The following is a 60,000-nucleotide window of genomic DNA, read 5'->3' as shown; positions in this document are numbered from 1 at the left end:
CCGGTTGAGCAGCCACACCTGACCTGGATCTAGATGATTGGGTCAGAGTGGCTGCATACCTGTTGCTCGTTGGTTGGTCCAATGAGCAGCATGTAAAACTGCCATCCCCTCACTCACTCAGGATAGGAGCCCTGTCATGTCAAGTTCTATTTGCTCCTGGCTTGTTCCACCTAGCCCGCTCTCTACAATAAACTGATGTTTACAACGCATCGTCTTCTGTGTCTCTGTGTCGAGGGCCCTGGAACCGTCACTTGGGTGGCGTGTGGCAGGTGGAACTGCCACAGATGCGTTTGCAATAGGAAGAGTCCCAATTCACAGCAGAAAATAAAGACGTACTGATTTGGTGGTTTCACGGCAGATCCAGGATCAGCCACCTTGCTGCGTTGTAACCAATCACAAACAAGGTTTCATTGTGGGTTCATTGAAACGGCAAAATGATCGTACATTTGGGCCTTTTTGGAGCTATAGATCATATATGGTACAGTGGTTAAAATGGCTGTACATCTGGCAGGATGCTCAGTCTGCCCTGAGTTCATACCACACACACACACACACACTTCCTCAAATAGAAACCTTAATATATACATCGTTATCCTGTCAAATTCACAATTACCTATTTACATTTCTTAGTTATTCCTTCATATTCATTCATATCTTCTAACTCTACAGTGAATGGTAGAGAATATTTAAAAATATTGGAGTATATTAGAACAGACTAAATCAGGCAGGAACCAGTCAGTTCAACCGTGCACGGAGGGAAGCAGCACCATTCTGATTTACGCATCCAGCGCTTCATTAAGCCGAGGAGCAGGGTACGGCAACAGGAAGAGGAGCTAATATGCAAACTTGCATTCAGCTGCAGGCGACACACACACACACACACACACACACACACACAAAAGCCTAAAACCATCTCTTAATGCTGTGCAAGTTAATTTCAATAGATTTGACTTTTAACAGCTTTGCATACTATTATACACATCACAATCCCACCCAACCTGTTATTTCTCATGGTTGTGAAGTGCAACGTTGCCATGGACAGAGATGTCGCTTTAAATATGAACCAAGCTCCTCAATCGTATAATATTTTCGAAAATTTTTATCCACAATGACTCTTTGAATACAGAGTGAGTGATATCCAAATCACACGTGCCACCGTATACAATTCATATTTAGAAGCATAGAATAAATGTGTACAGCTTATGAAGGTACAGTTTATTTATAAAGACCAATGCTCCTGCACATGCACCATCCAGTGCTCTGCGGAAAGGGCAGTACTGTGACCACGAAAGTGTGAACGTCATATATATTTAATCACATGAACTTAACATGTGGTTAAGTTCATGTGACCACATTTCGTCAGCACCACCACCGGTAACATGCGTTACCAGTGGTGATGCTGACGAAATGTCAGCTGACACTCCCTGATCCATAGTCAAGAAAACATGGAGGATCGATAGAGCTATTGAAGTCCAGGATCAATGAGAGGGATTCACAATGCAGGATCTGACCCTGCTCCGGCTGTGTGTGTGTGTGTGTGTGTGTGTGTGTGTGTGTGTGTGTGTGTGTGTGTGTGTGCGCGTGTGTGTGTGTGTGTGTGTCAACGTCACGTTAATATTTTACCGTCCTCAATGTGCTTAGACAGGCTTCCTTCTCCCGCCGCGTGGATCGATACCCACTCAGCAAATTTATCATAGGGACGCTGTGGGACATGCCGGGCTTAAGTGCTTGAGGGAGATTCACTGCTCCAGGTTCCAGGCTCCAGGCTCCAGGTCCTGTACATGGCTGGAACATGGGACAGAGGAGGAGGAGGAGGTAGATGTGGACCGCCTTCTACTTTGCAACCTTGCAAGTTTCCTGCAAAATACTGAGCAGGTTCACGCCCACACTAATAATCTGATCAATACTGTGATTATATGGACGTTCGTGTAAATAGCGCAATGTCTGTGGACCAAGCTCATGACTGTTTAATGAGAAACCTGATTCACAGCTCGAGTTCTGCCCAGCAAGGCGACTTGTCAAATGTGCACACTCTCAGGCATGGCAACTTCTGTGATACTAGAAACCTGCCACGTTCGCTCTCAAAAAGGAGAAAACATGAGCAGGAGTGAGTTTGCTGGAGTGCTGAACCGTTTCCTTAATCGCCTGGAAACGACCTGCTTTGTGTCAGTATTAGCGTGCATGCAGACGCTCAGCGTAGTTATTTGAGGTGAACGTGTCACGCGGAGCGGTGACGTTTCGGGGTGCCTCGTCACATCGGATTCATGAGTTTGGAGCCCCGAAGCGTCGGGGTCGAGTGGGGACGCGGAGAAACGCCGTGAAGCCTTTTTCATGTTGAAGCCATAATGTGTGTATTCATTCACACATCCCACCCCTGCAGACAGGAGGAGTTGTGGGTTGGATTCCGCCGCGGAGCAGATCGCGTCCCCGCCGCCTCCTCGTTGGTCGAGCCGCGCTGCTTTGAAGTTCACCGCGAGGCCTTTATCTTGTTATTTTCTGCTGTAACCCCCCGTGTGATGCCACGCAACATCCCACAGGGTGAGAACAAACATCCCGTCCCTCCCCCCGAATCCATATCACACAGCAGACAAGGGGGGACGGGGAGAAAGGCATCTGCTTTATGTTTGAACTACAACAGGACATGGGGAGGGGGGTGGGGTTGCCCGTGTACTGTAATGACGAGGAACCTAATTAATAAGATGCATAATTCATGGGGTGGAAGGGGGGGGGGGGGGCGGTAAAGAAGACTGCAGCAGTGGTGTTTTTCCTAGAGAGAAAGAAGAAGACAGAGCTTAACGTGTGTGTGTGTGTGTGTGGACGCATACTTCAACATAAATCTCATTATGACGACGGCACAGAGTTCAGCTGGTGTAAAAAGGGTCAATTAAGCACCAAATTTTTTTCTGCCACACAAGGTCAAGTGTCCCGCGTCCCGTTCAGGCTCCACCTCTGACGTCTGTGCGAGGACACTTATTCGTAGAAACCAAAGATGGCTGCTGCTGTTTAATTGGGACGCCATCTACGATTAACTCTCGACAATTCTGAGCTCTAATATGTAAATAATCAATCGGGCGTTTTTGTGGTCTGTAACCCTTTAAGGTGAAATCAATCTGTGGCCTCTGCCCCAATGAGGAGATAAATAATGAGATGATCAATCAAAATCTGCAGGAGACGTGAGGGAGTCGATAGCAATGACCCCGGAGGACAATGATATGTCATGATTGACAGGGACACAACTGGGCATCGTGGAGTCGACGTGTAATGAGGAGCCTCTGTGTCCGACTGCCCAAGATCAATGTCCAAACACAGCAGCAGCTAATGATCATGTAATGATACCGCAGGCCACTTAACCAAGGCATTATTTGGGGGGGGTTAAAGACCACCGGGTTGGACCACGGACCCAAACTAAAGTCACAAACCAGCCATCATTATTGTACCATTTGCTCCCAGCCTGTATTTACGTTTGTAGTGTGGGGATGGTTAAAACCCCCATTCCCACACACACTCAGGATAGGAGCCTGTGTCATGAAATGTTATATCCGCTCCCGGCTAATTCCAGCTAACGCACTCTCTACAATTTCAAATACAATTAACTGGTGTTGACAACCCCCCGTCGCCTGTTTCGCTGTGCCGGAGGGCCCTGAAAACGCCACTTGGGTGGCAAAACTGCCACACTGGCGCCTGGACTGGGACTCTCCGGCGAGGTGAAGGGACACAGAAGGGCCGTCTGAAGACGCCCTGGAGACACCAGCAGTTCAACGAGTGGCCCCAGCACCAACCCTTTCCTGACTGGCAGCAGTAGCACCCGGGGGTCCGGCGGAGGACCGGGGAAGAGCAGGCGCAGCAACCACCACAGGTAACCGCTGGCAGATAGCTTCTCCGCCCAGCAGGCATTGCCAGGACCACCCAGCAGCCCAGCAGCCAGGCCACCCCTCCAAGCAGCCCCGCAACAGCTCAGACCGGCCATGCCTTCACCAGCAAACACAGCAGCTCAAGGTCCCAAGCTCAAGAAGAGAGGAGGGGGGTCTGCATGGTCGCTCTGGGGGAAGGAAGCCGGTCAACCGTGGTGTTCCGGGGAACCAGGTCCTCTGGAAGGGGACCAGTTAATTTTATTTGGACGTTTATTTAAGGCATGGAAACCCTGTTTCAGAGTCCCGTGTATTAAGCATTTTAAGTATAGTAACCCAAGGTCAGAGTTGGTGTTTTAGGTATAGGAACCCTATGTCAGAGTCTATTTAAGCCTATTTGAGGCTTGTTGTTTTCTGGTCTCTGCTTAGTGGGGGGGGGGCTTCGGCCAGGTGGTCACCCTGGCCTTAGTTGGGTGTCAGGGTTATGTGGTTCGGGGATGGCGTGGTGAGCAGCCACACCTGACCTGGATCTAGATGATTGGGATCGGGGTGGCTGAATACCTTTTGCTCGTTCGTTGGTCTAATGAGCAACAGGTTAAAACCCCCATTCCCACACACACTCTTGTGTGTAGGAGCCTGTGTCATGACATGTTCTATCTGCTCCTGGGCTATTTTCAGCTTGCCAACTCTCTACAATAAACTGATGTAGACAACTCCCTGTCTTCAGTGTCTCTGCGGGAAGGCCCTGAAAACGCCACTTGGGTGGCATGTGGTGGCAAAACTGCCACAAGGTTAAAGGATGAGTTTGCCATTTTTCAGAGCTACAGGTACAGAACTCTATCCTCTGGGAGAAGGTACAGACCTCTATCCTCCAGGAAAGGGTACAAAACTCTATCCTCCAGGAGAAGGTACAGAACTCTATCCTCAGGGAGAAGGTACAGAACCCCATCCTCCAGGAGAAGGAATAGAGCTCTATCCTCCAGTAGAAGGTACAGAACTCTATGCTGTAGGAGAAGGGTTAGAACTCTATTTGATATTGTCTGAATTCAAAGGGTGTATGTCAATGCTAGTCAGTTTTGCACAATACACCTTCATGCTCTACATATAAAGTAATCATTTTTAAACCGCGCATAAAAATAAATGGTGGGGTTCTTGTTTTTCAGTATAGAACCGTTCAGATATTTGGTTCTTTGTTGTTCTCCCCACAGGTTGTGTGGTGCTGCTCTGCTGGCTGGAGCTGTGCTCACGTTCAGTAAGGTCAGTTTGAGGCATCGCTTTGGAGACAGCCTTGCACTGGGGCTGGGGTTTGGAGTCTTGAGTCCATAATTCAACACATAAAGGATGAATTTAGCATTTTTCAACCCAGGCTGGTTTGCAAAAAAGTTATATCTTACATCTTTTCTACACGTTATGCTGAGAAAACAATGGTGGCAAAATGTACATTTTATAAATTTTTGTGGATTTATTGACTCCTTTGCACTCCTACAAAGCAGCTCTCTAGACCATGGAGCCAAATGTACGTCACAAACCAGCCATCATTATTGTGCCATTTGCTCCCAGCCAGTGTTTAGGTTAAAGGATGGGTTTGTCTTTTTTTCAGAGCTAAGGATACATAACTCTATCCTCTGGGAGAAGGTACAGAACTCTATACTGGGGCAGAAAGATACAGAGCTCTTTCCCTGGGAAAAGTAAAGAACTCTATCCTCCAGAAGAAGTAAAGAGCTCTATCCTATGGGAGAAGGTACAGAACTCTATCCTCAGGGAGAAGGTACAGAACTCTATGCTCTTGGAGAAGGTACAGGACTCTAACCTCCGGGAGAAGTGTTAGAACTCTATCCTCTGGGAGAAGGTACAGAACTCTATCCTCAGGGGGAAGGTACAGAACTCTATCCTCAGAGAGAAGGCACAGAACTCTATTCTCCAGGAGAAGGCACAGAACTCTATTCTCCAGGAGAAGGCACAGAACTCTATTCTCCAGGAGAAGGCACAGAACTCTATTCTCCAGGAGAAGGTACAGAACTCTATTCTCCAGGAGAAGGCACAGAACTCTATTCTCCAGGAGAAGGCACAGAACTCTATTCTCCAGGAGAAGGTACAGAACTCTATCCTCCAGGAGAAGGCACAGAACTCTATTCTCCAGGAGAAGGCACAGAACTCTATCCTCCGGGAAAAGGTACAGAACTCGATGCTGTAGGAGAAGGATGAGAACTCCATTTGATACAGAGTGAATTTGAAGGCTGTATTTCAATGCTAGTCAGTTTTGCACAATACACCTTCATGTTCTACATATAAACAAAACACTTTTCAACAGTGCACGGGAATAAATGGAGTTCTTGTTTAGAACCTTTGAGAAATTTGGTTCTTTGTTGTTCTCCCCACAGGTTGGGTGGTGCTGTTCTGCTGGAAGGAGCTGTGATCATGTTCAGTGAGGTCAGTTTGAGGCGTCGCTATGGAGACAGCCTTGCATGGGGGGCGGGGTTTGGAGTCTTGTGTTGGTATTTTTGGGAGTCCATAATTCTACAGATGAATTAGACATTTTTCAACCCAGGCTGGTTTTTAAAAAAAAGTTTCAATCTCACATCTTTTCTCCATGTTATGCTGAGAAACCAGTGGTGGCAAAATGTACATTTCATACGTCTTTTCGGGATTTTATTTGGGTTTCTCTTTTGCATTCCGGCAAAGCAGCTCTCTCACGCTAACATGGGGCTAGAAACAGGAAGTATGTTTTTTAGTAGTCTACTTTTCACAATAGTAAATAATAGTAAAAATAAATCAGTACTATTGTTACTGTACTCACCTAAGGTACAAAAGGAAGTGGTATTTGTACTTGAGTGAAAATTAAAAACACTTTCCAACTTTTTCAGCCATTTTTGTTTGTATCGAACCTTTGTTCAATGTAATGACTTTGTTGGCTCGCCACCGGAAAAAAAGTCAATATCATCTCATTAAAATCAATTTAAATGATTCCATGCGGCGTCGTCTCTCCCCTGTTTTGCGAATGTTTCATCTCTCCTTGGCTTTCCATTATGTAACCCAAATACAGTGGAATGGAGAAGCTACGAAGACATTATCCCTTCATCTTTGTCGCCCTCCCTCCGTCGGCATCCTTCCATTCTGCTCTCCAAGCAGAAAATGCTCAAAATCCCCCGGCAGCAAAATCTCATTCCCTCCTTTTCTGGCTGCAAATACTTGTGCATATTTTTCTATTTTATTTGGTCCTCCTGTTGTTTCTCCCGCGTCTCTGTGTTCCGTGCTCCGATGCCCAGAACCAGAGCTTTGATGCAGCGGAGGAAGGATTGATAATGGTCCCTGGCTGGAACCCGGGTCCTGGCTCCTGGTGGAGCGTCCAGAGCCAGGACTGCAAGCACAGCAGATAAAACAGGACGCCGGTGAAGAGAAGAGAGAGGGAACGAGCCAGGCCCTTACTCCAAAACAGCACGGAGCCTGGTTCCTGTAGTTGAAACCATCTGCTGAGAGAGAGAAATGTGCAGCACACAGACCCACAATCAAACAGAAAAAAAATCAACTGCCGCGGAGTTGCATCACACCCTCTTACCGTGGAGCATCACCAGGGGCGTCTTATTCGACTCCGCCCTGCCCCGCCCCATTACACCTAAAAATAATAATAAATAAATAAATCACCCTCCTCCATCACTCATAGTAGTTATTTCCCCAGAAACCACCCAACCAAGACAGTGTTCAGCACCAAACAGCCAGACATTGAAAGACCACCAACCAAGAGAATCAAACTGGAGAAACAGAACGTTCACTCAGTAGAACCTCGTCTAATGGGAGAACCCACGCCGGCGAGGAACCAGATCTCCATTTGGGAGAACTCCCGTACAGTCGGAGATAAAGCGGATGGAGACACCTCAAATCCCTGGAACTCTAAGATCACAAGCGTTTGGCGCGCCCCGGGTGGCGGAGGGCCTGTATACCTGGCGGCCTGCCGACTTTACCAGACGGGGGGGGGGAGGGGGGGGGCATGTATGTGTATGGGCATTTGGCACTCGTGCTGGGCGGAGTGTCTGGTCGGCTGCGGTGGGGCGGGCCTCCCCCTTGTGCGGGGCGTGGGTGGGCATGGGGGTCCTGCCGGCTCGCCCGTGGGGCGGGCAGCTCGGGCGGGGTGTCGGTCTGTCGCCGTAGGGCCGGGATCCGGGCCCGCGATCCGTGCCTTGCACTCGTGGGCCGGCTTCTGTGCCGGCGGCTGCGTCTTGTGCCGGGGTTGGTTGTATGTGTGCGCCCCTGGGGTGCGGGGTCTCCTCGTGCTCCCTGGGACTGAATCATGCTCCTCGGCGCTGGGCGTGGGGGTAAAATGGAGAGAAATGTTGGATAAACTATTCACATGCATCTGATATTATGAATTAACCCAGAGAGCCACAATGCAAACCATGGTATATGAACTACAACCGCCTTATTAATCTACTTATTGGGTGGAACCATATCATTTGACAAGCTTAACAAATGAGTGAATGTCAGTCGTCATGGCAGGCCCTGGTGGCCAGGGGCCTCAGTGTAGCCACCACCCGTCCATATGAGGAGCATAACTCTCCCCTGATGGACTGTCAAGCGGCTCCGCCTCTCCACCCGCCACTAACTACGACCAGCTCTGGCCTAGTGAAGCCAATCCGTCAGACGCCTGAGCCAACTGCACTTAGCGGCCATATTGGGGGCACCAAGCCATGTGTGAGAAACCGCCGCAGAGGTTTATTAGTTTGAACTTTAAAGGAGATAACATTTAACACGAGTTCAGATTCCTCTTGTCGATTTGTGTTTCAGCAGTAAAGAATTATTTTTGTTAAAGTGAAACACAAACAAAACGGAGGCGACTGTTTCAACGTTTTTGCTGCTTCTGATCCGTTGATTTGTGTTATTTTCACTTGAGGTGGTGGATATTTAGTTCTTTTTATGAATGTTCACGCACATCCACTGACCTGCTCGCCAACCAGCCACGCTGCCTCGGCTAACTCACAGCAGCTGCCTTTCACTTCTTGTGCGTGTGGCGGACCCCGCCACCAACCAACGGAAACAGCGCACAGAGGAGCGACATGCAGAACGCAAATACATTGAATGACTGGGTGTTTCATTTATGTTTTTTTACAAAATAATCGTAAGGATTACCACTCTAACCATCTTTCCAGAGGGTTCCAATCCAGAGATGATTGTTGCACGTTCATTCCCCGCGACGATCGCAGTCACCTGTGGGCAAGTCACACAAATTGGAATAAACGCAGTAGATATAGAAAAGGCCTTCGGGTGAAACGCAGAACAGTGCCTGACAGGCAACATACGCTCTGTCTGTCTGTCTGTGTGTGTGTGTGTGTTCCAGTGGTTAGACAGCACTGTGACGGCGGTGTGGTGCTGATGAATGGCTTTCTCCAACTGCATAATCTGGGAGCCACGTTCCCTCTCGACCTTCGCTGGGAGACCTGTGTGTGTGTGTGTGTGTGTGTGTGTGTGTGTGTGTGTGTGTGTATATATATATATGTATGTGTGTGTGTGTGTGTGTGGTGGGGGGACAGGGAGGACCATTTATCTCCATTATCCTCTAAAACCCGGACCGGCTCTATCTGTTTTTCTGCTCCATCACTTTCTCTCATTCACTCCGTCCTTTCACCCTTTTCCAGAACCGCTCTGTCTGCTTTCGTTTTGCTCTCCGCCCCCCCCCCCTCCCACCCCACCGCTCTCTCGCTCGCTCTCTGGGGAAATATTGTTTGGGCATGTTGTGTGCAACGCTGTCTGGTGCACAGGCGCTTGGGGAGTAAGAAATAAACAAAATAAAAATGGCTTCCAGGCGGAGGCCGCTGGAGCATCCACCGCTCCAACCTGGCGTCCAGCCACTCAGCTCCTGGGTTGAGAGGTGGAGAAGCCGGGTCCACCAAGTCAAACTCCACTCCGGGATTGAGAGACAAACGTGAGGATGGGCTCATTCGCGTCGACCCCGCGGCCCGGATAGTGCGGTGGCTCTCAGTGTGGGATTCGGGGGCTCCCCGGGGGGGGGGCCCTACCAGAGGATCCTCGTCAAAATTACATTTACATTTTTACATTTACATTTTAGTCATTTATCAGACGCTTTTATCCAAAGCGACTTACAATTGTTCAAACACCGACGGACGCAGCCATCAGGAGCAATTAGGGGTTAAGTGTCTTGCTCAAGGACACTACAGCATGCTAGCAGGAGGAGCCTGGGATCCAACCAGCAACCTTTAGATGACTAGAACACCAGCTCTACCTCCTGAGCTACCATCCCCGATGATAAAAATGATAAGAGAGAGAACGTGCGGTAACGACGGTTTGGATCCTGGTTTCACTGCTCTCTCGACGGCTGGAGCAGAGAAGGAACCAGATTCGAGGTCAAAGCTCCGCTGGGATCGGACCCCAGAGAAATGAAACGACCCAAACCGAGAAAAGTGGTTTGGAACCACTGACGGGATGAGCTACATCAGCCGATCAGTGCAGGGATGGAGGAGAAACACGGAAAGACTCACACTTTGAATGTTCCTCCTCCTCCGGTTCCGAAGCGTCTCACACCTCAGCGGTGAGACAGACCCACTGCACCTCACCGGGAGAACTTGGTGGAAAAATGGGCGCAGGCTGCCTCCTGCTGGTCGGGGAATGGAACCAAAAAAACAGCTTTTTGACTTGGCTCAGACGGGAGTGTCACATTGAAACTTCACGGCTGAGAACTCCAGCATCCAAATATATCTTTTTAATTTTGATGACACAGGCACCATGTTAATGCATTTTAAGATTAATCTGAGGATAAAATTCAACGAGCCAGTAATGAGCCTTTAACCCACAAACAAGTGTTAGTTCCTCCTGCTCATTTTCAGACACGCATATTTATTCATTATTTGTGAAGCACTTGTCTTATATTTTTCATTGGTATTTCCTGTGTTTATGTATTATTTATTAAAAGCCTGAATTAAAAAAAAAAATCTATCAATCACTACTAGTCTGAAAGGGCTTGATCAGGGCCTAGATAAATAACTAAATAACTACTCCTGTTCCCCAGAAAACATTACCACTGCAAAATGTCTCAACAATTCCCAAATTATTTTTACTTTAGGATGAATGTCATTTTAACCGCAAACTACCGTGTTTAATTCCTACTGACACCATCACAACACCCTGCGCCCTTCATACCAACCATACTGCCCATCCATGTTGCCAAACGGACCCCTTTCCAGGACCTGGAGCCAAACCTCCCCCTCCGACGGTCAGTGCACCGCAGATCATCCTGATTCCCTGATATTAACAGCCCACCTGCTGCTTTGCTCTATCTGGGGAAGTTTCCGCCATATTGCTACCAAAACAAGCCAACCGGGGGCAAAGTGCCAAACAGAGCTGAGGCATCACCAGAGGCGCGGTCGCAGCTGAGTTTGTCCTCCGTCTAAACAAACAATGAGGTGGGACTGTTGTGGACCTGACCGCCGGGCTCCTGAACGCCAGAGCCGGCGATGAGGAGGTTGGTTAGAAAACCCGGAACACACGGGAGCGGCGCACTGGTGTTGGCATCCTGGGAAATGGACGGCGAGGACTTTGTGATGCCCTTTGGCAAACGGTGTCTGGACTTCTCTCGACGTCGTCGAATGCTCAAGCGCTGGTGTTCCCTGCTGCACCCCCGACCTACTCCCACCACGACCTGCTGCTTTAACGCTGATTATTACACTAATCCAGAAATAAAGACGGAAATTCTGTTTCTGATTTTCTCGCGGCCGCTGGCAAGGAAAGATTGAGGGACCATCGTGAGAACTGCTCCCGGAAGAAACCCCAAAAAGTTATTCTGCAAAATATAGTGACACAGCATGACTATACGATAAGGAGCACATTCCAAAGTGCAAACTGTAACCAACATATTTTCAAGGAACCGATGGCAGATCAGTTTGTTGTGTCTTAACTGGTTATCATACACGACTATACCATAACTTTATTAACTTAATGACCTATAGTTCGCACAGAGTTAGCTTCGAGCTCAAAATGATCACACAATAATGGCTGATTTTAAGGAGTCAAAGCCTAGAATCAGACAGGCTTCTCAGATCAGTTTTTCCCCTCATATTGATGAAACATTCATTTACTCTTGTGAGTTCCCTACCATGCCTTAAAAGCTTGGCACAGGGTTAGCCTAACCCTAACTAACCCTAACCCTTGGTATTTTCCCAGAGTGAAATGATGACCTCAAACTACCCCAACATCTCATGAAATAGAGGTGGGAGGGAGCTTCCTGCTCACAATGTCTTCCCGTAACGTGCTGGGAAATCCCAGTTGGAGCAGTGACCCAGCAGGTGATAGAAAGGAACGGAGGTATTTAGGTTTGGAAACAGGCTCCACACCAGTCCTCCGGTCGTCATTTTGGGTGGGTCCTGGGGGCCGGAGCTCCGAGGAGCAAGCTCACGGCAGTGTTTGTGAAATGGTCTCGCCGTTAAGGTTGTTGTGCACTATTACAGCAATGTGGACATGACTGTTGAATTATGACAGTGTGTCATGAAATCCAGAAGATGGAGGAGTTGGTCTGTTGGTTGGAAACAGGGTCGCTACATCAACAACAAGGCAGAATACGGTTCCCCCTAAAAGAAAGAAGACGTTGGGCCTCTGCCATGGAAGGGGGCTCACGATGGCTCATTCGTGCATTTGCTGAAAACATATATACAGCAGGATACAACGGGAGTCAACGTGCAGAACGTCCGACCCCAATTCAAATCCACTGTTAATATCTGGAAACTTCATCAAACTGTAAGAGCTCATGTAAATGAGCAGCGTCGCTCCAAGATGGATCCTTCTGTCTGGAGCACTCCTTACAAAAACTTCAGTAAGCAAAACGTTAGTAGGAGTCATATGTTTTCTATTCATAACGTAAATAATTTGATATTTTCTTAACCAAATGAACACCAAGGTGACAAACAGAGATGACCTTCCTCGTCCTTCAGCGCAGCCGGACATCTCTATTTGTAACTCAGCCGTTCACAAACAGACGCACAAAAGGTTTAGTTTTAGCGTTTTTTTATTCATCAAGACAAACAGCGTTAAAATCAGAGCAAATTAAAACAAAACTTCTCAGTCCTCAAAACGCTTTGATCAAAACTTTTTTTTTTTTTTACAGTACGGGAACGAGAGCAACTGATGTGAGCTCTAAGTGGAGGAGGAACAGAAGAACATCGCACTAACATCGTACATACGGTTCAGAACAGAAAAAGGGAAAATAAAAGGAGGGCGATAAGTGGAACGTGACAAAACCAGAAATAAGCCACAAATACTGCTTAAAAAAATAATAATTTTCAATAAATGGCAAGAAACAAATCTGTGAAGACTATCAGAAAAAAGTTTGGTATTTTGGTCGATGGCTAAAAGGACTAAAGAAACACATTGTGGACAACTCAGTCGTCGTCCCCCTTTCAACCCAAAATCTACAGAAAAACCAAAACGTGGACAGAAACAGGGGAAGCCAAGGTCTGTTTCCCACCTTTTAACAAACATTTGGGTTTCTGTTGTTTTTTTTTTGTTTATGTTTTTTTTTCCCCCCTCCTCATTTTTTTGTTTTTAAATAAGCCACTACATTTGTGGTTCACCTTATTTTTAAGAAGCGAAGTATCAGGGATCTGGGTGTGGATGGGTTGCGCTCGTCCAAATCTTCCTGCTTTGTGGGCTCCCAGCTTCCCCTGTTCAATGAAAAAGATCCACAAGGCGCCATATTAGCAAAGGATTTAAACAAAACGCTGCCAAGACACATTCAAACCTACATTTTAACATAATTTAATCAGAGTGTAGAGTATGAACAGAGACACTAACAAGTCAAGATAAGTTAATGTTCTTTTTAAAAGTTGGAATATCCCTTCCCCTGCACTTCCAGTCAATGTGAAGGGACAGTCGCTCTTATTTTTGGGACAGCCCGTTAGATATCCCACCGTGCTCGTCACAGTTTCAGAGACACTGGAGCTGTTTCCACCGAGGTACAGGAGCCAAATGAGGAACCACACAGAGGCACCTTGGGGATCGGGCGGGGCACCTAGAGGGTTTGTTATCTTGGTACTTTGTCGTGGGTTCATAGGCCGCTGTGTTTCATTCTCTCCTACGTCACAAAAGCAGCGACGAGCAAGGGGACGTCAGTGCGAGAGCAGGTTATTAAACCAGCTGTTTTGACATGGCAGTTGGCGTCCTTGACAACTCTAACAGAGCTTGTGTTTGACCAATCAGCATTTAGTTCTACAAGCCACCCAAATGGTTCCTGTTCACCGAACAGCACCACCTCACTTTTTTGGGACCCGAATCTGTATAAGTGGAACCAATTTGGGAACCTAGTTCCTAGGTAGAGAGAACCAAGCGGCTCAGGTGGAAGAGGCTCTGAATTCCAAAGGTCTGGGAACCAAGAACCCCCAGCCCCAAGTTCCTCCTGTGGAAAAAGGCCAAAGTTCCTAAGAAACGGGACGAAGTCCCTGGTTCCTGAAATGGTTCCTGCGATGGAAAAGCCCTCCAAAAGTTCCCAAACCTGCAGGGGCTATTTGTCTTGCTTTCTCAACTGGTTTTGCCACTCGTGGGAAACAGTAAAAATTAAGCGGCAAGTTGAGCTGCTCGCAAGGGAATATCCAACAGGCTGACCAAGCAACTCCACATTTTCAGTTATCGTCAGTGTCTTGAAGTGGAAGTGCGCCGACCAGAAAAAGCTTTTTTAATGACTATTTCAACAATAACAATGTTGAGGAAAAAAAAAAAAGAAACAATAATACAGTCAAGCGTTCAAGTTCATGATCTGGAGAATGACTTTTTGACAGGCAACAGCATTCAGAAATGAATGTGGGTAGAGAAAGGAGTACCTGGGGTGAGTACCTGCACAGTTTGAGAGTCAGAGTATCCATGATTTTTAATTTGCCTTTTTCTCATGTGGGTCTCGCTCACAACACCAACGCTGTGTGAGGTATGGAAGTCAGCTGCAATTCATTCCATAACCCTAGCCTCCAGTTAGTTATGTTAGGACCCCCCCATCGCTACAACACCCCCCAAAAACACACACTGCATTTCATTATTAGGCACAGTGAGCTGGACAACAAATCCACGAGATGATTAAAGTAATATAATATTATTTATTTATATATATATATATATATATATATAAAGACAGCGAGTTTACCTTCAAAATATATTAAAAAATGGCTGTGTTCATAACAAGTATGGAAATTCCTTATAAACCGTATTTTAAGTAGAGCCTTGATGGGGAAACAAACTGCGTCCGCAAATGCAGCTAATTATACCTCGTCCCAAGCTATGAAAAATATTTATAAAAAATACAGGTAAACAGGCAGCAGAGAGGAGGGGAAAAAAAAAAAAAAAAAAAAAAAGACTGGATGCAGATTTGGCTTCTTTTTCTGCCACTTTGTCCACAAAGACCAAAACACAGCCGTTTGTTGGAGAAAAACTGAGACAGGACGAGGGGTACCTCAGGGTTTGTTTGCTCAGGGCTACACTGGTCTTTTCTACCTTCTTCACAACCATCAGGCCTAGTCCTTCATCATCATCATCTTCAGTGCATATTTATGATGCACTATTTCAAAAACAGGATAAAGATATATGCATACAGTATATAAAACGAAAAAAAAAAAACAAAAAAAAAACAGGCATTGAAATGAGTAGAGGTTTCATTAAATAAACAGTGGGGGAGCGGAGGGAGGGAGGGAGGGATGGTAAGATGGGGGAGGGAGGGAGGGAGGAAGGGAGGGAGGAAAGGAAGACGGGAAGAAGGAGGGGTGGGTTTGGGATTGAGAGCCAGGGGAGACAGGCAGGAGGGCGCACTTACCTGAGCCTGATCTGAGGTCCTATCAGATCAGTTTTAATTGGACTGAGTGTCACCTTCAGAATGGAGGAGCTCTTGCTGGCCGTTTAGCAGTGGGGCGGTGGGGGAGGCGGGGCCCGGGGCCTCCGTCTCCACAGGATCTGGGTCCGAGGCCTTGGCCGAGCTGCTCTCCCTGCTGTTGGAGGGCTTTTCTTTGTTAGAGGCGCCGCTGCTCCGCTTGTCCTCGCTCTCCTTACGGTCTGAGGAGCACAACACGAGTCAAAGTCTGCTCTCGAAAAGGTTCTGTGCTCTAGGATGTGTTTGTTGTTCTGTGTTCTGACACGTCAATCCTTGTCATAAAAATACGTTTCAGGTAGTTTCAAGGCCCGACAACAACGGTTGCTCTGTTTAGACTAATCACAATATTGAAATTGTGACGAGACATCGACTGGGATTTTGGTTTTCGGAATATAGTTAGATGTTTTTAAAGAGCAATAGAGCGTGGTGATAGTTTTCTGAACTTCATAGACTGTTCAAGATCTAATCAATGGCCATAATATCCACATTACTCATCATTGTTTGTTAGATTTCTTGTAGGGCCGAACGATTAATCAAATTCAAACAGACATCGTAATTTAATACGCAACGGCTGTGTATGTGGACGTATGGGCGCAACATTTTTATAAAAAAATTATAAATTTCTGCTGAAACGCTAAATATTTTTCAAATGTTAATGTCAGATTAGAACAATTAGAAGGCTTTTTCTTTATATAATTCAATAGTCAAAGATATGTTTTTCATATGAACTCATCTCAATTTAACACTTGGGCGTGGCCGACAGGAAAGAGCAGTTTATATGTTGACTGTATCCAGTTCTATGTTGGTCATACTATAGAATGATTTATTGCTCCTGTTAAGTGAACAATACAGAAGATAAGGAACTTGAACATAAATGCATACTCAATCCCAAGTATAAACAAAAAATAAAATAAAAAATTGATTAAAATCGAAATCGACTTTTTTAACCAAAGCGTAATTTGTGCGTAAATATCGTACGAAAAATATTACGACATGACAAGTGGTTGATCCAAACAGTTTGATGCCCTCGGCCTGACCTTTGTCTCTAGACGACCGCTCTCTGTCCCGTTCCCCCTCTCTGTCCCGGCTGCGGCTGCGATGGCGGTGGGATCTCCGCTCCGAGCTGCGAGATCTCCTCCTCTCCCTGCTGCGAGAGCGACGCTTCCGGTCAGAACGCTCCCGACTGCGCCTCCTCTCCTTGTCCCGGCTCCTGGAAAAACATTGACTAAAACGTTACTTTGACCTAGAGAACTTTAGCACATTTTAAATAGAGAGGTCATCATTTAGTTTAATTCAAATTGAGGGGGAATTTTTTGCCGGTGTAAGATGTATCCCAATAAATTAATTACAAATAAGTTGCGTTTACCCATTTTTATGTTGCAATGTTCAATGGCAAAGATAGCTATTCTGCACTAAAGTAGTCTTGTATTATTATTATTATTATAATTATTGTTAATAATTGTTAATTAATAATAATCTGTTAATTGCAATTATTTGTACGACAATGGCCAACTACCATGCTGTGATTGTGACAACCTGACTTTTAATGCAGTAGCCATTTGACGCTTCTACACAGGAAATCTGTGTAGAAAACAAGAAAACACCAGCTCCTCCATAATCCGGTTAAAACTAAAATGGAGGACGTTTTGGGCGGTTTTATTTTTGTTTGTTCTGAGATCAAACCCAAAGGGGGCACAACTATTTAGGTCTTCGTTTGGAGAGAAAAAATGTTCAAGTCGTGTTAACAATGACATGCGTAGCTAAGAAACACAAGTCGCTCTAGGCGCTGGTGACAACTCAAAAAGGGGATTAGAAAGGATGCCGAGTTGGCTATTCGGGGAGGGAACATTATTGAAAAGTGCTGCGTGGCTTCTTTGAAATATCCGGAACACAAGCATGAGGCAAATAGATTGAATGGATGTTTCATGTAAAGTGCCAGCGAGACCAAGTAAAAAAAAAAATGTATAAATATTTTATTTTTTAAACAATATAACATTACAGAATACCATTTTAATGTCATCCCATATGCCATACCTGCTTCTCTTGCGTTCCCGGTCTCGGCTCCGGGATCTCCGGCGCTCCCGGGACCGGCTCCTCTTCCGGTCCGAGGCTCGGCTGGAGTGGCGGCTGTGCGAGTGGCTCCTCCTGGCCCTCCGGTCGCGGTCCCTGTCACGGTCCCTGTCGCGGTCCCTGTCGCGGTCGCGGTCCCTGTCCCTGTCACGGTCGCGGTCCCTGTCGCGGTCCCTGTCGCGCTCACGCTCTCTGTCCCGGTCCCGGTCTCGCTCCCTCTCCCGGTCTCGTTCCCTCTCCTTCTCGCGCTCACGTTCCCTCTCCTTCTCACGCTCCTCCTTTTCCTTCTCCTTCTCCTCCTCCTCCTCTTTCCGCTTCTTCTCACGCTCCTCCCTCTCACGTTCTCGGTCTTCACGGTCTTTCCGGACGGCTGGGTTTTCTCCGACGGGGTCCTCCGAGCGACGGCGCAGTTTCTCCTGCGGAGGGATTGAACCAAAACCAACCTCAAAACACCAAAAAAGAAACAAAACAATGATGGCCGACTAGGGCTTTGCGATAACTAATATGGTTTAGAATCTTTTAGTGGCAATAAAACAGGATAGCCTAACAACATATTTGGGGCAGTCATGATCATTTATTTTTCATTTGTGATTAATTGCCATAAATGTTATCAACAATTTCTTTGTCTTTGTTGTCATTTTATGCCACTATCGTAAAGTTATAAGAATCTACCTTGTGAACAAAAGCCAAGCATATTGGAACATGAAACTAGAACTCAGCTGATGGAAGCATTCTATTGCGACAATTCTAACACTGGCTCAAAATTCACAAACTTTAAATGGAAACATGATTGGATTATAATGATTTGAGAATCTAATGATTTTGCTAAATAATCACGATTGGGTCAAATAATTCGGATCAGGCGCGATGCAAAAATCGAAAGATGTTATTACATAGTAATTCATTTGTACTGTATTCAAGTGACAAGAATATTTACACTTGTGCTCACAAGTTTACATACCCTGGGAGAATTTATGATTTCTTGGCCCTTCTTCAGAGAATATGAATGATAACACAAAAACCTTTCTTCCACTCATGGTAATGGTTGGCTGAAGCGATTTATTGGCAAACAACTGTGTTTACTCTTTTTAAATCAAAATGACAAAAGAAAGTACCCAAATGACCCTGATCAAAAGTTGACATACCCCAGTGACTTTGACCTGATAACATGCACAAAAGTTGACACAAACAGGTTTGAATGGCTAATCAAGGTTCCCATCCCTACCTGTGACCTGTTTGTTTGTAATTACTGTGCTTGTATAAAAGGTTAGTGAGTTTCTGGGCTTCTGACAGACCATTGCATCGTTCATCCAGTGCTGCACAGATGTTTCTGGATTCTGAGTTATGGGGAAAGCAAAAGAATTGTCAAAGGATCTGCGAGAAAAGGTAATTGAACTGCATGAAACAGGAAAGGGGTTATAAAAAGATATCCAAGGAATTGAGAATGCCAATCAGCAGTGTTCAAACGCTGATTAAGAAGTGGAAAATGAGGGATTCTGTGTTGAAACCAAACCACGGTCAGGTAGACCAGCAAAGATTTCAGCCACAACTGCCGGGAAAATTGTTCGAGATGCAAAGAAAAATCTACAAATAACTTCAGCTGAAATACAGGACTCTCTAAAAATTGAGTTTTGAATTGAGTTTCAAGATGGACAATAAGGAGGCACTTGAAGAAAAATGGGCTGCATGGTCGAGTCGCCAGAAGAAAGACATTTCTGCGCAAATGTCACAAAGTATCCCGCTTACATTAGGCCAAACAGCCTCAAGCCTCAAAACTTCTGGAACAAAGTAATTTGGAGTGATGAGACCAAAATTGAACTTTTGGCCATAACCATAAACGTTACACTTGGAGATGAGTCAACAAGGCCTATGATGAAAGGAGCACCATTCCTACTGTGAAACACGGAGGTGGATCACTGATGTTTTGGGGATGTGTGAGCTACAAAGGCACAGGAAACTTGGCCACAATTGATGGCAAGATGAATGTAGCATGTTATCAGAAAATACTGGAGGAAAATTTGCACTCATCAGCCCGGAAGCTGCACATGGGACGTTTTTGGACATTCCAACATCTCATGACAATGATCCAAAACACAAGGCCAAGTCGACCTGTCATTGGCTACAGCAGAACAAAGTGAAGGTTCTGGAGTGGCCATCTCAATCTCCTGACCTCAATATCATTGAGCCACTCTGGGGAGATCTCAAACGTGCAGTTCATGCAAGACAGCCCAAGAACTTACAGGAACTGGAGGCTTTTTGCCAAGAAGAATGGGCAGCTTTGTCATCTGAGAAAATAAAGAACCTCATCCACAACTACCACAAAAGACTTCAAGCTGTCATTGATGTTAAAGGGGGCAATACACAGTATTAACAACTGGGGTATGTCAACTTTTGATCAGGGTAATTTGGGTACTTTCTTTCGTCATTTTGATTTAAAAAGAGTAAACACAGTTGTTTGGAAATAAATTGCTTCAGCCAACCATTAACCAAGAGTGGAAGAAAGGTTTGTGTGTTATCATTCATATTCTCTGAAGAATGGCCAAGAAATCAAATTCTCCCAGGGTATGTAAACTTGTGAGCACAAGTGAATCCTGAAATTTCAAACAAATATAAAGAATTGACTGAAAAACATTTGATACACAGACATGGTGAGAGGTGGCTCAGCTGGATTCTTTACCTTCAGCTCTTCCACAGTGGATTTGATCTTGGCGTAGCCCATGTGCTGCTTGCCCATCAGGTGGTCGTCCACCCTGGACTGGGCGTCGCCCACGATGAGGAAGGCTCCGCACACCTCGCACACCTCCATCTGCTTCTCCTGAGCCGCGAAGCTCTCAATGGTCTAGAAAAAGATGAAAAAAAAAAATACACCATTTTCAAAACGTGTTCATTTACAAAATGTTTAATACTTTTGCTGTAGATTAGTTTTAAATTTTTCCTCACTTCAGTCTTAATAGTTCATACGTTATATTTCTTGCAGTTCCGGCATTTTTAGCATGGAATTGCACTTTACACACATAAATGTAATTTATTATTGTAATGATATAAATGTTATTAATGTAGTCTAATACGGATTGTTGTTTCCAGTCCATTTCATATTGTTTAAATGTTTGTAAAACTACCAGTTAAAATCCAATGAACCTTTGATGAAAGTTTAGATTTTCTTTTGAAGCTCTGGCAAAAGACAAACTCTGCAATCCATTTCAATCATGTTCTAAGAACATCAACTCTTCCAGAAACCAAGCAGTTTGTGTTAACGACTCACCGAGGGGGTGGAGCTGAGCATCTCCCGCTCGTCCTTCAGCTGCTCCACCAGCTTCATCATGCCCTGCGCCTCCTCCACACGGCCCTCAGAGCCCAACTCCTCGATCTGCACAAAACACAAACAGAGGGCATATGGCGACTGAAGGACAGCGTGGGGTATTGTGTACAACTCTGAAAATGGCTGGCCGGTAGAATCAAAGGAACCACTGAGCTCAATATAGAATACCAGGCAGCGGTACTTTTTATTTTTTTGGCCAATTTGTTTTCAAACCCTTTAACAACAATTATTTCAATGTGTGTGTCATTGCAGGGTGGATTTTTTTCAGGATTGATCAGTGTCTCATTTGTGTGCGGACAATTTGTTTTAATTAGCAGTATGCCAGTTCAATGCACTATTCTCTAGAAAGAATTCACCTCATTCAGTGTAGATTTGCGTAGCGTGACAGTGGAGTAGCAGATATTTAGGGTCCGCAGCCTTCAAAGAAACGCATGAACAGCCAATGGGCAGCGCAGGAGAGCAACAAAAATGTCAAATTCACTCAAAATATTTGTCATTTCGACTTATTTGGACAAATTAGCTATTTTTTCGGAACTTGGGGACCAATTTTTCAGTGGCTGTACATTTATTTAATTCCTTCTGATCTTAATGCCAAAAATGTACCAGATCCACACAGACCTGTAGAACTAGGTCCTCGATCTTCTCAGTCAGAACTTGAACCTTCTCTTCGCTCTTTCCTGATGGACCAGGCCCCTGTGAAGTAAAACAAAAAATAAATCACAGGGCTCCACACTACATTTTTCCACAAGTAGCACTGGTGCTCCCTACTCAATTTTAGCAGCACCAGCACAAACTTTAGGAGCAGCAATGAAATCGACATTCAACGCAACACATTTATATTTTTCCCCATATTAACTGTATTACTGATAAATGCTTTGGCAGATACATTTTACAGAAATAACAATTTGCTTGACAAAGTGAAGGAGTGCTTTAACAGAAAATATCACTGAGTTAAAAAGTGCATTTTCTTAAATAGAAATAAAAAATGAACAAATGTAAACATCAGGTATGTTGTCAGTACATTACTGTCATTAACAACCACAACAAAACAAGGAACTCCAGCTCCAAGCTAGTTCCCTTAAGGCTTTTCACATGTTAACCAATAAAATTCAAGATTCAAGAGGTTTATTTGTCACATACATATACATACGTTCATACATATATACAGTGAAATGTCTTTGCAACGCACCTGGAGATTATGCACAATAGTTACTAAACTGAACGTAATAGATGACCTAATTCCTACCTAGAAACTAACTGATTCCTAAAACATAATGTGGTTAGTGAATAGAATATTATAAATAAAATACAAATAAATGCATATGTAAATAATGTATATAATAGTGAGAGAGAGAGAGAGAGCAAGGAGGGGCTGAGCAATGCGCTCCCCACAGATCTACAATATGAGATAAGATTTTACCATTTTAAATAGTAACAAAAAAAGTCCATGAAACATATGAGGGATTTCTTTATGTGTGTCTGATTATCGTTAATCATTTCTATGGTTAAACCCGACTCGGAATTGGCAGCCGAATGTAATTCGGCCTTCAATGCGCGATCAGGGCGCACAGAGAGCCATGTTCCGCCTGGTCACAGACAATTGACTCACAGAAAAATATATTTATGATTCCCTTTAATTCAAATTCCTCACTGAAATGTTATCCCTGTGCATTTTTGTAAGGTTCTGGCTGTTTAATCATGTTATCGTAATGCACACTGACCAAAAAATATATATATATTAAAAAATAAAAGTTGCCACCGCCCCGTCAGTAAACCGCTATCTTAGGTTACTTTTCACTGCGGTAAGTAAAACATTCATACGGTCGCCGTCCTACTTAACGATACCCATCCCTATGAGCCATGCCCTGTTCCTCCTCCCCCGTTTTTTGTTGTTTTCAGGGCGCACAGAGACCCGTGTTCTCGTCTGGACACCGACAATTCAAAGAAAAATATATTTATGATTCCCCTAATTTATAGTTCCTCATTAAAATGTTAACCGTTTGTTTTTGTGAGCTCATATCTGTTGTATCCTCTTATTGTAATGCACACTGACTGACAAAAAACAAAACAAAAAACACTAGATTCTCAGTCGAGGACGGGTCTGACTGATGAGTCGACTCTTTGACTTTCTGGGGCAGCATTAGTACTTTCTTGTCACTTTTGTACTCTGAAAATAAATAGCCCGAGCCCGGGAATAATGGTTTCCCAGTTGCCTCGGGGAACTAGACTTTGGCCATCGTAAACGTTGAAACAAGTGACAATACTGAAACAAGGATTTTAATTATATAGGATGATTATCGCATGGTTATAAAATAAATACATTTCTTGGCAACCAACAGCTGATGCATGGTTGGCACCATAGCAACGACCTCTAAAAGTTAGAGTTAGGCCCTGAAATGACAAAAAACATTGCTCTGTGCACCCCTGAATAACTTATATAATTTTCAAAAGCTGGGAACAAAAAAAAAAACAATAAGAGACGCCGCAAAACCCCAAGACCTCGGTGGCTCGTACCCCTGCGTTCTGCTGCGCCTGAGAGAGTGCCAGGCGGGCGTGGCCCCGCCGGATCCTGCGCTCCACCTCGGCCAGCAGAGACTGCAGGTAGCGCAGGAAGTCGCGCTCGTAGCCCTCCTTCATGAAGCGAGAGCTCTTCTCATACCTGGAGATCAGAGGAAGGAAATCATCTAATCCCCAAACATACAAGAGACGGGTGACATCCAATCACTCAAACTTAGACCCGACGTGATGTTACATCTGAGGCTACGCCGAGAGGAGCACAGCTGTTGATACTCAACTTGCAGAGATCCTCACATTTTCAATACAACCCAGACTGTTAATAGTTAACACGATAAACAATCTGTCAATTTTTAAATACGTACTGATATTGAAATGTAATATTCAGCAACTAGACATTGAAATAGTGAATCGGAGGATCCGCGCCCATTGCAGCCCCTATATCCTATTCTCAATCAGAAAGACAGCTCTGGAGTAATATTCAGCTCTTACGTTTTCCGCAGATTTTCATCGTGGATTTTCTCACAGGGACCTTAAATAAAAGGGAATGTTGTTTCATTAATAACCCAGTAGTGAATACCCAGGCGGCGCTAACCAGTGTTTCTGGCGTCACTTACCCAAATCAGAGCGGGTGTTTGTAAAAAGCTCGGCGGGGCAAAATCCACAGAGATAGTATCGGCAGACCTAGCGGAACAAGACAAATGTCATGTTATTATCGATTGACAACTGGGAAAAGACATTTGAAAGACTAGGCCACAGCAATCTGACTCTTACCATCTAAAACACATCAACATATTTTAGGGGAGTATGTTTCAATTCCTCTGATGTCTAAACCCTTTTCTTAGCTTACGGGCTAGCTACTAATAAACTTAACAAGAGCCAGAATAAGATCCGAAACGGAAGCATGTTTCGCCAACACCCAGGTTTAGGCTCGTTGTTCTTTTGACTTATTCTGTACGGTTGGATAGTGATACCTACAGCCGGGCAACGCTGATTTATCAAGGTCACCACGGCTGCGCATCACTGTTTACACAGTGCCGGTATCTGTGTAACTGACGGGGGAGGCGGACCCCGCCAACGGAAACGTCTTAACGAGGCAAACATGCATAACGCAAAAAACATTAAATGGCGGTTTCTTGAGAAGTGTCAGATAAATTAATGCGATAAACGTGATATTTGGGACACACACCCCCCCCCCCCCAAAAAAAAGACAACCTTACGGACACCTCTTGAACGTAAAGAGCGAGGGCCAGCGGCATGGCCAGAACCAGCCACCAACGGCCCTTCTACAGTGGAGAAGCGAGTTGAGGCTACACTCAGCGGATTAAGGCACCGGGTTAGGAATCGTTTCGATGGAGACTATGTTCCTGTGTATTATTACAGTCATATCACTCAACGTGTGACGTTTTCAGACGAACTGTCGCTTCCCCGCGCCGCTCTCCGTGCGGCTTAGCTAGGGCTAAGGCTAATGCTAAGGCTAATGCTAAGGCTAATGCTAAGGCTAATGCTAATGCTAATGCTAGCGCCAGCGCCCGCCGGGCTGGGACTCACGGTCTCGTGGTCCCACCGCACGTTGCAGCGCTTCTCGTCGGGCGCCAGGTTCCGGTCCCGGCCCATCAGCTCGTCCAGCAGCTGGGCGGCGGAGAGCATGCTGGCTGGCTGGCTGGCTGGCTGGCTGGCTGGCTGGCTGGCTGGCTGGCGGTTCGAGTTCCACCGGGGAGACGCTGATCCTCCGCACCGCTCACCGCGCGCCGAGGGGGAAGGGTCTCTGGGCAAAATGGCCGCCGCGGCTTCGGCGCGGCACCGCGAACCGGAAGCGGCGTCACGGCGGAGCGCGGCGGCAAACCGGAGGTTGTGGGTGTCGTCAAAGTAAAAGTCGTAAAGTCCTCCAAAAGGAAGAGCTGAAATAATTGTGACGTAGGAAAGAGCAGCTGGTAAATAACTGTGATGCGGATCCTCTTTTAATCGCTCTAAAAACAATCTGTCCATACCATGTCGGCACAAACCACTGCAAAACAGCTTACTTTAAACGCAGGGGTGGAAATATAAATAATAATAATAATAATAATAATAATAATCGCAAGTACTTTATTACTCTACTTAGTTATTTACATACTATTACTATTAGTTAGTTCTTTACACACAATTCGACTAAAAGTTCATTTTCTGCTCAAAACCACATTTAACTATTGTGCATAATCTCCGGGGGCGTTGCAAAGACATTTTACTCTCTATATGTATGAAAGTAGGTATATGTATGAAAGTAGGTATATGTATGTGACAAGTTGAATCTTGAAATACCAACTGCAAAAGAATTTCCTCTGCGTACGCTAACTGTATGAAAACACAGTGATAACACTGTAATAACTATATTCATATAATTATATTATATTATATAGTATGTTATATTATGTTTTATATTTATATTATATATATATTAAATAGTATAATTTGTAATTCTGTCTCCTTTTACTGCAAACCCCTCCATTTCTTTCGTTGAGTGTCGAATGTGTGCATTTCTGTCAACATACTACGTAAAAGTGAATGAGTCATCTTTACGTTAAAGGATGTACAGTAGAAAAAATGCCAAAGTGACAGATTTGTCAAAGCTCTATGAGCAACATGAAGCCGCTGCCAGTGATCAACAAAAAAAAGAAAAAGCAGCACAGATGTGATGTTGGGGTTAAACTGAGGGCTTCGAATGTCCATCTTTCTTGTCATCAGGGAGAGCCGTGGATACAAATAAGCATCGTATCCATCTCCTATTTAGAGAGACATGTTCCCCTCAGGCCCACGTTACGGACATGAGCGGTTAAGGAGAGCCGCGAGGGAAACCATTCACGGTTAGAAAGGCAACAATTGCATCCCCCAAAACTTCAAGGTGACCCGTCCAGATGTCCTTGGTCAGTCACTCATTCGTGAGTGTCAGCTACAGTCACTGCAAATAATGTATTATTTTTTTCAAGGCCCCGGTATTGCCTTGAAATTCAAGTGCATGGAGTATGGGCACAGTACAAGTTGAAGAAAACGAACAAGTTCTTGCAGTCTGTAAAAAACCCCACAAGATTCTTCACACACCGACTGTATGCAGAGAGGCAGGTGCATAGAAGAAGTAAAAATAAAACTATTCAAAAAAGAAGGGACTCCCGCAAATGTTGCTTCATCCAATAAACATGTTTTACAGTGATTGTGCAGGGGTCTCTTCTCTTTAACTGGAACAGTTGCAGAAGTCGAGGCTTTACCCCAGATTTAAGGTGGCGAACACCAGGTTTTCATTTGCGACGTGCTGTGTGCAAGCGTTTGTAAATGAGACACAAAGCTTGGTTAAGCTTGCATGTAAAGAAAGTGCAAGCACTTTAGAAACGTGTGAATTGACTCCCTGCAAAACATGGATTGTGTTAATGGTGTGGTCCACAGCAGACGGATTGTGTTTAGAGTTTTGAAAATGTGACGACAGATTGGACAATGGGATGTAAACGACTGTAAAAAACCTAAGTACATTGTGGGGATGGTAGCTCAGGCGGTAGAGCTGGTGGTCTATTGATCTAAAGGTTGCTGGTAGGATCCCAGGCTCCTCCTGCTAGCATGCTGTAATGTCCTTGAGCAAGACACTTAACCCCTCATTGCTCCTGATGGCTGCGTCCGTCGCTGTTTGAATAATTGTAAGTCGCTTTGGACAAAAGCGTCTGATCAATGACTAAATGTACATGTTCAAGTAGTTAGTGTTCTTATTGAAATATATTCAGTTTCAGAGACTTTCAACTTGTATTTCAAATATCTATAGTTTTATATCTTAAAATGCTTTCAACTCATTATTTATATTAAAATAAAAAAAATCTTATAACACTCATTAAGTGCGAGTTAAAAAAAAAGATGAAAACGAAATCAAATCATACGCCCACAGGGTTAACAGGGAGCAGCACTGTGCAAACGAGTCCGGCAGGGAAGGTGGAGCTGACGTCACGTGCCGGAGCAACCCCTACATGCAGAGCATCCCTCACATGGACGGAGAATGTCGCTCGGCTTGTTTCAGTTCAAAGATGTTTGGAAGTCTTTACTGACACAGAAAATCTTGCAACCATCTTGTGTGAAACCTCTCCCTTTTCTCCTTTCATTTCTCCCTTTTTGTACATTTCATATGTTTTATCTATTTCTCTATACGATTGAATGGAAGTGATCCTCCAAAAATGGCGACCGGAGTTCATAGCAACCCCATAGCAAGCGTCAAACTTCACATTCCCTATATGGCAACAGGTGGCAGTCACTAATAGAGTAATATTGATGAGATTGTACTTCATTGATCCCCTTGGGGGAAACAGTACAAATAGTATATAGCTGCAAGTGTAAAATAATAGTATAGTGTGATGGTACTAGTAATATTAGTAGTAGTAGTATTAGTAATTACCACTAAAATCCGGCATTTGTCATCAGGGGGAAAGGAAAACCCAGGTCTAAGTCCCGGGTCAAATGACCCTGCGACCCCGGTTTTAATCGGCTCCACCTGCGATCTGCTCTGATGTGAACAGGACACCCGGGTCGACTCGCTCATTTGGCCCCTTTACCTGCGCGGTGCAACACTCGTTGAAGTTCCGGACGTTGGTGCATAAATAGACAGGAATATCTCAGTATCATTCCATCATTTCATATCCCTTTTAGAATCCAAAATCAGAAGTTTTTGACTTTTTTCCGCATGGGGGACCGTGAAATGTTGTGAGTGTGGGGATCGCACCGTGGGGAGCACAGTGGAGAACCCCCACCCTCCCCGTCAGGCTCCGAGTCACTCCAGCACCGCCCCAAGCCGCTCCCCGCCACCCGAAGGACCGCTGCGTGGATACTCCATGCTGCTTCTTCTGTTTTGTTGCGTCGTTCATGAACGATACAATTCTTTTGAACGGCTCAAAATTCTTTTTTTCCAAGTTTCACAGTTTTATGATGTTGTTTGTTTAAGTTGCCGACTCCTCTACTGTTTTGTTCTCAATCACACTGGAACTATGACACGCCCCTTTTCCCACGTGTTCATGATGTCGAACATGACGCACCACAAAAAAACTGCATTTCTCCTGGCAATGGGAAAGGTGTCGCCTATTTTTAAAGGGTTGGCCCAGGCTTAAAAAACTCCAGGGATACCCGCTAATTTTAGTTTGAAAACGGCATGACAAAGTAAAAAAAAGGTATGTGTATATATATATATATATATATATATACACACACATACATACATACACACATACATACATACATATACAGTATATGCATATATATATATATATATATATATATATATATATATATATATATATATATATATATATATATACACACACATACATACATACATACATACATACATATACAGTATATGTACATGCATGTGTATATATATGCATGTACACACGTATAGTATACTCTTCAGAATCCTTCTGCAGTATATCCATTGTCATACGTAAATACATATACAACAATATGAATAAAAATAATTATACAAAGTTATATAATAATAATTGAGGAATTGGCATAATTGCTTGATATTTAAAGTGTTGACATGACTATTGAGTGTTTATTATTAACCATATTCATATTATTAATATTCAACAGTTTAGAGGTGGAACTAAAGTTCGCTTCCGTTGGTGTCACGTCTAAAAACGTCCCCCGATGAGGTGCTGCTGTTTAGGCTCCGACGGAGCTTCCGCACGGTGCAAGCAGGACTCCACCTGCTCCATCCACACGGGGCTCCATGTTGTCTGTACGAACGCTGTGATTTAACCCCAAGAAAGGACTCGACAGCGGCTTATTCGAACCCCGAGAACCCCGAGAACCCCGGACAAGAAAAGCCTTTTCGCTCCGGTCGCTCGTACAAGCCGCTCGTCTGCCCCGCGGCCGGTGCCGAGTCTCATGAACTTCACTCCGTCGTCCGGGAGGAATGTCGGCGCGCCGGCGCTAAGCGGGTACTAAGCCGCTGGGTGGTGTCTCCGGGCCGGCAGCATGTCCACCACCTCCCTGGACAGGGAGCTCCAGGAGCGGCTCCGAGAGGCCGCGGCCCTGGGAGACCTGGCCGAGGTGACGTCACTGGTGGAGGGCGGGGCCAGCGTCAACTCCCAGAACGAGATCAATGGATGGTGAGTGATCCCCAAAAACACCAACTTCAGGTGGAGGCACGACGTGCTGCTCCAAACACCGTGTCTGTGTATAACGTACAGATAGACGCTTTACCTGTGACGGAATGTGAATTGTTGATACGCAGGATAATTGGTCATCTCTGTTTTACTGATGCCAAGTTCTCTAAACTGTTGGTCCGGTTTTAGGTGAATTGATTACTGCAATTTTCTCCTTTTTCCATTGTTATGGTTTTGGTGTGAGCTCCTCTTTCCCTCCAGGGATGAGTTGAGTGTCAGTCTTTCTATCTTAAGTGAACATTTCCACCGTGCAGATTGAAAGGCAGAGCTCTGCGCTGTCATTACGTCCCAAACCTCGAATTAAAGGCTTTAAAATAGGTCTCGTTTATCCTCTTACTCAGCAGCCAGCCTGTGTAGGAGCCGGACATGCAGCCTGACATGCAGCCTGACATGCAGCCTGACATGCAGCCTGACATGCAGCCTGACATGCAGCCTGACATGCAGCCTGACATGCAGCCAGCCTGTGTAGGAGCCGGACATGCAGCCGGACATGCAGCCTGACATGCAGCCTGACATGCAGCCTGACATGCAGCCTGACATGCAGCCAGCCTGTGTAGCAGCCAGCCTGTGTAGCAGCCAGCCTGTGTAGCAGCCGGACATGCAGCCGGACATGCAGCCGGACATGCAGCCGGACATGCAGCCTGACATGCAGCCTGACATGCAGCCAGCCTGTGTAGCAGCCAGCCTGTGTAGCAGCCAGCCTGTGTAGCAGCCAGCCTGTGTAGCAGCCGGACATGCAGCCGGACATGCAGCCGGACATGCAGCCTGACATGCAGCCTGACATGCAGCCAGCCTGTGTAGCAGCCAGACATGCAGCCAGCCTGTGTAGCAGCCAGACATGCAGCCAGCCTGTGTAGCAGCCGGACATGCAGCCTGACATGCAGCCAGACATGCAGCCAGACATGCAGCCAGACATGCAGCCTGACATGCAGCCTGACATGCAGCCTGACATGCAGCCTGACATGCAGCCAGCCTGTGTAGCAGCCAGCCTGTGTAGCAGCTGGACATGCAGCCAGACATGCAGCCGGACATGCAGCCGGACATGCAGCCGGACATGCAGCCTGACATGCAGCCGGACATGCAGCCTGACATGCAGCCAGACATGCAGCCAGACATGCAGCCAGACATGCAGCCAGCCTGTGTAGCAGCCGGACATGCAGCCTGACATGCAGCCGGACATGCAGCCGGACATGCAGCCGGACATGCAGCCTGACATGCAGCCTGACATGCAGCCAACCTGACATGCAGCCAACCTGACATGCAGCCAGCCTGACATGCAGCCAGCCTGACATGCAGCCAGACATGCAGCCAGCCTGTGTAGCAGCCGGACATGCAGCCAGACTTGCAGCCAGCCTGTGTAGCAGCCGGACATGCAGCCTGACATGCAGCCTGACATGCAGCCTGACATGCAGCCAGCCTGTGTAGCAGCCGGACATGCAGCCAGCCTGTGTAGCAGCCGGACATGCAGCCAGCCTGTGTAGCAGCCGGACATGCAGCCGGACATGCAGCCGGACATGCAGCCGGACATGCAGCCGGACATGCAGCCGGACATGCAGCCAGACATGCAGCCAGACATGCAGCCAGACATGCAGCCAGACATGCAGCCAGACATGCAGCCAGACATGCAGCCTGACATGCAGCCAGCCTGTGTAGCAGCCGGACATGCAGCCTGACATGCAGCCTGACATGCAGCCTGACATGCAGCCAGCCTGTGTAGCAGCCAGACATGCAGCCAGCCTGTGTAGCAGCCGGACATGCAGCCAGACTTGCAGCCAGCCTGTGTAGCAGCCGGACATGCAGCCTGACATGCAGCCTGACATGCAGCCTGACATGCAGCCAGCCTGTGTAGCAGCCAGACATGCAGCCAGCCTGTGTAGCAGCCGGACATGCAGCCGGACATGCAGCCGGACATGCAGCCGGACATGCAGCCGGACATGCAGCCGGACATGCAGCCAGACATGCAGCCAGACATGCAGCCTGACATGCAGCCAGACATGCAGCCTGACATGCAGCCTGACATTCAGCCTGACATGCAGCCAGCCTGTGTAGCAGCCGGACATGCAGCCTGACATGCAGCCAGACATGCAGCCAGCCTGTGTAGCAGCCGGACATGCAGCCAGACATGCAGCCAGCCTGTGTATCAGCCTAACATGCAGCCAGACATGCAGCCAGCCTGACATGCAGCCAGACATGCAGCCAGACATGCAACCAGCCTGTGTAGCAGCCGGACATGCAGCCTGACATGCAGCCTGACATGCAGCCTGACATGCAGCCTGACATGCAGCCTGACATGCAGCCTGACATGCAGCCTGACATGCAGCCTGACATGCAGCCTGACATGCAGCCTGACATGCAGCCTGACATGCAGCCTGACATGCAGCCTGACATGCAGCCTGACATGCAGCCTGACACGCAGCCAGCCTGTGTAGCAGCCGGACATGCAGCCAGACATGCAGCCAGACATGCAGCCAGACATGCAGCCAGACATGCAGCCTGACATGCAGCCAGACATGCAGCCAGACATGCAGCCAGACATGCAGCCAGACATGCAGCCAGACATGCAGCCAGACATGCAGCCAGACATGCAGCCAGACATGCAGCCAGACATGCAGCCAGACATGCAGCCAGACATGCAGCCAGACATGCAGCCAGCCTGTGTAGCAGCCGGACATGCAGCCAGACATGCAGCCAGACATGCAGCCAGACATTCAGCCAGCCTGTGTAGCAGCCGGACATGCAGCCTGACATGCAGCCAGCCTGTGTATCAGCCTAACATGCAGCCAGACATGCAGCCAGCCTGTGTAGCAGCCTGACATGCAGCCAGACATGCAACCAGCCTGTGTAGCAGCCGGACATGCAGCCAGACAAGCAGCCAGCCTGTGTAGCAGCCGGACATGCAGCCAGACATGCAGCCGGCCTGTGTAGCAGCCTGACATGCAGCCAGCCTGTTACCTGGCAGCCGGTGATGATAAGGGAAGGCCACTAAGTCAGGAGAATCGACTACTGCCATGAGGTGGTTTTACAAACAGGATGCCTCGACTTTCTCAGTCCACATCTTTACTTTTTATCCTCATTTTCCCTCCGTCCAGGACGTGTCTCCACTGGGCCTGCAAGAGGAACCATAAACACATTGTGTCCTATTTGCTCAACGCTGGCGCAGACAAGGAAATCCTAACGGCGAAGGACGAGCTGGCTGCACAACTCACATCCAAACCGGAGATCAAGCGGTTGCTGGGAGGTAAAGGGAACATTTAATTTTGGCCTTTTACGATGAACTACTGTGAGTACTCTGAATCAATCACTTGTTCTCTGTTTTTAAATATCCATCACAGTTGAGGTGGAGGAAATGCCTGAAGTGAAGGAGCCCGAGCTACCAATCATCCCCAACTACTTGTCCAACCCGCCCTTCATGTACAGCAAGTTGGACAACATGGCCGAGGAGCTCATGGCCCAGAACGTGGCGGGGGACCCCGCGGAGGACTCGCACAGCGATCCAGCCTCCCTGTCGCCCACCCACCAGCCCCAGCTCCCCCAGAGCCTGGCCCCGGAGGCCCCTGGCCCCAAAGCGGGAACTTTGGTCCCCGTGGCCGAGCAGAACGGCGTGTCCCTCAGCTCCGCCTCCGCCGGCCACTACCATCCCGCACTAAACGGGGCGTTGCCCATGGACCTGTCGGTGGAGCCCCACCTGGTCAACCACGCCGACTACCCGCACGCCGTGGCCCACAACGGGGCCGTGTGCTCTCCACCGCTGGCCTCCCCCAGCCCCAGCACGTCCAGCAGCAACGGAAGCCAGGTCCAGGCCCCGGTGGCCAGCGCCAACCCCGCCATGAGCCGGCAACAGTCCATCCCCCAGCAGCTGAGCTGTGGGCCGGGTGGGGCGGCCATGCCGGCCTTCCAGCCCTTCTTCTTCACCAGCAGCTTCCCGGTCAACATGCAAGGTGAGGAACCAGCCTCCCTAAGAAAAATAATAATTTTATAAAAGGGCCTTCATTCATGTCCTCTCGTCTAAAACGCGAGGCATTTTGTCGGCTGCTGTGATTGGCTCCCCAAGCTCTTGTAAAGCATTGGCCCCTCTCTTTCCTGCAGTATTTGAGGGGCGTGGCGTGGCTTGGTTTGGTTTAACCTGAAGGACAGTTTGTTGGAACGACTCCTTTAGTGTCTGAGACATTTCAAACAGTTGAGGCTGCATGTTGCAATCAAACCTCACCCAGGTAGACGTCTCATGTCTTCACCTCGTAGTAACATGTTTCCTTCTCTCCTGTTTTCATCACCGTCCGTTCAACTTTTTGGAGGTTTTCTTTGCTCCGTAGCTTTGGCACCGGACGCTCTTCTCTCGCCGCTAGGGCGTGTAACGGTTCCCTTCTCTCCGCAGAGCTGGTGCTGAAGGTTCGCATCCAGAACCCCAACGCCCGGGAAAACGACTTCATCGAGGTGGAGCTGGACCGCCAGGAGCTCACCTACAGGTCGCTGCTGAGGGTCTGCTGCCGCGAGTTGGACATCAGCGCCGAGCACGTGGAGAAGATCCGCAAGTTGCCGAACACGATGCTGAGAAAGGTGAGGAAACGCCACGGCCGCGTTGTTTCACGAGCTTCACTCATTGTTAAAAAGAGGTGTTGAGGGAGCTGACGTGGACGGGGTCAACCAGAGGGACAGACGCAGGAAGCTGCACCACCCTGATGACTCCGCACCCAACGGCAGCGCAGCGCGGTTGATTGGTTGATTGATTGGTTATTGATTGGTTGATTGGTTTCCTTCCTCGCTCCCCGTCCAGGACAAGGACGTGGCTCGGCTGCAGGACTTCCAGGAGCTGGAGGTGGTTCTGGAGAAGGCCGAGGGTCTGTCCCTGTTCCCCGGGACGGGCGGGCTCACCGACAGGCCCTGCTACAACATGAAGGCCTCACGCCTCACCTACTAGAGCGGCTCCCGGGGGCCCAAGGTGCCCAGAACCCGACCGACAAAAGGCTTCTTTCGGACGACTCGGAGCCGGATGCGATTCAGGCGCCGCGCTGCTTCTCTACTATCCTGCCTTTCACCAACCGGGTTGTGGGGTTTTTCTGTTCTGCTCTCCTTTCTACCCGGCACTAAGCTAACGCTAACGCTAACACTAACGCTAACCCTAACGCATGGTGTCCTCGGTTCTGCGCCGAACCACGCGGACCTCCCCTGAGGGCCACTCCATCCGTCCTGGTTTTGCCTCCTCCACATCCCTCGGCTCTTTGTACGTAGGACCCCGGCGGAAGGATTTGGGGGTCGGGGAGGCTGGAGCTCGTCCCGCTGATTTGAATAGGGACCACGGCGACGCCGACCGGCCTCTGACCGCGGATCCAATATGGTGGACGAGGGCAGGGGGCGTGTGCTGGGTGGGGCTTCCCCTACAGGTCGTCTGCAGGCGGTGGTCAGTGGTCAGGTACTGAGGTGCAGCACACACGGCAACTCATGGTGCCGGCAAAATGACCCCCACACACACACACACACACACACACACACACACACACACACACACACACACACACACACACAGAGATACAGATACAGTCACACACACACACACACGGCTTCAGAGCCGCACAGAGTTTGGGTTTCACCGCCTTCCAGGGATTCAAGTGTCTTTGGACCTTCTGTTCGCCGAGCGCACGTGGGCTTTGGTAAACATACAAACGTACGGAAGAAATGCATATTATGGTCTGGCCATGGATCTCCGATCAATCAATCAGTCCCACACTGGAAAGCCATGGTTCCATCATTCCGCGGGGGAAGGCGCGGTCATCGCTTTGTCCTTCTGCGTCTTTTCCCGTGAAGATGGACGTGAAGCGCAGGCTCAGTCTGAGTTGACGAGCTGGTTTCCACGTGTCCTCCACCTCCAGCTGCAAGGAGCACCGCTCTACCCAAACTCTGTCCGAAACCACCGCATCCGCCCGACGCGGTGCCGCAGCAGCTTTTTGGGAGCGCTCCACCCTCTCCGATGGCTCTCCTCCTTTTCTTTTTTTTTTTTTTTTTTTCAAGTGTTAGCGTTAGCCTGTTAGCCCTCCCCAGAACACGTCAGTGACTCAACTTCTGTTTTACTGTGATTTAGAATCTCACCAAACCGCATTGAAGCCAGCGACCACCCAGTTCTTTACAATGAAGCTCTCAGCTGTTTTTATTATTTCAGACTAAGAATAAACATTATTTTGCACCAGAGGCTCCAGGGCTTTGGGGGTAAAAAGGGGGAGGACGTAGCCATGGTTCTGATCCGATGTGACTCTGTTGTGTCCAGTCAGCGCTTCCTTCACACGACTGCTCTGTTTGAACTTTGGCCTCTGTCGTACGTCACGTCCACATTAGCCTTTAACTTGTGATGAGAAAACTTTATTCAAGTTATTTTAGAGTAAAGTGTGTGTATATGCAGAAGAACAAAATATATATATATATATATATATATATATATATATATATATATATACACACACATATATAAATATATACTTTTGTTTTGTTCAATTCAATCAAATTTGAATTTCTCTGATGGGGAAATGATGAATTTTCCGTTTTGTTGAAGCGTTTTCTACACAAAATGGAGAAAACGGACGTAAAATGGAAGCAGCAGCTTGGGAAGACTTACCTGCTTTTTTTGTTTGTTTTCTAACTGGTTTTAAGAGAAACAGCCACATCCTCCGATTTCGGAGACAAACGTTTTGAATGCGGTTTTGAAAGACTTTAAACCCTGACCTTATTATTTTTACTGGTATTTTGACTGTTCTCCATGTTTGCTGGGTTTTAGTTGTACAAACAGTTGTTTTCTAACCGGGTGGTAACTAACTGTTGACTGTTCAGACTTGTACCTTAAGCTACTGCTGTGTGTTTAATGAGGTCTTTTTTATCATCACTAATGGTTTTATTTATCCTTTCTTAAGATTGTGTTTTTTTTTTTTTTTAAAAGACGCTCGGCCTCTTGTGTTGGTGTCAAAGCGCCAGAGCAGGTTTTGTAGGATGAGGAGGTGCTGATGAGGAGGTGCTGATGTGGCAGGAGCAGCGTGCACTGGAGGAGGGGAAGAGGAGCTTCCCAAAAGTTAGAAAGGAGGGGAAACAAAGTTTTAAAAAACAAACAAACAAACAAACGAGGACTATCAGGAGCGGTGACGGAGCGCTTGGGGGCGTGGCGCGGGGGCGGCCGCCTGCCGGGGAAGAAGGTGAACGCCGGGCGCCGATCACTCTTTCTGATTGAGAAGGCTGCTTTGTTTCGGGTTTTATGGGGATCGGATCAGATTCCGATGAGATTCTGCGAGGAGGTTTTTTTCGGTTCCCGTTGAGATGACGAAGGTGACTTAGAACACACTTTGACTTAACCTATGCATTCAGAGTCTGATATTTTTATATGCGTTGTGTGCATTTTGCAGAATAACCCTAGGCATTGTTAAAGCTGTGATTTCAGTTCTAGGTTCTTGTTACTCTTCTTTGATAAAGCATGGTGAACTGCTTCCAGTCGCAAATCTTGATCCGTGTCATTTGGTTCATTGGGGCGTGTCCGTCTGGACCCTAACATTCCTTGAAACGGAACAAATGTCTGTGCCCATTAATGTCTTCATAAACTGATCACATTTTAAACAACAGGACCAAACGTCCTTCACCTTTCACATAACAGCCACTAGAGGGAGTTAAAGGCAAAGATTGGCTTGAAGTCAACTACTCTAAATCACAGGTTAATACAGCACTTACACTCATTGCATTATTCCTTTTATGGTCAATTTAAGTATAAATTATTTATTTCCAATCGGGCATTTGCATGTGAAATAAACACAATGGGACGATTGTCAATGCTGAAATAATTTGAAATGATAAAAGTAATTGGTCCATACTGTTTTTTGTCCAACTGCCTAAAATGGTAAAGTATAATAATATATTAAGTACAATGTCGAAATTGGAGGATTTAACTTTTTCTTTCGCTCCATTTTTATTTCCAGCCTCAATATGAAAAAAATAAATACTGTGTTAATCCCGAGGGAAATTGTAGTGTCACTACAGAACCATCCGGCCCACATCACACACAATAGAATGAAATAAAAAAAATATATGGAAAAGCTTATTATCCACTGTGCAATGATGAGTATATAACAGGGGTGGGCCTTGTTTGATCCGGCCCGCGAGACATTTCCATGAACAACAATCCTAAAATATATTTAAATTTGTAGTATTTCATCTCACTGTTGTTTTCCTGTAATACTTAATGGTATCACCAGGTGGTGCATTGCTGGGCCCTCTCTGATGTCAAGTCACTCTTCTTTACTTTACCTGAACATCACGTATGCATCACCCATAACACAATGAGCGGACGGTTTTCAACAAAGACTGGATTGCAAAGTATTTTGGATATATTGGCTCATTTTTGGAGTTAATGGGGAAAGCCGATGATTTCCTCGAGCTGAGAGACGCGCACCGGCTTTGTGATTTGGCGTTGGCTGTGGACGTACTGGTCATGAATGAGCTGAACGTGAAGCTACGAGAAAGATCAGTTTGTTTAGCACAAGTATTCAAAGCCTCAAGGTCAAACTGACTTTGTTCTCTAAACAACAACAAACAAATCATTTGCTCATTTGCCCACGTTAGCACCGAAACAAGCCCCAACGCGCCACACAACACGGTCACTCAATGCACCGCCTGCACCCAGAGTCACTCACTGCACCGCCTGCACCCAGTCACTCAATGCACCGCCTGCACCCAGTCACTCACTTCACCGCCTGCACCCAGAGTCTGTCGGCGATGCTGTGATTTATACAAGTTTGAGAAGTGAGTTGAGCTGGTGTCACGTTCCTGTCACTGAGGGTTAGGCAGCACCACAGGAATCACAGCTGGAGCTGATTGATCTCCAGTCTGACTCCGTCCTGACGGAGAAGCTCTACTCCGTCAAACTGCAGACGATGTACAGTACGCTGCGACTGAAGCAGACGTCTTCAAACATCCACAGTTGGCACAGAGGATGCTGCTGTTATTTGGCTCTACCATAGAGTATGAACAGACGTTCAGTGTGATGAACATAAACAGAACAGGCCACAGAGCCCAGTTTATTGATCAACACCTGAGCACTGTCCTACACATTTCCACAACCACAACGGCACCAGATTTTGATGCACTGGCAAAAAAAGGAAAACCAGCAACACTGTTCATTAAATCCATCAATGGTGAGTTGTTGTATTGTTTATTTAAAAATGAATTTATGATTTAAAAACTGGGATAAGAGGAAATAGATATTTATTTTCTTCACTTCACTCTTGCTCTTTTTCCACCTCATCTACTGATGGTCTGGCCCGCCGGTCAGTTTTAAAAACTAAGTGTGGCCCTCGAGCCAAAAAGTAAAGAAATATTAAAAAAAAAAGTAGAGTATAATTATTTGATGTGCAATAGAAATGTTATTATTGTGCAGAATGATAATATATGATTATATAGTGCAAAATATTCAGTATTAGTATATTCCCATTGGTATATTAAATGATCTCAAAAATGAATACGGCAGTAACAGGTTGCATGGTGGCGATTAGGAAAGGCAATCAGTTCATCAGCAGGTCGCCAGCAGGAAGCGACACAACTTCCTGTTTCTAGTCTCTTACGTCAGTGCGGAGGAAGTCTTCTAAAGAAAGAGCTGACGTCGTTTCGTTGGGGTGACAATATTCAGTGTTTTGAGCCTCGCTCGTTTGCCACGTTGGACGGCGTTGAAGCCAAGTGAGAAGCGGCAGCAGAGAGGGAAGGTTCTCAGTGCTAAAGCGTTTAGGGAGGTCGTGCTGTCAACAAATTAAATGACGGGAAATGGGTTGAAAAACAGCAAATCTATTCTTAAATAATAACAATAATAATAATTAATAAGGCATTTTGATGTGTAGGTTATTCAAATCTAACTTTCTGCATCTCATCCATTCAGTTGAGATGATGAGGGACCTGGTCCTCACTGCTGCAGCTAGTACAGCACAAGTGAAGAAAGACCGCGACCTTAACGGATGTTCCCCAATAACATCACTCTTTAAGCACAAAGTGTCTTCACCACAGCACAAGAGTGAAGAAAGTGCATCGTTGAATTATTAGGGTTAGGGTTAGTTTTTCTATAAAGAGCTTCACTCAAGACCAAATAGAAACAAATCCATCAAAATGTCCATCGAGAACAAACAAGGGTTCAAATCAATTATTACCCAATAACCTACATCTCTGCATGCGGACGTACAGTTGATGTTTTAGAACGTCTCCAGATCCGTGGCTTGTCACACACTGCATGTCTGCACATTAAGCACTCGGGGCTCTTGGAGAAGGTCCACGTCCTGAGGTCCAGCTGTGCGGAGTGTCCGCGGCCTTTGGACCTGCATCTGTGTCCCGACGTATTAACGGAGACATGTCGAAGACGCCGTGGAGCTTTTGTTATGTTCCCCTTCCTGCTACAAAGAACATAAACAAAGCGTAAGTTACGGCCGCGCACAGCAAACACGCAGATGCAGACGAAGCAGATGTTCCGGAGCCGCGATCCAACGTCAACACAGAAAACACATATTGCGTAAGAGCGGCAGAATAATCTAGGAACCACGCGTGGACGCGGTCATGAATGGGAACCAAAACAATGGCACTACAAGCACGTCCAACTTCCTGGAATTGACACGTTTCTTATTTACGGCGATGAGGAGGACGTCTCCGCGGTGGCGGCTTAGGGCCCTGCCGGCGTCCAACGGGCGCGAGGCCCGCATACGGTACGGAGCCGTCCGTTGGCGCCGCCCGTGCACACACGTCCCCGCCAAGCCACGGAGTCAACGCCGCCGCGGCCGCTGACCGCTGCGCCTGCGCGGTGAGATGACTGTAGCCCTGCCCGTGACTTCGGTCGGGGCCCGTGAGACAGATTAGGCGGTGGGCGCCCTCACGTCGCCGTGTCCGAGCCCCCTCCCTGAGGCCGGCAGGCGTTTTCCCTCGCTGGTCGGGACCGGCCGCGGCGAGAGGGATTGGCACCTTGAGGAAGTCGCCGTGGCCCCTCACGCCGTCTGTGGGGACCGAGCCAGAGCGTCCCAGGCGGTTTCCACATCTTATGGCAGAGTTGGAGTTCATACAAAGGTCATTTAGAGACTCGAGGACGTTGGACATCGTCAAAGTCAGTGTTGGAAATGAAGTGAGAGGTGAATTTAACAAAATGAGAGAAGACACGGGGTATATTACATCTGCAGTTGCTGTTTCTAGTGTTATTTGGCCCTTGATTCTCAACCTTTTCCACCTCGAGGGTCTTCATGGGGCCACGGACCCCGTCGGACCAGACCCTGCAGCTGGGATCCGATCTGATCCATATTGTGATCCTTAGATGTGATTCCGTGTCTGTGCTCTGGTCAAACCAGGATCCAAAGCCTCGTCACTGGACGTTCTCTCACGGTGCCCAAATCAAACGACGGCATCAAGTTAAAGTTTAACTTTACATAATTTTGCTGGGGACCCCGTGGAACCTCCTGGAAGACTCCTGACAACCACTGCCCCAGCTCATCATTTCTACCAAAGGGTTGAATAAGTGCAGCGTTCAGGGCATTCGAGAGAAAGCAACTGATCCCAGACAGGAAGCGGTTTCCAGCGTTTGTGAAAAGTCGATTTAAAAAAGGACGAGAAAGAGTTTAATCACAGAGAACAAACACAAGAAGTGATTTAAAAGAATCACACACACACACAGAGAAACACACACACACACACACACACACACATAGAGACACACACACAGACAGACACAGACACACACACACACACACATAGAGACACACAGACACACACACATACACACACACACACACACACACATAGAGACACACACACACACACACACACACACACACACACGGTCTGAGAGAGAGACAGAGTGTTATTCCACAGTCCTTGTGCTTCCCAGGCTGAGCCCCCGCTGGGCTCAAAGAGGCCCAGTGCTCTCCATGTCTCACTCCCCAGTCCCAGTCTGTGAGCCCTCACTGACTGCAAGCACATGACACACACACACACACACACACACACACACACACACACACACACACACACACACACACACACACACACACACACACACACACACACACACCAGTCCCAACACTGACCATTCAACTGGTTCCTGATTTCAAGTGCATGTCAACAAGTGCTCGCCGGCTCTTTAAAATGCGAGCAGACACGCTGTGTTTTCTAAGTCTCTGCTGCCTCCACCCCTAACCTCCACCCTCCCATCCCGGACCCTCGCATTCCCAGCATAGCCAACACTGGCGGGGCCAGAGGCCAGGTCACATATTGACTAAAGCCACATGCCGGTCCCCGGCGGAGCGCCCCTCAAACCGCCTAAAGACCTTGACTTTGACCTCACCACCGCTCCGAGACCAGTCCAAAACAAGCCACTGCTGTGATGTCTGCTGTGTGTGGTTCACTTCATGTGGAATGCATCCATCCGTCCTTCCATCCATCTATACATCCATCCGTCTATCCATCCTTCCGTCCATCCATCCATCCATCCTTCCGACCATCCATCCATCCTTCCGTCCATCCATCCATCCTTCCGACCATCCATCCATCCTTCCGTCCATCCATCCATCCTTCCGACCATCCATCCGTTTGTCCATCCTTCCATCAACGATTTAACATCTACCTGTTCCTCGCTCCCCGTGGTCGCATCATTCAGGAACACTGACGGTCGCCACCATCGTTCGCAGTCGACACTCCGCTCTATACACATGTACAGTACGTCTATCTCATCAAGAGAGAGTTGAGGACGTCAACAACTGGAAGTCACAAGACACATTCTAAAACTGACTAAGGCCAAAAAACTGAGGTCATGATCTTCTGCAATATGGGAAAAATGAAGACCAGGTCAGAGATCTCAGTGTCCATCTCAGTTTCCAGAACATGCTATACCAACAGTATCACACGATCAGCATTTTATAGTTTTATATACAGCAAAAAAGCATCTTAATGGAAATGATCATACAAGCAGCGCTAAAAGGAGTTCTGCCCAAATAAAGATGGATTCAAGCTATTGCTGGCACAAATTATTCAGAAGGTTGCTGCCAGAGTTACCAAACAAAATGCCTTCTCTTGCCTCATTATGATCAATGTTGTAATATTTCACTTCATTTACGTAAATGCATTGCACATCCTAAGCAATTTAAAGAGAGAAAGTGAACTGCAGCTGCAATAGTAAGGCTGTGTACTCATAAGAACAAAAGAACTGAGTTGGACACCAGGACACTGGAATGTGTTTTACAGTGAACACCCAAAGAGAAATGAGAGCTACACATTATTTGGTTGGGACAAAAAAATCAGAAAACCGGCTGTCATAAGTTAGTTATTTTGCATTAAAATGTAATATTTACATAAATATTTTACTATATCTACCATTTATAGATGTTATTATTTATGTTTTTATTATTAATTCTATTTTATATCATTATTTACATTCATATATGATACAAAATACAAGACTAATAATGAAAGAAAAGTAGTATATAGTCAAATATAAAATATGGTTGATTTCCACAAAATAGCCACCCTTAACCCCTGCAGTCTTAGAATGTATATTTAAAAAAGGATATGTATCAAAGTAAAATAAGCACGTGTGCATGCACATAGTATGATCTGCTGCATTTCATTAAAATGGTCCTGTTCCTTGTGCGCCGCCTTGCCACTGAAGGGTTAAGGTGTCCGGGCTCCTTTACGCACAGGTGTCTCCCGGTGCGCTCTGCAGACTGGAGGCTTTTTTCTTTAATTAACTTCATCACAACTGTACCTCCACTGGGCTCTGCTGCTGGGGGACCGCGCACTGTAATTCATGTCTTCCCATCCGGACTAAGGAGGCTTGCAGACCGCTAATCTCTCCGGACTATTAAACGTGGCGCGGGGACTTTCGGGGAGTTTTACGCGCCAGGTCCCGCGGTGCGCTCGGATGCCTCAGGTTCCTCTGTGTGGATTGAACGCTCTGAAGATCCATGAAGTGAAGTCTTGCGGTTCCCATGCACATTTAAAAGCTGAAAGCGCGTTGTTTCTTACACCCCAGTGGTTCTTGTTGGATGCGTCTTGCTCGGGGTCCTGCGTGGAGCCTCCGTTACGCGCCGGGCATGTGGTGGATGCTGTTTCCACGGTGGATCTGGTTCCTTCTGGGACAGTGCTATGTTCTGCTCCACTACCTGGAGAGCCACTGCGTGGGGGGCATGCCGCTGTCCGTGGCCAAGGTGGTGTACTCCCATGCGGGCATGTGCCCCAACGAGCTCAACCCCAACCTGTGGGTGGATGCCATGAGCACCTGCATGCGGGAGTGCGAGTCCGACCAGGTGGGTCTGGAGTTCTTATCATGATAATAATAAAGATGATGATGTTAATAATAATAATAATTATTATTAATAATAGTAATAATAATAATAATAATAATAATCATCATCATCACCATCATCATCATCATCATCATCATCATCATCATCATCATCATCATCACCATAATAATCATTGTAAACATAATAATCATAATAATAATTAAAACAAATCGTTTTAAATACTGTATATATCATATTCTTATAACCACTTTGTTTCTCACCCTGTTTCATAATATATATATGTATATATATAATATATATTATATATATATATATTTATCATTTATCTTTTTTCTTACTTTATTATTCCCTATTATGTAATTATGTGCTTCTGTAACACTGCAATGTCTCTCTGGCAAGAAAAATGTACATAATCTATCTAGTTAAACTATAATAATAATAATAATAATAATAATAATAATAATAATAATAATAATTATACGACCACTACTACTACTACTACTACTACAAATAATAACAATAATAATAATAATAATAATAAGAAGAAGAAGAAGAAGAAGAAGAAGAAGAAGAAGAAGAAGAAGAAGAAGAAGAAATTATATAATAAACACATTGTCTGTGTTTTTAGGTTGTATTTTTGGACACAAGAGAGTTGGAAATCCATTAGGCTACTTTAGGGCAATGGTTCCCAACATGTGGTTTTGGGATCCCCAGGTGTCCTTCCAGAGGTTCCAATAACTGTTTCTGGGGCATAGTTGAAGATGCCAGGAATCTGGATTTTAGGTCAGGTCTTGAGTCTTGGACGGTGGAAAAAAATGATGGAAGACAAATCATTCTATTTAAAGTTCAATAATTCACGTTTCTCATCTCGATCACAGGACTGTGAGACCTTTGAGAAATGCTGCCCTAACGTGTGTGGCAACAAGAGCTGTGTGGCAGCGCGGTACCTGGACATCAAGGGCAACAAGGGTCCCATTGGGATGCCGAAGGGCGCCACCTGCGACAAGTTCATGTGCACGCAGCAGGGCTCCGAGTGCGACATCTGGGACGGCCAACCGGTTTGTAAATGCCGGGACCGCTGTGAGAGGGAGCCCCACTTCACCTGCGCATCCGACGGCATGACCTACTACAACAAGTGCTACATGGACGCCGAGGCCTGCTCTAAGGGTATCTCTATCTCTGTGGTCACCTGCAGGTAACATGTTAAGTATATTGCATTTCTATCTCCCATTTTTTTCCTGTTGCTGTGCTAAGGTAAAAGGATGTTCTAATAGTGCTGATTATTGACATTTTTGAGTGATGTGTGTACAATCCTATGGTATATGCAAACGTTTCCTGTTGGTTATCCACACACCTTGAAACTGGGGTTACCACCCTGTTTTCCTCAGAGATCCTCTCAATCAAACCTGATTCAATCTCATATCTTCCTATTAAAAAGATGTTATACATTTGTCATGTATTTATTAGTGTTTGGTGGTCATTTTCAAGGTTGTTAGGTGGCATGATACATTACAACATATGTATAGTCATGGATTGTATTTCAATTTATAAATTAATCAAGGCTCATGTTGAGTTTTGAAATTACATTACATTGATCAGACGCTTTTATCCAAAGCGACTTACAATTATTCAAACACCGACGGACGCAGCCATCAGGAGCTAAGTGTCTTGCTCAAGGACACTACAGCATGCTAGCAGGAGGAGCCTGGGATCGAACCAGCAACCCTTAGATTACTAGACGACCAGCTCAACCTCCTGAGCTACCACCCCCATAAATATTTGCCTATTTAGAAACATCTGCCTCAAATCAGCCCTGTGACCCCCCTAACCCAATGCACGGTCTGGCACCCCAGGTTGGGAATCATTGTCTTGATATTTATATCACAGGGGAAGCTTCTCAAGACACAATTTAAATCTGATCTCGCAATGATGTGCCTCTCTCTGATCGTGCCCCATCCACAGGTTTCACCTGACCTGGCCAAACACCAGCCCCGTTCCAGTAGAGACCACCTTGCGTCCCACAACTGCCCTGCAGACCACCCTCCCGGCCGACATCCATCCCCCCACCATGCTCAGCGGCACCACCCAACAGACAGTGTTTGTGGGCGAGACGGCCAGCTTCCTGTGCGAGGTGTCCGGAAAACCACGTCCAGAAATCACATGGGAGAAGCAGCTCGAGGGCAAGGAAAACACCGTCATGAGGCCGAATCATGTCCGTGGCAATGTCGTCGTCACCAACATCGGTCAGCTGGTCATATACAACGCTCAACTCCAGGATGCCGGCATCTACACCTGCACAGCCAAAAATGTTGGTGGGATTGTCTCAACCCATTTCCCCCTTGTTGTCATCAAGAGAGAAACCAGGGGTAAAAATGCGTCTGGGAACAGTACCAACTTGCCCTTTCCAGCAGCGGAATGCCTGAAGAGTCCAGATACCGATGACTGTGGTGAGGAGAGCATAAGCTGGTACTACGAATCAAAGAGAAACAACTGCTTCACCTTCACCTACAGCCAGTGCAACAAGAACCGGAACCACTTCGACAGCTACGAGGCCTGCATGCTCTCCTGTGGGGTGGAGCTCGCCGCCCCCTGTAGCCTTCCAAGCCTGCAAGGACCATGCAAGGCCTACGAGCCCCGCTGGGCCTACAGCAGCACCCTCAAACAATGCCAGTCCTTTGTCTACGGGGGATGCGGCGGCAACGAGAACAACTTTGAGTCCAAGGGAGCCTGTGAAGAGATGTGCCCCTTTCCGAAGAACCACAACTGCAAGATTTGCAAGCCCCGGGGCAAGATGGTGACCAGCTTCTGCAAGAGCGACTTTGTGATATTGGGGCGCGTGATGGAGCTGACTGAGGAGCAAGAATCAGGCCACGCCTTGGTGACAGTGGAGGAGATCTTGAAGGATGAGAAGATGGGCCTCAAATTCTTTGGCAAAGAGCCCCTGGAGGTGACCCTGCTCAACATGGACTGGAACTGCCCCTGTCCCAACATCACCGCCGCCGGGGGGCAGCTGATCATCATGGGGGACGTACACAACGGCATGGCCGTCCTGCAGCCCGACAGCTTTGTAGGTCCGTCCAGCGCCAGAAAGATCAGGAAGCTTCGAGAGGTGGTCCAGAAGAAGACCTGCAACTTCCTGAAGGAGCTCTCTACCATTCAGTAGGACCCGTTGGGCTCTCCCACTCGGACACATCGACACTTGTTGGTCTTGTTGAAGATTCCCAGGTTCCAATTCCCAGTGACCTCACCAGTCCGATGGACTGTCTGCGACCGCAACACGAGTAGATCCCCCCTGATCTGGAGGTTTTTGTCGTCGCTGTCTCCAGTGTCTTCCTTCCCTCGGACATTTTGTCATCGCTCAGTGGATTCCAACAACACGTGACCTTTTCAAAACTTCTTCTCTTGGCTTTTCGGGCGTCACTGCGTCGAAAACACTCCAACTCAAATAGCTAGAGGCTCCGTTTCAGTTAGTCCTGAGTTTAGATCGCTCTATAACCTAAAGACCAGCACTTGCCCTCGAAATGATCTTCATGTTTTCTTATTATTTTGCTGTATTTAATCTTTGTAACAGCTGAAGTTTAACTCAAATAGAATGAAGTTCTTTAGACTTAATCTTGAATACACTAATGAGATTCATAGAGAGATATGCATTAATTGCTCTGGTATGATTCCTACTGTGTTGTGTGAAGATATCTATTCTGTAATATACTGAATGTTCTCAACACTTGAGCTGCGGCGTCGTGTCGTGAAGCCTCGTTTATCAAACCAGAATCAAATAAGCTCCTTGATCCTACTCGACGTGGAATCTGCTTTGAAACGTTTTCATTTACATGGACAATGTCATATTTATTTAGTAGTCACTTTGTTCCTTTGCAACCAGAGAGAGAGGCTTTATTCTCATCCGGTTTTTGAAATATTAGTGTTTATTACGACTCTCGTGGATTGTGACAGTAAAGAAATAAAGGCGACAGGAAGTAAAAGTTTTTACGGAAATTGTCCTTTTTTGAAGTTGTCCTTGTTTGTGTGTGTTGCATTGGCAGTAAAACACTGAAAAAACATTTTTCAGGATTTCAAGTTCCCCACCTCCCATCCCCGTCCTCCCCCTCTCGTCCCCCAGTTCACCGTCCCTCCCGTCCCCGTCCTCCCCCTCTCGTCCCCCAGTTCACCGTCCCTCCCGTCCCCGTCCTCCCCCTCTAGAGCCCAGTTCCCCTCTGCGTCCCTCCGGTCCCCGTCCTCCCCCCTCCAGCCTCTTGTCTCCGGCCTGGCATCAGAATGTGGAGCAGGTCACATTCCAGTCCAGCTGTGGAGCCCGTGGTGCTCAGTGTGCTGTGTTGTGTCTGGGTCTGGGCCCCTCGCCCGGCGCTCTCCACCCCGCTGGCCCTCCACCGGCCCTCCGCCGGCCCTTTGAAGTACGAGGGGCCGGGGGGGAGGGAACAATGTCTCCCCCTTTCTCTCCCCATCTTCCTCACCCTCCCTCTCTCTTAATGGCCACATCTGTGAGTTGAGGTGAACCGTGGAGGACGGATAAACAAATGTGAAGAGCGGAGGAATGGTGTTGACAGGGAATGAACTCGTCCGTCCCACCCGTCTCACTCTCTCTCTCTCTCTCTCTCTCTCTCTCTCTCTCTCTCTCTCTCGTGTTTCAAGTGAAAATCCATAAGAGCACCACAAGACCCGCAAGCTGAGTTCAGGGAAATTTATAACCAATCGAACAAGACTCCCCACCCTTGATTTTTAATTATAACTTTGATTTACAAGCACCTCTCATGGAACCCAAGGACACTTTACAGGGTAAAAGGTTCGAGCACCAGGAAGAGCCAAACAAAGCAGCAATTGCAATAACTATGAATAATAATAATAATGTAGAATAATATTAATAATCCTAATAATACAAACAAAGATGGAGTGCTGTAATAATCAAGTGTTAAATGTGAAAATGGAAATGAAATAACAGAAAAGAGGAGTTGGATATTTGGGTTTTATTTCAAGACCTGTTCTCCATCTTGCATTGGGGGGTTCCTCCTCGGTCGTGAATTCTTTTGTTTTGGGTTTGAACTCCGGGTTCAGAGTCTATTCCCTGCTCACACATGGAAATGCACGGTGAGTTTATTGCGACTCCCGGGGAGTTTCATCCCCGGAAAAGTGGATTCATTGTGCAGTAACGTGTGTTTACTTTGCAGAGGAGACGCTGGAACTAAAGGATATTAAAATAAAAAAGGGATTTGTCTGTGGAATCAGCCGCAGAGAGGAGGAGCTTTCCTCTAATTCCCTCCACTTCAACTCTTCGACCCCCGTGCCCCGCACCGCCTCCCCCCTCTCTCCCCCGTCTCACCCCCTTCCTCCCCCGTCTGCCTGCTCAGACGACCCCTGACCCCTCTAATGAAAAAGAGGCTGTTGAGGAAAAGGCCATTTTGATTAAAAGGATGTTGACAAGTGCCGAGTCCAAGGCTGGCCCGGGTCCAGACCCCCCCCCCCCAGCTGCAGGTTGAGCCTCAGCCCACCCACCACCTCACAGACAAACCATAATAATGCTCCAGACAGCAACAGGTAGCGTGGAGGGGCCGTGCCCTCGCTGACACCGTCGGTCGAGACGCCCCCAAAAAAACATGAAAAGAAACCCAAAAACAATTGCAGATGAAAAGGAAGCCAGAGACGCTCCCTGCTCCGACGGCAAAGAACCTTTCAATGAAAACAAAAGCATGAACTGGTCATGGAAAAAAAATAAAATAAAAATTATAGATTCAACTCAGCAAAATAGTATTATAAAGTTGTTAGTAGTATAAAATAGTATTAGATTATATATTTCTTCAGCAAAATTAAACGGAAATTAAAATATTTTTCTCCAATGTTCCACAACATAGTTCAGCACCAGGACCCCCCCCATCTCTCTCATCTGAGGCTCCCAAAACATGATTTTAAAGTTTATTTGCTGAAAACATCACTCTGATGCGTTGGAGCCTTTCTAACATGTGTCCAACCCGCCCTGTCTGAAAACAGCTGTTTCAGTGGGAGGAGCCTCCCTCCCCAGGCCCCTAGTTCTGTGAGCCAATGGGGTTTGAGCGTGGCTTCTGGCTTTCCTTCTATTTCCTTCGTAACTTTCACTGATTTCACCGTATCAGTCAAAAAAACAAAAGTCAAAAGTCAAAAGTCAAAAGTCAAAAGTCGTTCAGAAACACATTTTGTGTTTCTGAACGACTTTGAGGTGATAAATAATCAATCCAGTTTCTCAATCTTCACTCATATTTACATCTACAAGACCTCCTTCAAAACTTTGATCCCACTGCAGGTTTCCCAGCAGGACGCCGCTTGGAGCGGGGAAGGGCGGAGCTTATTACTTTCATTCAATTCAAATAAAATAAATACATCTACAGTTTTGTCACATACACACACACACACACACACACACACACACACACACTCACACACTAGTTTCCTCTCAGACACTTTGCATTAATTCCTCTTCCTTTTAAAAGATTTGTGCTGGTCTCTGCAGCCAACACAGCACTTCCCATGCTTAGCTCTTAGCTTCCACGCTAGCGGGTCGGGTGGTGCTCCAGCCGTGGGTGGAGCTCCTCAGATGGAGGCCGGTTCTGATTCTAATGTGTATGAATGGAACGTAGCACTGAGGCACCGAGCTGAACGACCGGCTTTAGGATGTTTTCTGGAACAGTCAGATCACAACAAGCTGAGCTTGCCATCAGTTCGCAGTATTAAAGCCACGAAAATATAATACATAGAATAAAGATTTTTTTTTGAACAACTGCTGCAACAACTCTGTCCTGTGACGAGCTGTAGGACGACAGAGCACACAACCACCAGCAACCCCCCTCTTTGGAGAACTGTTTATCATGTTTGGGTCTATAAACAACTGATCACTACTCCAAGAGGGAGAATCACCACGGTGAGACAAATAAACATAGAAACAAACAACATTTACACAAAAACATCAACATTGGACGACAACATGTTTTGAAAAACAGTGAATTAGCTCCAGGAAAAGAAACTACAACTGAGCACGTGGCCTCTTCCTGTCATAGTTATGGCGGCAAATGAGGGAGAAAAGGAGAAGAATGCAACCAGGAGGGTGCTGGGGTGTGTGTGTGTGTGTGTGTGTGTGTGTGTGTGTGTGTGTGTGTGTGACATGGGCCTGTACAGGCTTTGCCGTGGTGGCGTTCAGCCCGACACCGCCTCGGTCTCTCGCCCACAGGGGGCAGGTGCCGTGGGAGGTGGAGCGGGTTCTGGAGGCCGCCGCCCAGGAGGTCGAGCCCCAGAACCTGTCCTTCAGGGTGGTGGCGTTCCTCAGCGAGGAGCGCTACGTGGCCCGACAGGCGGAGAGCGGCCTCTCGGTGGGACGACCTGCGTGTTGGGGCGTCGCCGCAGACAGGTGCTGGTGCTGCTCAGCTTCCCGGAGCACGACCCGGACACGAGGGCGGGGTCTGGGGTCTTGGGGCGTATGAAGTCCGCCTCCCCGACAGAACGCACCCACCCGGGGGGGACCGGGGGAAACCGAGTCCATCCGGGGAGGGGTGGGGAGACTGGGCGGCGGTGGAAACCAAAGTGCTGACTTAATTCTCAAAATTTCGACTTTAAACTCGGAATACCAAATTTATTCTCAAAACACAGAGGATTTTTTTTGGGTGGCCCTCATATTCTTCCACACATCAGACCCCAATGTATGTGCATAAGCACTGAAAAGGGAATTTTTCACAACAAGTGTCCTTTATTTGAGTGATATAATTCAATTCAGTAACCACATTACGTTTGAGGAATCAGTTAGTTTCAGTTAGTTGCTAGGTAGGAATTAGGTTAGTTATTACGTTCAGTTAAGTAACTATTGTGTGTAATCACCGGGTGCGTTGCAAAGACATTTCACTGCATATATGTATGAAAGTATGTATGTGCATGTGACGAATAAACCTCTTGAACCTTGAAAATACATGTTTCAGGCTATGGTGGTTAAATACCGTATGTGCTTGTGTACTCTTTCATTGAACTTAGCTTTCTACTCTAACATAGACTGTATTATATCATAGACTGTATATATATATTTATTTATTTATTTATTTTTTATGCACTAAGCACATTTAAATATTCTCAGTCAACTTTTCACCATGCTCCATGACTGAACCGTCTCATTGCCTCCACCGTGAAGAGAATATACCAATTCAAAGTCAAGACTAAAGATCTGAAACTATTGCTCCATGACATGACATAATAAACAGTGACTCAGCCTGTCCACGGGGTGGCAGTGTCACTCTACACACAGTGGTGCAAAGCCCAGAGGCTCAGCTCCTCACTCCATTAAAGTGCTTGAGAAACGAGTTTCTCTACTTTATTTTAACATAGTTAACGGGGTTCACCATCTCTCAAAATTGCTCATTCGTTTCCAATTAGTTGGACCGTTTCATTTGAATTAAATCCAGTGAAACTCAAGTGTATTCAATCAATTCAAATAAAATAAAATGGAGATCCCCAGTGGGAGCAATTAGTTCCTGCACAAGCAGCGCAGAGCTGCAGATTCCCACACAGGAGGACGAGGATTTGGGGGTTGAAGTGCTGACCTGGAGGCTCTGTTTGGAAACTTTCTTCATGGAAATGTTTCCTGTTATTTTGCATTAATAGAATTGTTTTGTCCCTCTGGATTCTCACCAGCCTGACATGCCAGACCAATTCCCAAATTTGTATTAGTCTGGAATCAATCAGGTCATCTTGGATTTCCAAGGGGCGTGACCAACGGGAGCAGACCATCATTTCTCTGGACGCAATTGGGTTGACCTTCAACAAATCAGAGCATTGGATAGAAATAGAAACAAATCAGATCATAGATACCTTGTAATTAGGGAGTACTTCATGTCCTCATGTTATACAGTATAATGTATAGTAGGGTGGTGTAGTGTGGTCTGTACTATTAGTTGCACATTCATTCAAACTGTGCAGTTGCTGCGTTGAACCAACCAAGTAAATGAATATCAAGTCCGTCTCCACCTCCATTCACTAATGAGCTTGTTGTGTTTTATCTAAAGGACACAAACACAACAAGTTGGTGACGAGCTCTGAACCTGCGTCTTCTCATCCTGGCGCCGTGTTTAAGTCGACAGCCAAACTGGGAGGTAAACAGGGACGAAGGAGAAGAGAAGCAGCAGCGTGACGAGCACACTCCCTCGTCACGCTTTAAAGGAGACGTGAGTCGAGGGACGTGGCCTCAAAACCAAGAAAAACTAGTTGAAATAAACACAGCAAGGATGGAAATGATCGGCGCCATTATGCATCTGAGAGCGGCATTGAAGAGCGGATAAGTGACATCCAGAGAGCGAGGGGAAGTGGTGGAGCTAACGGCGTTCACGGTGACAAGAAAGTCAGAGTCTTACGGGGGTTTTAAAGCCCAGAGACGCCAGCAGACAAAACATTCAAACGTACACCAGCCGCTCCCAGAGAGCGTCAAAGCCTCAAGCCACTGCTCATTGCTGGGAGATTGAAATTCCACAAATGGAGCAACAATGAAAGCACTTCCCTTTATTGTGCTGAACTGCGCAACTGATGAGAACACTGGCGATTTGGACGTGGTGTTCGGGACGCACTGAGGGACAGGTTGGTGCAGTGAAAACACAGACGAAGAAGCTGAAGTCTGAACGACGCCTTCCACTGAAGAACATTCAACACGACAATGTCAACGGCGGCAGCAGCACGAGGCGCTTCAGAGATACAACAAATATGAAATCTGTGGAATATTCTATTGATAAAATGTCACTGAACGATGAAGGAGGAAAGCCATGCTACCTCTGTGGAAAAATGTCACATGACCCTGAGTGCTGTTGGTTCACAGACGAAGTGTAGGAACTCCTGCGAACGGGGAGCTCATTGAACTCATCTGCAAAGGCAGTGAAAAGCAGCAAACGTGACGAAATACAGAGAAAGAAGGAACCCCTGAAAGGAGAAGGCAAAAACGTCCACAAAGCCACTGAAAACAGTGCAGAGGTAACAGGAAGTGACACGGACTCAAAGTGCTCGGGTTTGTCTGAAGCGGCAGAGCGTGAAGAGACTGAGGATGGAGCTGGACACAGGCTCAGTGTGAGCGACTGTTTTCACACAAACCTCGAAGGCGAACCAAACGACCGCTGAAGACGCAAAGACTGGCGGCGTGGGGAGACGTGCTGGCAGCTTTTACCCGTCCTTCAGTTTCCACAAAGAGCTGGAGCCTCAGGAACATTTACTGCAGCTGAGCGCCACCATGCGCAGGTTGACAGAGGCACTGTGCGGGAGTCAAGGACTTCAAGCACCGCTCGAGCGGTCAAAGGTTGGCGCCGTTGACGGTTGAAGGAGGGCCTTCCGGTGATGAGAGCACAAAGGCTGCAGCGATGGTGTCTTTTCATAGGAGTTCACGTGTGCCGTATGAAGTTGACCACGAGGGCGACACGGACGGTTTGTCCTGTTCATCACCACCGGACCCGGATACAACCACAAACATGGGGTCATTGGAGGTATTTTACACAGCGGTTGAACAGCTGCCAGTGACCAACAACCTCACCGGGAGGGAAACCCATAATGATCCTACGTGGTCAGAAGGATGTCACGTCACGGTGGAGGAGGGGCCAGCACAGCCTAATGTCTCCAGCATCCTCAACGAGGAAGGAGCAGTCCTCAGTGTGTCCTAACGTGTGGGTCGCGAATTGCGGTTCCTCCGAGGCGTGGCACCAGGGAGCGGCGTGGAGGTCACCGAGGCAAGGCAAGGTCTTGCCGGTGCCTATGGGCAGGGGCCAGGGGCTGGTAAACAGATCAAGGACTTGACAATGAAACTGCTCTGGGTGTCAAAATCATCACCATGGCAATGAGTGCACATTGACTTTGCCGGACCCTTCAAGGACGCCAGGTTTTCTTTTGCAGTGGATGCACATTCCAAATGGCCAGAGGTCATAAAAATGAAGTCAAGCACATGTGAAAAGAGCCTTTCAGTTCTGAGGTCCACGCCGACCAGCACAAATCTGCACGGACAATGGACGGCAATTTGTCTCTGAGTCGTTCCAACGTTTTGTGAAGAAATATGGAATCAAGCACTTTAGCCACAACCAGCCCCTAACGGACCGGAAGGAGGATTTGTACAGACATTGAAGCCATTAAAGCCGTGGACGCAGCACAAGACAGAAAACTTCCTCCCTGGCCGTCGCTACACAGAACATGCAACAACCAATCAGACGGCAGCGATGATTCTAAACAGGAACCTGAAACGTCACATGACCTTCTTAAAGCGGACTACTTTATGTCCTCATGATATATAGTATAATGTATACCTTATAGTTAGGGACTACTTTATGTCCTCATGATATATAGTATAATGTATACCTTATAGTAAGGGACTACTTTATGTCCTCATGATATATAGTATAATGTATACCTTATAGTAAGGTACTACTTTATGTCCTCATGATATATAGTATAATGTATACCTTATAGTAAGGGACTACTTTATGTCCTCATGATATATAGTATAATGTATACCTTATAGTAAGGGACTACTTTATGTCCTCATGATATATAGTATAATGTATACCTTATAGTAAGGGACTACTTTATGTCCTCATGATATATAGTATAATGTATACCTTATAGTAAGGTACTACTTTATGTCCTCATGATATATAGTATAATGTATACCTTATAGTAAGGGACTACTTTATGTCCTGATGATATATAGTATAATGTATACCTTATAGTAAGGGACTACTTTATGTCCTCATGATATATAGTATAATGTATACCTTATAGTAAGGGACTACTTTATGTCCTGATGATATATAGTATAATGTATACCTTATAGTAAGGGACTACTTTATGTCCTGATGATATATAGTATAATGTATACCTTATAGTAAGGGACTACTTTATGTCCTCATGATATATAGTATAATGTATACCTTATAGTAAGGGACTACTTTATGTCCTCATGATATATAGTATAATGTATACCTTATAGTAAGGGACTACTTTATGTCCTCATGATATATAGTATAATGTATACCTTATAGTAAGGGACTACTTTATGTCCTGATGATATATAGTATAATGTATACCTTATAGTAAGGGACTACTTTATGTCCTCATGATATATAGTATAATGTATACCTTATAGTAAGGGACTACTTTATGTCCTCATGATATATAGTATAATGTATACCTTATAGTAAGGGACTACTTTATGTCCTCATGATATATAGTATAATGTATACCTTATAGTAAGGGACTACTTTATGTCCTCATGATATATAGTATAATGTATACCTTATAGTAAGGGACTACTTTATGTCCTCATGATATATAGTATAATGTATACCTTATAGTAAGGGACTACTTTATGTCCTCATGATATATAGTATAATGTATACCTTATAGTAAGGGACTACTTTATGTCCTCATGATATATAGTATAATGTATACCTTATAGTAAGGGACTACTTTATGTCCTCATGATATATAGTATAATGTATACCTTATAGTAAGGGACTACTTTATGTCCTCATGATATATAGTATAATGTATACCTTATAGTAAGGTACTACTTTATGTCCTCATGATATATAGTATAATGTATACCTTATAGTAAGGGACTACTTTATGTCCTCATGATATATAGTATAATGTATACCTTATAGTAAGGGACTACTTTATGTCCTCATGATATATAGTATAATGTATACCTTATAGTAAGGGACTACTTTATGTCCTCATGATATATAGTATAATGTATACCTTATAGTAAGGGACTACTTTATGTCCTCATGATATATAGTATAATGTATACCTTATAGTAAGGGACTACTTTATGTCCTCATGATATATAGTATAATGTATACCTTATAGTAAGGGACTACTTTATGTCCTCATGATATATAGTATAATGTATACCTTATAGTAAGGTACTACTTTATGTCCTCATGATATATAGTATAATGTATACCTTATAGTAAGGGACTACTTTATGTCCTGATGATATATAGTATAATGTATACCTTATAGTAAGGGACTACTTTATGTCCTCATGATATATAGTATAATGTATACCTTATAGTAAGGGACTACTTTATGTCCTGATGATATATAGTATAATGTATACCTTATAGTAAGGGACTACTTTATGTCCTGATGATATATAGTATAATGTATACCTTATAGTAAGGGACTACTTTATGTCCTCATGATATATAGTATAATGTATACCTTATAGTAAGGGACTACTTTATGTCCTCATGATATATAGTATAATGTATACCTTATAGTAAGGGACTACTTTATGTCCTCATGATATATAGTATAATGTATACCTTATAGTAAGGGACTACTTTATGTCCTCATGATATATAGTATAATGTATACCTTATAGTAAGGGACTACTTTATGTCCTCATGATATATAGTATAATGTATACCTTATAGTAAGGGACTACTTTATGTCCTCATGATATATAGTATAATGTATACCTTATAGTAAGGGACTACTTTATGTCCTCATGATATATAAGTATAATGTATACCTTATAGTAAGGGACTACTTTATGTCCTCATGATATATAGTATAATGTATACCTTATAGTAAGGGGACTACTTTATGTCCTCATGATATATAGTATAATGTATACCTTATAGTAAGGGACTACTTTATGTCCTCATGATATATAGTATAATGTATACCTTATAGTAAGGGACTACTTTATGTCCTCATGATATATAGTATAATGTATACCTTATAGTAAGGGACTACTTTATGTCCTCATGATATATAGTATAATGTATACCTTATAGTAAGGGACTACTTTATGTCCTCATGATATATAGTATAATGTATACCTTATAGTAAGGTACTACTTTATGTCCTCATGATATATAGTATAATGTATACCTTATAGTAAGGGACTACTTTATGTCCTCATGATATATAGTATAATGTATACCTTATAGTAAGGGACTACTTTATGTCCTCATGATATATAGTATAATGTATACCTTATAGTAAGGGACTACTTTATGTCCTCATGATATATAGTATAATGTATACCTTATAGTAAGGGACTACTTTATGTCCTCATGATATATAGTATAATGTATACCTTATAGTAAGGGACTACTTTATGTCCTCATGATATATAGTATAATGTATACCTTATAGTAAGGGACTACTTTATGTCCTCATGATATATAGTATAATGTATACCTTATAGTAAGGTACTACTTTATGTCCTCATGATATATAGTATAATGTATACCTTATAGTAAGGTACTACTTTATGTCCTCATGATATATAGTATAAATTATAAAGGACACAAACACAACAATGTCCTGATCAGTTCCATCGATCAGGGAGACGCTGGTGAGCCTCAGCGCCCTCTGCTGGTCAGCTCAGGGACACACGCTCTGGGGATTGGAGCTGTGCTGCTGTTTGGGTTCTTTACCTGAACGGCCCTCCACCCCTCCACCCCTCCACCCCTCCACCCCTCCACTCTCCACCCCTCCACCCCTCCACCCCTCCACCCCTCCACCCCTCCACCTCTCCACCCCTCCACCCCTCCACCCCTCCACCCCTCCACCTCTCCACCCCTCCACCCCTCCACCCCTCCACCTCTCCACCCCTCCACCCCTCCACCTCTCCACCCCTCCACCCCTCCACCCCTCCACCTCTCCACCCCTCCACCTCTCCACCCCTCCACCCCTCCACCCCTCCACCCCTCCACCTCTCCACCCCTCCACCCCTCCACCTCTCCACCCCTCCACCTCTCCACCTCTCCACCTCTCCATCCCTCCACCCCTCCACCCCTCCACCCCTCCACCTCTCCATCCCTCCACCCCTCCACCTCTCCACCTCTCCATCCCTCCACCCCTCCACCCCTCCACCCCTCCACCTCTCCATCCCTCCACCCCTCCACCTCTCCATCCCTCCACCCCTCCACCCCTCCACCTCTCCATCTCTCCACCCCTCCACCCCTCCACCCTCCATCCCTCCACCCCTCCACCCCTCCACCCCTCCACCCCTCCATCCCTCCATCTCTCCATCTCTCCACCCCTCCATCCCTCCATCTCTCCATCCCTCCATCTCTCCATCTCTCCATCCCTCCATCTCTCCATCTCTCTATCCCTCCATCCCTCCATCTCTCCATCCCTCCATCCCTCCATCCCTCCATCCCTCCATCTCTCCATCCCTCCATCACTCCATCACTCCATCTCTCCATCCCTCCATCCCTCCATCTCTCCATCTCTCCATCTCTCCATCTCTCTATCCCTCCATCTCTCCATCTCTCCATCTCTCCATCTCTCCATCCCTCCATCCCTCCATCCCTCCATCTCTCCATCCCTCCATCTCTCCATCCCTCCATCCCTCCATCTCTCCATCCCTCCATCCCTCCATCTCTCCATCTCTCCATCCCTCCATCTCTCCATCTCTCCATCTCTCCATCCCTCCATCTCTCCATCCCTCCATCTCTCCATCCCTCCATCCCTCCATCCCTCCATCTCTCCATCCCTCCATCCCTCCATCCCTCCATCTCTCCATCCCTCCATCCCTCCATCTCTCCATCTCTCCATCACTCCATCTCTCCATCTCTCCATCTCTCTATCCCTCCATCTCTCCATCTCTCCATCTCTCCATCCCTCCATCTCTCCATCCCTCCATCTCTCCATCTCTCCATCTCTCCATCTCTCCATCTCTCCATCTCTCCATCCCTCCATCCCTCCATCTCTCCATCCCTCCATCTCTCCATCCCTCCATCCCTCCATCTCTCCATCCCTCCATCGCTCCATCTCTCCATCCCTCCATACCCATACTCCATCTCTCCATCTCTCCATCTCTCCATCCCTCCATCTCTCCATCTCTCCATCTCTCCATCTCTCCATCCCTCCATCTCTCCATCTTTCCATCTCTCCATCTCTCCATCTCTCCATCTCTCCATCTCTCCATCCCTCCATCTCTCCATCC

General features: G+C 46.3%; 3 protein-coding genes across 4 annotated transcripts; 2 read left to right on the top strand and 1 right to left on the bottom strand.

Annotated features, from left to right (window-relative positions):
- Positions 1-12,834: 12,834 nt before the first annotated feature.
- Positions 12,835-25,348, bottom strand: luc7l3 (LUC7-like 3 pre-mRNA splicing factor). Of its 2 annotated transcripts, XR_013844396.1 has the most exons (12): positions 25,145-25,348; positions 24,211-24,277; positions 24,086-24,125; positions 23,594-23,738; positions 21,698-21,772; positions 21,023-21,127; positions 20,438-20,599; positions 17,725-18,176; positions 16,728-16,900; positions 15,637-15,872; positions 13,418-13,507; positions 12,835-13,011 (listed from the first exon to the last, which is right to left on the bottom strand). XR_013844396.1 is itself a non-coding variant. In XM_080009461.1 (11 exons), exons 1-10 carry the CDS (start codon positions 25,241-25,243, stop codon positions 15,670-15,672), a joined length of 1,521 nt encoding a protein of 506 aa, XP_079865587.1. In that variant the 5' UTR covers positions 25,244-25,348; the 3' UTR covers positions 12,835-13,507; positions 15,637-15,669. The 2 variants fall into 2 exon arrangements, 1 of the variants encoding a protein (XP_079865587.1); XM_080009461.1 differs by having other exon boundaries at positions 12,835-13,507.
- A 4,008-nt stretch (positions 25,349-29,356) lies between these two features.
- ankrd40 (ankyrin repeat domain 40) lies at positions 29,357-35,014 on the top strand. Its single transcript, XM_080009462.1, has 5 exons — positions 29,357-29,709; positions 32,856-33,004; positions 33,099-33,704; positions 34,139-34,320; positions 34,538-35,014. Exons 1-5 carry the CDS (start codon positions 29,576-29,578, stop codon positions 34,679-34,681), a joined length of 1,215 nt encoding a protein of 404 aa, XP_079865588.1. The 5' UTR covers positions 29,357-29,575; the 3' UTR covers positions 34,682-35,014.
- Positions 35,015-43,832: 8,818 nt separating this feature from the next.
- On the top strand, positions 43,833-47,208 carry wfikkn2a (info WAP, follistatin/kazal, immunoglobulin, kunitz and netrin domain containing 2a; the record flags this gene model as incomplete). The annotated part of the gene is made up of 3 exons (XM_080009460.1): positions 43,833-44,045; positions 44,924-45,240; positions 46,008-47,208. The coding sequence occupies 3 exons, from the start codon at positions 43,833-43,835 to the stop codon at positions 47,206-47,208; spliced, it is 1,731 nt and encodes a 576-aa protein (XP_079865586.1).
- Positions 47,209-60,000: the final 12,792 nt, after the last annotated feature.

Source organism: Zeus faber, assembly GCF_960531495.2.
Source record: "Zeus faber genome assembly, chromosome: 11".
Classification (NCBI taxonomy): domain Eukaryota; kingdom Metazoa; phylum Chordata; class Actinopteri; order Zeiformes; family Zeidae; genus Zeus; species Zeus faber.
This window is presented reverse-complemented; position numbering and strand designations above follow the sequence as displayed.

What these genes read in the sequence shown, in the direction of transcription:
- luc7l3 (XM_080009461.1), bottom strand. Translation starts at nt 25,243, where the DNA reads ATGCTCTCCGCCGCCCAGCTGCTGGACGAGCTGATGGGCCGGGACCGG. An exon ending in AAACACCCGCTCTGATTTGG is followed by an intron (nt 24,126 to 24,210) that starts GTAAGTGACGCC and finishes CTTTTATTTAAG; the next exon opens with GTCCCTGTGAGAAAATCCAC. An exon ending in GATGAAAATCTGCGGAAAAC is followed by an intron (nt 23,739 to 24,085) that starts GTAAGAGCTGAA and finishes TCTGATCTCCAG; the next exon opens with GTATGAGAAGAGCTCTCGCT.
- ankrd40 (XM_080009462.1), top strand. Translation starts at nt 29,576, where the DNA reads ATGTCCACCACCTCCCTGGACAGGGAGCTCCAGGAGCGGCTCCGAGAG. An exon ending in GATCAAGCGGTTGCTGGGAG is followed by an intron (nt 33,005 to 33,098) that starts GTAAAGGGAACA and finishes TATCCATCACAG; the next exon opens with TTGAGGTGGAGGAAATGCCT. An exon ending in CTTCCCGGTCAACATGCAAG is followed by an intron (nt 33,705 to 34,138) that starts GTGAGGAACCAG and finishes TTCTCTCCGCAG; the next exon opens with AGCTGGTGCTGAAGGTTCGC.